This window comes from Papilio xuthus, unplaced genomic scaffold (assembly GCF_000836235.2).
Source record: "Papilio xuthus unplaced genomic scaffold, Pxut_1.1 DF827756.1, whole genome shotgun sequence".
NCBI lineage: Eukaryota > Metazoa > Arthropoda > Insecta > Lepidoptera > Papilionidae > Papilio > Papilio xuthus.
In genome coordinates this window covers 2,879,906-2,951,994 of record NW_013530893.1, presented here as the reverse complement: position 1 = coordinate 2,951,994, position 72,089 = coordinate 2,879,906, and the positions used below count along the sequence as shown (strand labels likewise).

At 32.8% G+C, this 72,089-nt stretch overlaps 1 protein-coding gene across 1 annotated transcript; it reads right to left on the bottom strand.

The window, feature by feature from the left end:
* Positions 1–23,959: 23,959 nt before the first annotated feature.
* On the bottom strand, positions 23,960–47,069 carry LOC106116166 (muscle segmentation homeobox). The gene is made up of 3 exons (XM_013309912.1): positions 46,396–47,069; positions 24,854–25,038; positions 23,960–24,540 (listed from the first exon to the last, which is right to left on the bottom strand). Exons 1-3 carry the CDS (start codon positions 46,988–46,990, stop codon positions 24,277–24,279), a joined length of 1,044 nt encoding a protein of 347 aa, XP_013165366.1. The 5' UTR covers positions 46,991–47,069; the 3' UTR covers positions 23,960–24,276.
* Positions 47,070–72,089: the final 25,020 nt, after the last annotated feature.

Genomic DNA, 72,089 nt, shown 5'->3' with positions numbered 1-72,089 from the left:
TTCAGTCGTCCTGAAGATACCTTCAAACAAACATACATCCATCTATCCAGACATTCACATTTATAATATTAGTAAGATTTAGTGAACGACAGACCCCATTACTAAGGTAATAAGTCTAATAATTTTAATGATAGGTCATGAGTGTTTTCAAGGATGTTATCAAAGATGTCTGACCCGGTGGCATAAGTCAAGATAAATTATAACAGCTTACTAGCCCCTCCATGATAATGTCAAAAAAGGTGACACAATTATTTCGTACAGAAACGTACAGTATTGAGAAAACAGTGCCTTTTTTATCGTGTCTTGTTTGACTATGCATTGAGTATATTCGTGCAAATTACTCCTATGGTCGATAGAGAGGTAATAAAGTTAATGCGTTAGTGATTTCTGACCTCGGGGAGCCAATTGAGACGCTATTCCGGCGCGACGGGGCGTCCGCGGACTAATGTACGCCCGCCATTACACCATGGTTGAGAGCGAGGAATTTGCAAGGAATATTACTATGGAAATATTAAATCTATTAGTAATAGGTTAACAATTAATTATAAAATAAAAAATTTAGTAACCGCTTACTCACTTTACTAATATTATAAAAGCGATTGTTTGGATTGATGGATGGATGGATATTTGTCTAAAGGTATCTCCAGAACAGCTGCATGGCTCTCTGTGAAATTTGTATAGATGTAGAACATAGCCTGGAAGAACACATATACTACTAAATAAGGTTTTTAATTACGCACGGTCGGGCGGAATTTGCAAATATAATGACACTTAAGGTTTTTGATATCAATCAAGCCGTTAAGGCTATGGTCAGAACAAAGTTTAGATAAGTTTTTATAGCTTTTTATTCGCTTTTGCATAAAAATTCAATCCTAATATAGAAATAAGTTAATTAAGTTATTATATATAGGGTGATGTTTAAGAAGGGTTGTCGATGTCTCTTTAGAAACCTGTATATAATCTTTGGAGTGACTTTAAATTTTTATGATCCAATGATTGTTATATTTTTAAACAATTTTGCGTAGGAGAAATATAAGAAATAGATCAATGAATCTTTATGGAACAAGATATTTGAATTTATAATAAGATCCCACGGTCTTCTATAGAATTGCCAATCTACAATTTAAAATTTAGATTAAATGATAGCTAATTAGTATGAGTCATTCCATTTTTTATTCAAACATAAATATTTATGACTATTTATAGATTAGAATACGTATATTTGGCAAGATGTACGTCGAACCGTGTGTTCAAAAACTGATACGATATATTGCTATCTCGCTCATTATCTTAAAAAATTATGAATAAAATATATTGTTGTTTCACCACATCTTATCCATTGGCTTACTAGTTTTGAAGTATCCAGTAACAGTTTTAGCCCTACTAGCGCTCTGGGCAAGGCTACGGCAATGCTCTCTTGGAAAGGGAGTCTGTTACTCCCTTTATGTGAGACTACAAATGACAGACCTATTACGCCCTTTACGAGTCCTGGACCGTCACCCTAATGGCTCTGGAGGTGAATAGATCGCGTTACTGGAAAATTCCACTGCCGAAGCGATTATGTTTAAACATAATATTGTCTGTTTTTTTTGCTTAAATAAGAAACGGACGACATCATGTTTTAGTAATATACATACAGCTATAGTTCTTTTCAAATATCATGGTGGGCCAAGGTCATCGACGCGCTGTGTTATGCCCTACTAGGTCGCCGCCAATATATCTGAAAACATTTGAAACCGACTGTTGGAATCTAGATCTAATCGTTTATTTTTATTGGTAGCTAGTAAGTAAATATAAGATCCTTGGCATATTGTTTTTTAGATTTCATGGAAAAATATATCTATTATTTTATTTATGACGTCAGAAAGTCAAAATAAATATTTGTATTATAATAATTATAAATTAAGCAATAATTTCATAATACGGGAATTACCACACTACTGAAGAGTAGGGAAGTGGATCGAACAATATTTTATTAACCTCACATCAATGGATGGATAATAACTGTTTAATGGATACCGATTTATAACTTAGATTTACAAATTTAATCCACCAAATCCATTACAAACTGCAAAACAATCTAGTCTTTATTTCCTAAACCATAAGTTATTCAATTGTTAATATTATTGGTAAAAAATAAACTTGTAAATAATATAAGAGCCATATCATCGTCGTATTTGAATCGCGTGCTATGATTCGGCATATTCTATCAAAGCATTTATGGACCACCAATGAGCCTCTTGAACTGACCGATCTAGTGATGTGCAATCTTATAGAATGTTCGACAAAAAATTAGCAATTAAAATATCTTTAACTTCAAACTTTAAAAATGCTTAATATAAGAATTAAAAAAAAAATAAAGCTCACAGATAAAATAATATCTTGTAGCAGACACTTCTCTGAGACCTTTTGTTGTCTTATCCATATCCAGACTCAATTAATGTATTACTTTATTAGATTCTAGCTGTCTTGATTGGTAACATATGTGTTCTTCCCGACTATATCCTACATCTATGGAAAATAAAGTGAGATCCATACAGTCGTTATCGAGATACCTTCAAACAAACATCCATTTATAAATCCAAACATTCGCATATTATAATATTAGTAAGATCAAATATAAGCATAGAACATACTGTATTAATTATTTTTTTTAAATGTGTCTATGGTTTTTTTATTCGAACTTTATTTTATAGAGTCATCACACCAGTTTTATCCTATAAACTTTCATTCTACCAATCTATCTCGATATTCGATATGTGATGAGTACATCACTAGCTTTTACTAAAAAGCATTCCCAAGGTGCACAATCAACACACATTGAATACTTCTTTGTTGCCTAGTGATTTATTGACCACGTCTCTGTCAACACGGCTGGCATTTTACACTAACTCTCAATACTTCATTTGATCCGGATTTTTTAATCGATAATAAAACTACTATCGTGAGTCACATCACTCCGTTAAGAGTACACAAATGACACGATCGGAATCTTTTGAAATTAGAACTATTAATTTTATCTAAAACGAACGAAAACACTAATGATATTTATGGAAAAGAAAACTATTATATTAAATATCCTAAGGGCAAATAAATTAGTTCCACATTTTACCGCAACATTAACGGTCTTTTGTATGCCCGGTGAAGCTTTATTTCCTGCATATTAACAAAAACAGCAAAGTTAAATTTTAAAAAAAATCTACTAGACTTGGAAGAGCAAAACCGCCATAGTCGTATTTCTATTATATGTTTATTTATATTTTTTTTATATTTACATAAAACGCATATGACCAGAGTTTTAGAACTGTGCTTAATTTCTATGTTTAAAAATGTTCTAAACCAGACTTAAATGATTAACCCCTGGCCTATTCTTATATCTAGATCTAGACTCTTAATTCTAATTTTATCTTTGATTTACATACATTTATTTTGAAACATTAAAACTATAGTATAAAATAGCTCTTAGATCTTATAATATGTTAATATTATGTATAAACAGTAACAATAAAAACTGTTGGAATGCGTTGAAGTGTATCAATAACATAAAGATTTATATTGCGTAAAATGATCACTAGGGTGACCATGTATAATAAGTGTGTCCTGTAATTTATTCTCTAACTAGCTGTCGCCCGCGACTTTGTCCGCGCGGAATTAAAAACTTAATTAGTAGCCTATGTGATCTTCCAGACTATGTTCTATATCATGCCAAATTTCAGCGAGATCCATACAGCCGTTCTCGAGATACCTTCAAACATACATCCATCCATCCATTCATCATACTTATTTTTTCGTCAATAGAATGCTATATTTGTGATATAAAAACATCGTAGGCGTTAAGGCCCTTCTATAATGGACACCTTTCCCTCTAAAGATGATTGTACGCAGTATTTTTCAACGATCGGAAATCTTCTTTCTGGACCTAACATGCGGAATGTCTGAATACACTCTGAGTAAAATGGTAATCGGGTGACTCCACAACAAATATCTTTAAGGAATTTTTCACTGTTTAGTATGTAATTTATTTGAATACAAAGTAAGGCAAAGAGTTTTATATGCTCAGTATGATTTCCCTGTCAGTTCAAAACGACAGAAAAAAACTATGAGCTATAAATAAAATTAATTAACCAGTGAAACCTTTTACTGTTGCTTTGACGCCGATAACGTGTGCACGGACAAACAATGTCGTTAATATTTATTGGTGCGCATTTATACTTCTTTTTAAAACCAGTTTTTTTTTGCAATATTTATTGTAGACCATACACTCGTACAGTTAAGTGTTTTTTAATTATATTTAAAAATATTTTCAAGGTATAATCTTTTTAATCATTTCTGATCGATATTTTTTGACGAACAATATTAAAGGGTTCAAGAAATAACTTTTAATTAGTTGCAGATGTCTATGGGCAGTGTTACTTCGCTATTCAATCGAAATAAGCAGGCCATTTGCTCTTTAATCACCTTATCCGAAAAAATTATACGTAAACAATGTCATCATCTCACTATACGGCACCACTAAGGGGCTCGGAGCCTACCCTAAGTTAGGGGTGATTAGACCATAGTCAACCACGTTACCCAGTGCATGGTGGTTGCTTCACGATGTTTTCCTTCACCGTAAGAACGTCGGATAAATGTACATATCTTTAGACATTATTAGTTAGAATCCTTTTGCGCGAATGGCGCACTTTTGTTACCGAGTCTAGAATCAGAATGATTAGTGAAGGGACATAAACGTTGATATTTTAATAAGGTTAGTGTTGCGCCGATACACTGGCACAGTGTCGGATTTTCTTCCTAACAATATGTAGATCGGTATCAATATAAAATTATTAATAAAAATATTTTAATACTATCGTAATTTTTTGCAAATTTAAAGTTAATCGTGAGAATCAATGACACCTGCTGGAAACATTCGTAAGGTTTAAATTGTCATTTTTAACAAATCCATCATTCTGTTAGTGAAATTTGTCTGTCCGTGAATGAATCGAAATCCGGCCATGTTTGGGTTCTTTGTATCTCCGGTAGATAATGCGAAAATGATTGACTCTTCATTGTTAACGTGCTGTGTGCATTGTACCGAGCAAAATCCAATTTTATTGGATAATTTTAATGTAAGCGTAGGCGGTCCGGGTCCGATCGCAATATGTTACAACTTAAAATTTTTGATTTATTTATGACATAATACTAATATTATAAATGCGAAAGTTTAGATAGGTGGATGGATTGATGGATGTTTGTTTGAAGGTATCTCCGGAACGACTGAACGGATATACGGAACGGTTTTTAGATATTTAGAATCAACACTCTAAAAGCTTCTGTTTAAAAATATAAAAAAAAATTATAAAACTTTGATCCAACTTAGACCTGAGTTTATAAAATCAAGAAGTTTGGAAATTAAGCCTTAACTACTTTTATTTTCAATTAATTATAATAACTTTAACTTCGTGTCAACGCTGTTAATGCTATTTCAAAATAAATATCGCATTAAAATCAAAATTTTGTACTTAGTCAGGTTTACTTAATAACATGAAAAGATGACAAAAGCATTGATGTATATTGTTTACAAGTAAAACCCATGTTTGTTTGAGTGACAACTCGCACACGGCTGGGTGGGCCACAATGTGCCAATCACAGACAATACCAGGCACATTGGCATTGGTGTATAGACAATGAAAATGTTAGCAGATATTATCTGTGAAATTAATTTTGATTAAAACTATTTTGTACTAGCTGTCACACGGTACTCCTTCCACTTGTAATTAAAAACAAACTTAATAAGTTGCCTATGTGTGCTTCCAGACTTTGATCAACTTGTACTCCAAATTTCAGCAAAATCCACGCAGTCGTTCTGGAGATACCTTTCAACAAACATCCATCCATGTAAACATTCACATTTATTTTATCTATATGTAAGGTATTACTAGCTGTCGCCCGCGACTCCGTCTTCACGGAATTTTAAAAAAGACCTAGTAAATAGCCTATGTGTTCTTTCATGCTATGATCTACATCTATGCCAAATTTCAGCAAGATCCATGCAGTCGTTCTGGAGATACCTTCAAACAAATATCCATCCATCTACCTATAAACATTCGTATTTATAATATTAGTAATATAGAAACAATTGATTTCAATTTACAATAATGCTCTTTATATAAATAATATCTATGTGTGTGTGCCATTGACTATACGTCTTACAAACGTCAAAGACATCACTCCTGCTGATTTACTATTGTTAAGTCAATTATCTTGACAAAAGCTTTAAAATTGTACTTACACTTGTTTGCGACAAGGTGTGTTAAGCCAATGAAATACTATTCAAGTATTGTTAGAAGATTATCGTTTGTACAAAGGATTGTTATGGCTTAACACTTCAAAGGATTAGTAAAAAATGTTCTATTCAATAAAAATTGTTTCCGTTGAAATGTAATTGCCATTCCCTTTGTAATTTAATGGTATAATTGTTCAGAAACTTGGTAATTTGTTTCTTTATTAACTTTCAGAATAATTCTTAAAAAGGATGTCCAAGGATTACGCGTACAAAGTTTTTATTCGACATTTCTTAATAACAATTATAGAGAGATCAATTTAATATTTAACCATTTCTTCAAGTTAAGAGGTTAAGTGATTTTTTTTGACGGCAAGGGGACATTAAGTAATCATCTGTTGTTGACTGGTATATGGTATTTAACCACGGGAAATATATCTAAACTCAATTATGTTTTCCATAAAATTTTACCATAAACAATATAGACTTAACAGTATAGTTAAATTAATTAGTAGATTAAAGTCACATCTTTAGGTGAATTTTATAAGATCTCGGGACAATTACTCCGCTGGCGCATCGACCTAAAGTGCGTCTTGGACACAAGATCGCCAAAGTCGCCTGTCTTGCGCCTTCTCCTGCCAGTCCGTCGCTTGTAGCTCCCGCAGATCCAGCTCTACGGCGACACACTTATATTTATTTGTCCCTAATTAAGGTTATTTTATTACGAAGAAAAAATAATTACTAAAAGAATCTTACTAATATTATAAAAGCGAAAGTTAGATGGATGGATGTTTGTTAGAAGGTATCTCCAGGACGGCTGCATTGATCTGGATAAAATTTTGCACAGATGTAGAACATAGTCTGGAAGAACAGATAGGCTACTTGATAAGTTTTTTTTTAATTCCGCGCCGACGCAATTTCATGTCACAGTTAGTACAAAACATATATGATTTTGAAAGTCTTTGTGGCTGTTAATTATAACACTATTAATTGTATATGAACTTCGTATAATTTACTTTTCATACCGATGTCTGGATATTAACCGTTGAAATGCCGTACATAGATATGCGTGCGGGCCTTAATAACCGTACGTAATGCACGCAATTACAAAAATGCGCATAATTGAAGGCATCATATTATTTTCTTAAGTGGCTGGCTGTGGTCACCTGTCTCATTACTGTTGAAATGTCACTTTTATACCTGATTGATGGGTTTACAATAGCCTTGTTAACGGTAATCATTATAATTATTATTGAAAACAGAGATCGGTTCGAGTAAACACGGAAATAATTCCTTAAGATAAATGCAACCTTTAGGATTACTGTACAGTTTTAATTTACGCTCCGTTTTAGAAAGCTAGATTTTGTGAAAGAGGATATAAGAAGGAAATAAAAGATTGATAGATATTTTTTTTTACAAGGTGGCAAACAAGTTAGCGGGCGAAATTCGCTGAAATGACGAAGCGACGGCTGCCTACAGACATTCGCAATTGCAGATTGCCTACATTTATATTCAAAGTAGTACGCACAAAAAGAGAGTAGTAGGTACTAATTGTTTCCTTCCGTAGAGAAAAGATTATGATGTCAAACTTGAGTTTACACTGCAGAAACACGTGTAAAAATATGGTCATTTTACTCATAATATTATTTTAATTAATTGTGTTATTACTAATCTGTTACTTGACCTAAAACAAAAGAGTTCTAGCTTATTTCTTTTGGCTGGTTATAATACGTGTCTAGACCCTAGTTTAGGATCCAAGCGAAATACAACTTTGCGATAGTCATACTTTTATTGCCTAAGTAAACGATTTTTTTATTAATCTTAAAAAACAACCAAGATAACAAGATTTTTGTATAGACGTCTGTTATACAAACTGTGGTTAACTTAGCTTAGTTTGTAATTTATCTTATAATATTATAAATGCGAATGTTTAGATGGATGGATGGATGTTTGTTTGAAGGTTTTTCCAGAATGGCTCAACGGATCAAGCTGGAATTTGGCATAAATATAGAACATAGCCTGGAAGAACACATAGGTTATTAATTATTCTTTTTTTTATACGGCGCGGAAGGAGCCGAGTGCGACGGCTAGCAACTAATAAGTTACTAGTTACTTAGCGGAACTTTAAATACTGTTACCTCAACATAGCTGATACACGGTTAACAAGATAATAAGCTATTTAATTGTTTATAATTCAATATAACCAAGTAATTACATGCGTAACTACTAATATTTTTAAATCCAACAAATGCTAATTGGTCATTACGTTGCAATAGTTCTAGTTACTTGCCAGTTAATTGTACTTATTTTACAATAAAATTACGTATTTCAAGTACAAAGTTAAGTAATTAATGAAGACTATTATGCATTTTAATTATACTAGTTTTTTTAGTTAAAATAAATTTAATTAGTAGCCTATGTGTTCTTCCAGACTGTGTAGAACTATTTTTCTACCAATTTCATGCAGCCGTTCTAGAGATACATTCAGAAAAACATCCATCTATCCATACATCCATCTAAACATCGCATCTATATATATAAAAGAAAGTCGTGTTAGTTACACTATTTATAACTCAAGAACAGCTTTACCGTTTTGGCTGAAAATTGGTGAGGAGGTAGCTTAGAGCCAGGAGACGGACATAGGATACTATTAATTCATTTTTTTCGAATTTTTGCATTGAAGAGCTGCTTTTTATTTAACTTATCTATATATTAAGCTTTTTTATATATCCACGCGGACGGAGTCGCGGGCGACAGCTAGTTTATGATATTATTAAGATACATAATTGATGATTAAAATATTGTATTACTTTTTTAATTTGATACAATTTATAATTTTTATTACGTGTAATTAAAAAAATACGTTTGACAAATTATTTATTTATTTTATAATAATAAATAATATTTAATGACAGTCGTCTTGATTACATTTAAAATGAATAAGTTATTTTAAAATAACTGTAAAACGGTGCGAGTTTTGTTTATTTGATTAAGAAAATACAAATTACATTACTCCAGCTAATTTAAGAGAAACAAATTCATTGTAATTGCTCATAATCACGCGGCAATAAATATACAAAACGAGTTTTAAAGTTTTAACATTCTTTTAACGCGACCAAAGAAATGGAAACTTAATAAATGCTTAACACAACTTAAAAATTACCATTAAATTTGAATATGTCGCAATCGGTAAAGTGATGCTTCTATACAGAAAATGCTTTATAAGTTTATGGATGAAAGTTTATGTATGGATGGATGTTTGAAAGTGTCTCCAGAACGGCTGCAAAGATCTCGAAGAAATTTTATATTTTTTATATAACCTACAATTTATGTAATAAAAATTTCAATTTTTTAAATAACTAAGAAAAATTAACTTTATTTTTGACGTAGCTGATGGCCCGCGACTCTATCCGCGTAGAACTAAATTAAACTTAATTAATACTGTGTGTTCTATCAAACTATGTTGTGGTGATATTTTCAAAAAAACATCCATCCATCCACAAACTATCACATTTATAATATTAGTAAAGTAATTATATAAAACTAGCGGACCCGACAGACGCTGTCCTGTTTACACGTCTTTAATTTGAATAAATTATAATGAAGTTAATATTTGATGAAAATTGTGAATCTAAACCATTCCCAGATCCCCTTGAACACACACAAAAAATTTCATCAAAATCGGTCCAGTCGTTTGAGAGAAGTTCAGTGACATACACACTCACAGAAGAATTATATATATATAAAGATATTCGATGCAATTTTTAACATTTAAAATTACACTGATGTTATTATAATAGTCTGATGAGAAACTTATCTATAATTACATTTTATTTATATATATTTAAAAATTATAATCAAGTTTATGATAAAACAATTGAACACAACAGAACAAAAAGAATGTCGCCACATCATTGTATAACTTAAGTATACTTCGTCACGCAATATTCTCAAGCGAGATTCTGATCTCTACTTAGTTGCCTTGCTAATTTAATCCTTATTACTAATTAACCCTATCGGGACGACGCGTCCATGCGTCGTGCCAATCGCTGTCAAACTGTCAACCAGATACTAACCCTTACACCGCCACACATGTCTAATTACGAATTACTTAAAATGAGAATAAAATTAGTATTGTGATACTATATGGATATTATCTTTATATATATAATTCTTCTGTTAGTGTGTATGTCACTGAACTTCTCTCAAACGACTGGACCGATTTTGATGAAATTTATTGTGCGTGTTCAAGGGGATCTGGGAATGGTTTAGATTCACAATTTTCATCAAATATTAACTTCATATTAATTTATTGAAATTAAAGACGTGTAGACAGGACAACGTCTGTCGGGTCCGCTAGTAGATTTATATTTGCGTGTATTGGCTTAGTGATTTTTTACAAAGATTTTATACGTTTGGGATATTCTTAATGTCGCGTTTGACTTGTGTTTGTTTCAATATATTTGGTATCAGCCCGTCTGTAACATTCATAATACCATTCTTACTAATATTATATATGCAAACTAGCTGTCGCCCGCGACTCCGTCCGCGCGGGGTTAAAAATAGATGTTGGCCGATTCTCAGACCTACTCAATATGCTCACAAAATTTCATGAGAATCGGTCAAGCCGTTTCGGAGGAGTATGGGAACGAAAATTGTGACACGAGAATTTTATATATAAGATGTTTACTTGAAGGTATCTCTAGAACGGCTCAACGGATCTGATAGATGTAGAACAGAGCCTGGAACAAACATAGGTTAGTAAGTTTTTTTTTAATTATACGCGAATGGAGTCGTCAGGCGACAATTAGTAATTTATATAATATGTTCATCGTAAATACGACTATTGACCAAGACTTTTTAAGTTCTGATGAAAGATTTTGCAAGGACATTTTTTTACTTTTTTTGTATTCGTTATTCAATCTCAGTACAAATCTTCGCAATACCAATATAATATATTGTTTACATCACTATATTAAAATGAAATTAAGTGTTGGGTACGAAATTACATGCCAAGTAATCGTTAAATATATGATTAAATTAAACAAATATACGTTATCATCAAAGGGTTAAAAGCTTTAACGACGCGTCGCTACTGTGTGTGTGCATCGTCTCGCAACAAACAAGTTTTTATTTTGATATCGTATCTTTTCTCTTTCACACGTACGAGAATATTTCGTTTATCTCGCTCGCACGTAGCAATTAACACTCCCTGTATACGGTAGCGATGGAAGAAATTAGTTAAGAGTCCACGGCCTCATTTCAGTACGTTGTGTCAACTAAGGAGGATATAGCGGCTGATACTTTTTTCGTCGTCGATTTTTTCTTTTTTTTTTTCTTTTTTTGTGACTGTCAAGTCATTAGTGGTTGCGTTAGCCAGTTACCGGTTAAGTTGCGTGTTGTGTGTTGATTTCTTTATCGGTCCTCTTTGGTTCTTGTTTGTTTTTTTACAGTTGACAATTAATTAATTCAATACCGTTACCGAGGCTGAGTTAAAATGTACCTCTGATGTGCCATTACGGACAAATTATACTTCGCTTCTTTTTAATGTTTATTAAAAAATAATCTTTGTATCATTGAAGAGTTTTACATGATGTTTAGGAGTTTTATAACTAATTTTGCTTATATTATAAATACGAAAGTTTAGATGGATTTTTTTTACTTATACCCAAAACAGCTATAGGGATCTCCTTGACATATGGCATAGATGTAGAACATACTCTGGAGGAACTCATAGTCTAGTAATTATGTATTCTTTAATCCCATGTGCACAGTCACGGGCGACAGCTAGTTATGAAATAATAGGAACAAATTGCATAAGAAATGAGCGTAAGAAATCTGATATTGACAATGTTTATGTTGATAATAAAATATGTAGACAGAAATCAGGGAATCGAATTTCAAACTCATCGATGCTATGAATGCTAATAGAAGCTATCAAAAAACACATGGCCTTAAACCGAAACGAGCTCGTATCCGTAACCAAGTTGACCCGAAGATAACTCGAATGCAATAACTTTTAATTTTAATTGCAATTACCGATCACAATTAACATTTTATGGCACAGTTCTTCGATAACGGCCGGTTTGTTTTTCTCTGGCTGTTCCCATTTTTTTTTATATTCAGTTAATTTTTAACGGTCACCGATAAATAATTAATGATATGGAGTCTTATCAGCCAGTGTTAAAGTTTATGTTTATAAAAAAATAAAAAGAATTTATTAGAAGTGATATTTTAACCGAGTTTTCGATTGCGATTAAGCAATCGAGAATTTTATTTTTAATAACGATGTATTGAAGACCACCAGCTATCACATGTACTTATCAGATTCTTTGTGTTGACGCACTAGAATTTCCCCCGTCTAATTCTGACATGGGTCATACACTTCTGAATATTGTTATCTTTAGTGAAATTCAATCATCTCTTCCTAGACCAACTCTTACTGTACCAAATTCAGTGTAAATTCTCCTTGTATTCAAACCTTCTCATACCTTCCCAAAAGGACCCTTGCTCGCATCGATTGTATACTTCCACATTGCATTGCGAAAATATTAACTAAAAATACGAGCTAAATATTATTGGAAAATAATTGCACACATATTTGTACTAATCGCACATAAAAAACTTGCCGTCAAACTAATCGTTTGATTGTTGATGTAACTGCACAGATTTACTGTACAGTTAATAAAAATGTACAGTGGTACAGCGTGTAGGCAAAACTGAGAATTGTAGAGTTTACTTGAGAAATGAAGCCCACAAAAATATGATTTAAAAGAACAGTCCGACTGTAGAGTTAAAATTGAAACGGGACAACTTGGTAGCATGCTTTATTCGTAATGTTAGGAAGAAAATCCGACACTGTGTAGGTGTACTGGCGCAACACTAGTCTTACTAAAATATCGACGTTTATGTCCCCACACTAATCATTCTGACACATGACATTCGCGCCAAAGGATTCTAACTAATAATGTCTAGAAATAGTAAGTTTAATATGAAAAATCTACACTACTGGACAGCTTGAGTATCCATCAAGCGATTTGCGGCAGTAAGTGAAACTTATTCTTTGTTTATGTATTCAATGATGTCCAAACTGAAAGTTATAGTTTAATTTATATAAACTCTATAAATAGTGTGTTATTAATGTAGTTTTTTTTAATAAAGTTCCTTAAATGTACTGTTATCGTCAAAAGCGTAATTGTAAACCATTTTAATTTATTGTTATAAAACGATGACATTTAAAACACTTTGTTATTCGCCAGTTATTTTTATCACAATCAAAAGTAGTTTTTTTTTCCAACGGTAAAATGTGTATCTTATTAGTATGTCTACGTTATTTATTTTGTTTTTAAATTGTATTCAACCTTTAAAAAAAATAAAAAATACATTACTGAATAATTGTTGTCTCTTGAATGAATTGTAATTTTTGTCGTTAGTATTTTGTTTTGGTAGTTGGTAGTTAGTTGGTGGGCATAAGTCAAACTAAACTAACAGCTCACTAGCGCCCTCTTATCATTGTATAATAACAAAAGTGATATAGAATCCTTCTCGTATTGTAAGCCTGTAACTGTTGCTATGTTGTTTTTTCTTATATTCAACTAGCTGTCGCCCGCGACTCCGTCCGCGTGGATATATAAAAAAACTTAAGTAGTGTAGCCTATGTGTTCTTTCAGGCCATGTTCTATACGTATGCCAAACTTATTCGAGATCCGTTCAGCCATTCTAGAGATATCTTCAAACACCAATCCATCCATCCACATCACATTCATCTAAACATTCGCATTTATAATATTAGTAAGTTAAATAAAAAGCAGCTCTTCAAGGCATAAATGCAAAAAAATGAACAAATAGTATCCTATATTCGTCTCCTGGCTCTAAGCTACCTCCTCACCAACTTTCAGCCATATCGGTAAAGCTGTTCTTGAGATATAAATAGTGACTAACACGACTTTCTTTTATATATATTTAGATTTTATGACTGTGTAGGTTTTACATAATTTCTGACATGACTAACCGCGACAGTAGCGCCCCTCTCACTGGAACATAGACGTAGACAATAAAATATCTAAAACATTCATCAAAAAGTTAGCAATAAATATTTTCAATAGCACACTCTTCAATAGTTACACCAAACTCGTTTATTTCTGTATTTACGTTCCTCGAGTTATCTTAGTCTAAAAAATATATATGATGTGATAGATTTACCAGACACAAAGTTATATTAGCTATAGATAACCTCTGCTCAATAGATAACGTCATCATAACAAGAAGTAATATGAATTAATTAATAAACTATGAGTTTAGATTATGATGAAACTGGCATTTTGGAGGACAACAGAAAACGTTTCTCAGTTTCGATGAAACTTTATACTTGCACTATGACCTTTGGTATTTACCGTGAATTTCTGACACCTATTTAGCAACTGTATAAAACATATCGTCGTCCCTGTCATTACCGTTGACACAGAGATGATATATTTTTTTAAATATTAGCAGATTTTTGTGTAAATATACTAATATTTTAACCATTACAAATAAGCTCTAAGCTTGTGCTAGGATATGTTTTACGACAATAGTCGAATGGCGGGATTCGAATCCCCGACCTGGTGATCGGAAATCCGTACCCTTAATATTAGGCTATTGACGCTTAAGTGAGATTTTAGAGAAATCATAGACTAACAAATTTATTTGAAACGATATGTATATAAGACACTAAATTATAGATCGACAAGAATATGGTGGGCATAAGTCAAACTAAATTTTGACTCACTAGCGCCACTCCGTCATTTCCGAAAAAGTATCAATTTTTGTTGTACTGTCGCTAAATGGTATTTTTTTTATTACTTTTACTGCCCAAATGTTTTATTTTTTTTAATCATTTTCTATGCATAGGTTTTACATATTTTGTGACAGAAGTAACATAGTAGAGCCACTTTCAACGGGATATGTTTATCGGACTATACACTTTTGACAATGCATTTCAGATTCAGTTCAGTTTTTTAAATCTTTACTTGGATTTATTGCAACTTGGAAACTGGTCTTATACAAAGGTTATTTTATTGTTTTTAACCTAAATAATGAACTGATAAAAAGCTAATATTATTGACTAGTCAATAAATAATGGTCACATTATCAACACGTGTTTTAACAAAAAATTCTATCGTTATCAGAACTTTGACATTTCATTTACACCCGTTGGTACTTTCAACGTATGCCATAAACTGCTATAAACACATTTTACCATGCAAAGATAAAAAATAATAGATAAATATTATTGCAAGAAATTTAAAAGCCTAAGAAATTGAACATTTCAATAAATTGAAATTATAAAATTACTATTCTATTGTTTCCATGTCACCGCTTAAATTATAATCTCTCTAATATTATAAATGCGAAAGTTTAGATGGATGTTTGTTACAAGATATCTCCGGAACGACTCAACCGATCTTGATGAAAAGCACAGATGTAGAACATAGTCCGGACGACCACATAGGCTACTAAAGCTTTTTTTATTCCGCAAGGACAGTCGCGGGCGACAGCTAGTACAACATATTGACATCACTATTTTGTAAAAGAAATCATTGGAAATATACAGTAAGATGAGAAATAATTTTAAAAATATAAATAACTAATTTTTAAAGGTCTCAAGTCAACCTTTGGTTATCAACCATTCTCTTTACATGTTTTCTGTTTATTTTTTAAAAAGTGGTTATTTTTCTAGATTAGTTTAATTAATCGTCCATAGAAAAAAACAAATATTCAAAGATAAGCAGCTATGGGTGCTCTTAAACATATCCACATTAAGTATTAACGTTTTCTTAGACTTCCCTTTACAAATTGCGTCCTGATCAAGTTTATAGGTCATAAAAGTAATATGAGTCGATCGTCTGAATATAATTAACATTAATGTACCAAAACTATTAGTGGCTACCGGAAAAATGTCGAATAGAGACATAAAAATAAATAAATATTCAAACTAGCCGATAGACGTTTATATGGAATAAAGTGTTAGAGGTTTTTTTGAACGGTATTCGTCTTAAGGGAGAGTTACCTTTGTCTTCCTATTCTTCCATAGAACAAAAAATATTTTTATTATATTTAATTAAATTTTTTGCTTGCAAAATCATTTTGTTTAGTACAATATTTGACAGTTAGAATTTAGTATCGTTCCTTTATTTTTAGAAATTTAAAGGTACTATAGTTTTAGTAGATATTCGTTATTTTTGTTTGAATTTTAAATGACAGGACTTACCGCGCATTTCCTCTACCAAATGGAGACGAAAAATAAGTTCTAATTTGTTTGTTTTTGTCCTTTGTGTGTCATAATATTCAGCTTCACTTCCAACACCGCGAATTGTGGCAGAATTAATATTGTACAACGGCAGATCTTTGCCTAATCCGTTTCTTTACATTCTAAGAATATAAGTAATATCGTGTTCAATAAATTATAAAATTGACGAGAATGTAAACCATAGAAAATGTACGTATACATAATTCAATACAAAAATATTATTATAACTGAAAAACTTAGGAAACCATAGAACCCAATTAGGTGAAGCTTCCTCTTAAATCTATACAAAAGATAAGAGTTTTCGGGAATATTTCTTGGTTAATTGCTTTAACGATGCGGCTCGTTTACCAAGAAATGTATATTTCTTTGGGTGGTCACAATTTAAAACGAAATAGAGTTTATGTTAGCTACCGTAGTAGTGTGGATTTGTTAGACGCGTCATGCGGTGCCTAGTATAATGCTTTTTAAATTTTTAATCTGTCTCCGAGATTAGTTTAAAAAAGTATCTATTTAATGTCAAACGAAACATTTCTATTAAACCAGTATAATGGAACTATATCTGGTTTCCATTAAGCCAGTACAGTAGAATATTAGCGCTGGCTTGACATTTACTGTTTTGACTCAATTATTATTATAAGTCTGCGCTGATTTTAACTGGCATAATGTAAACAATGCTTTGGTCTTTACGCGTTAGATGAAATTTTTCTCATTATCATTAAATAAATCTGGCCAATTTTTTTTCTGTTATTCTTTATGTACAACAGATGAGACTTATTTATTTTTCACGTCTCTTTTTGCAGTGGAAACAAATGGTAATAAATAATCTATATCACAATTTTAAGCATACCAACTACGTATAACCTAAAATCAATGTGAAATTATGTCATTATATCTAATGAGGGAGAAAGAGAATATAAGAAAGAGATAGAGAGATGAACATTATCATTTTGGAAACTGGCGACAAATAATGGCTTACGTTTAATTTAACAACACTTCGGAATTCAAAATGGCCATCAATAAATTGCTAGAAAAACAAATTAAAAGTTGTATTCGAAGTATTTATTAGTGTAATACAATTAAATGGGTCCATTCACCATGTTTAATGTAATAATTCAGACTTGTCTTTGGAGAAACGTCTTCCGAAGATCGTTAAGACTTTATAAACCAAAGTACGAACGAAAACTGGTAGGGCATATAGTTCACAGTCAAGAGTAAATCGGTGCTCGTAAAATTTTACTATCCATTTTTATGTTTGTTTGAGGTCCAATATCGGTTTACCCTCAGAGGGACTCGATTGGTGTACTAACGATTGTAGCACAGTATAAGATATAATATTATAAAGCGATAAAAAATGTACAGCAACTTAATTTATTCAAAATGAATATATTAGTAAACATTAACAGAATATAATAAAAATTAAATATAAAATAAACTATATTAAATTGTACTTAATTTTAGTTTCGTCCACCGAAACGCTTGTACAAATATTTCCCTTTTATATGTGTTTGTGATCAGATGAAAAGTCGACATACTCGGTTAGTTATTAACGTGGTTATTATGCCAACTGCAGCTGTGGACTGAGCGGATCTTTATAGACATATCACCGGTCTGTAAGCAGAGAATATCGGCATTGGAAGTTGACGATAGCGGCGGGCGACAGCTATATTATATGCGTCATTCCATTTTATAGCTGTTTGTGTAGTGTTAGCTTTAGTTCCCCGTATACCCATTCGTCCACGGGTGCACAAAGGAGCCGCTCACGTAATTATCAATACGTGTTAGGACGTGCCAAGGTTCTTAATGTGGAACGTAAAGTTTCTACCCTGTTTAATGGCTCAACGTATTAATATTGTTCGTTTTTCTTTTTTTTTTTAGCTTTAATTTCTACATTGTGTATTCTATAGCCAGTTATATTTAATTGACATATTGTTTGTTGAAGTTTATTAATGTTTTAATTTATTTATTAATATTTCGTTTGAATTTGTAAGTTTTGTTATAACCCATGTTTTAACTATTTATGTATGTTGTAAATCCAATATCAAAGTTCAAATGAAATTTGACAATTCCAAAATACAAATTCATAATTTTGGCAAATTATTAAAACGATTTTACCGCATAAATATTTTGACAAGCGTAAAATTGTAAATATAACGATAAAAAGTATAGTTGTATAAAATTTCATCGTCATCATCTGCTCACTATACGTCCCCACCGAGGGGCTCGGAGCCTACACTAAGTTAAGGGTGATTAGGCCATAGTCAACCACGCTGGCCAAGTGCGGGTTGGTTGACTTCACATGATGTTTTCCTTCACCGTATATAAAATTTACATCCAGAGAAATATCTTAATACTGTACTCTACTAAAATTATAAATGCTAAAATTTAAATGGATAGATGGATGTTTGTTGGAGGCATATCCAGAACGGCTGAACGGATCTCGATAAAAATTGTCATGGGTGTAGAACATAATCTTGTCGAACACATAGGCTACTTATTAAGGACGGAGTCGAGGGGAACAGCTAATCGTAGAATATTTACTTAAATACATTACCGTAACTAAGTAGAATCATAGATAACAGTGGCCTTTATGTAATTATAACGTTTTCTAATAATCAATAAATAACAGCTGCTGTGATAAACAAGTGCTTTCACACAAACGCATCCAACGATAAGGGACATTTGTACTAACGTCAAGAGAAGGATCGTTCATTAAGATCCATTCATGCGTTCATTCATTGCCGACTGAAAATAGCGCGTTTATCTGTCCGTCTGTACGGGGAGGAAGTCATAAACCAATCACCACTATCACTCGTCTTGGTTTTACTTTTCTATATTGAAGTCATTCATTCTAACGTTTCAATTAGATTGTTGCCTTTGTAACGAATTGTTGTCTCTTTCTTTCTCTTTTATAAAGTAAAGATGGCAATACGTTTCATTCTATGCCCCAATTTGTAGAACTCATAGCCAAGATTTTTTTAATTCCGAGCAGACGAAATCGCAGGCCACAGCTAGTTCTATATAATTTTATATTAACAGATGTGGAGCTCTATGTTAGTGAAGCGAACTCTGAAAGTACACAGAGTTTTCTAGAAATGTTATCTTTACCGTTAACGATAAACTAAATTTTCCAACGTATCGAAAAGAATTTCGAATTATTACGAACCATCAAACTAAAGAATCTATCTAGGCCATATTTTGCAACACGAGAAATACAATCATCCCCGAATAACAATGGTGGATAATAACGCAAGGAATCTTGGCTAAAACATCAGGGTGTTGACCAACATTGGCATCGTCGAATTTGTTTACCTTGGCTCAAGATAATGATTCTAATGGTCAACTACCAATAGTTGAGAGGCTGTAGATGACACCGAAGTACAGTCAACATAATAAACCTTACAATATTTAAATACACAAAAATATCAATTAAAATCTTACGTATTTATAAATCTTTGTATTAACTTGTGTGTTGCAGTGTACATGTTTAATATAAATGCTATCTTAATGTCTCCTTTACGGAACAATAATGGTTACATTATAATTATTATGGCCGGACCAATAAATTATTATGTCGATCATTAATTATATGTTATTGAGAAATGTCTGCTGATAAAGGTGCGCATTCGTCACCGAGTTGTAGCGTTTCAAGATTAAAAAGTTAATTTAGAGAATAATAATTACTAACAACATTTAAATTACATTTATATATCTATCATTGCTCAATGACTATGTCTCAGATTTAAACGTGTTTGATTTTACTTTGAGTAATAAACTAGCTGTCTCCTGCGACTACGTCCTATTAAAAAGGCCTTAATTAGCAGCCTTTATGCTACACTCGACTATGCTCTACATCTGTGCTAAAATCTGTTTAACCGATATGAAGATAACTTCTAACTAACTTACGTCCTTACATTCAAACATTCGCATTTTAATAAAAGTGAGATAAGTTGCATGTAAAGTTATAGAACACTAGCTATTGCTCGGGACTTCGTCCGCGTGGAATTATAAGATTAAGAAGTAAGATGACGTAGAACATTTATTAAATTGTACAAAAATAACACGACGTCGATTTAACAACATATAAACAATTACCACAGATTAAAATAACAGTAATAAATAGATCAGCACACATGTGGATAATCTGTTCTGCCTATTTGAATTTGGAACGCTGAATAAGCTGGCAAGATGACAGATCGCGTTCCCGCCAACCTATCTCCCTCTGCCTCGCTCGAGATCCTCCTAATGAGCGTGCCTTGGATCTAGAACTAAGGCACAGTGTACGCATACAGTAGAACAATTTGTAGTATCATTTACAGCCGAAAAACTTTTACAAAATCATATTTTTAGCAATTAAAACAAAAATTTATTAAAAAAAAAGAAAGAATCACAATTAGGTTTACTATCTTTTTACAAAATAAAGTTTCAGCAATTTTACTAAATTACGAACAAACAATCAACCGTTAATTTACACAATTATTCGACACTACCCACGTTTACACTACGCACTTTGACACGACCTAACGCCTTCAAAGGCAACGAGCAAATGCCCCCTCTGTGAGGTTGGCTGCCTTTAAATAGGGTGTCAAGGCACCTCCATATTTTGTTATTTTATTTTTTTGTCTTAATTTATTTTATCCTTATAATATTATCAACCCTCTGAAAGCATTGATATGTTTTGTTCGTAGCAGTGAAAAATGACTGAAATCTGGATTTATCATGGAAATAATTATTTCACTTTTAAATGTCTTGAGAAATTATTTATTCATATATATAAATAATTTTCTCGCTATTGTTCTCTAGAAGCCATTATTTATCTTGACCTAATTTACGTATTTAACTTGTAATAAGTTCGTACTTTAGTAGCTTTATTAAATCAAATTAGAACAGTAATTTTACAGTCAAATATTATTATAATATTTATAAAAATTATGCTATAAAGTAACCTCTGTATTTTCTATACTGTAACATCCTCGCAACGAGCGATTTTAAGCACAAAGCTGGTGCCTGTGCCCTGAAAATTAACAGCCACGCAACATTAAAGTGATTAATTTGGACAATTAAGACCAAGAGAGCTCTCAGTACGAAAATTAATAAGTTATTTTTAATTAGGAGTTAATTGTGCGCAAGAAGTTTCAATTAGCTTGAAACGATCGAGCGCGTTCGTGGAATGTATCGCTTTGGTTGTAAATGAGACATAGCCGACTGTCCGACTTAAGACTGGCAGCAAATGACAATGATAAACTTATTCTTTAGTATATAAAAAGAAATAAAAGCAGTGACTCATAATGAAACAAAATTCTCTATCGAAATTTAAAATTACGAAGTTTCGGTTTTCATAAGGTTTAACTGTTCACTTTTTGACATAAAGTCAAATTATCATTACAATGTCAAAGTCATCTGAGAAACTATAGTAAAAAGATCGCAACCTATTTTTTAATTAGAATAGATGGCCATGGACAACCGCAACACCAGAGGAACAGATGCTGGCCTTTGAAGAAGTGGTATGCTTGATTCTTGAAGGATCATAAGTGGTAGCGGTTTGGACATACCGATATATAATGTTGGACAAATCCATTATTCTTTTTTGTACCTAAATGTACCTGTACTACTAATATTTACTTGTGTGTACCTATTACATGAGTATAAAATTATTATTAAAAGTAATAACTTCGATGTAGGTAACTGATAAGTCGCAAATTACGATAAAAATTTGTTTACGTATATTCGTACACAAAAAAATAATTGTCATGATTACAGACTTCTTGAAATTATGACGTCAGAAAAAGTTCGTTCTTATCTTCTAATGCCTCTCCATTGCTGGAGGTTGGCTGTCAGCTCACCGAATCCATCCCTGTCCCGTGCCAAGCGTAAAAGTTGTTCAACTCTGGCAATAGTGGGCCATTCCCGTATGTTTTTTAACCACGAATTTCTTTTCCTTCCAACCCGGCTTCGTCCAACGACTTTGCCTATTATTATCGTCTTTTGTCTCTTATTAAATATTAATTAGTAGTATTTGTGTTTTTTCAAACTATGGTCTACATCTATGTCATATTTCAGCGAGATCTATGCAGCCTTTCTAAAGATATCTTCAAACAAACATCCAAACATTCGCATATATAATATTAGTAAGATAGTCCGTATCTCGCGACCCGACATTGCACTTTATCGCACAATTAACTTTAATGGATATATTTAAATTAGTTCTCGACACAGCACGCATATTGTTATTAATATTAAAATCGTCATTATGTTATCTGTGATTGTTTTAAATAAGTGCCAATAGGCCGGCCTGATAGCTGGCAACACTGATAAACGTATCTTAAGTAGGTTCCGAAGATGCTGTTTTTCAAAACAATATTTTATATGTGTGATGTTTTTAAGTCAACCAACCCGCCATAGTCAACCACGCTGGCCACTATGGCCTAATCACCCTTAACTTAGGGTATGCTCCGAGCCTCTCGGTGGGGACGTATAGTGAGCTGATGATGATGATGATGATGTTTTTAAGTAAATAATCTTTTGCAATAGGCTTTAATAACCAAGGGCGCTTTTTTAACGGTGTTGCATTTTAAGCACGGCTTTTCGGAATATAGTGATTTAAAGTATTCAGAGCTTGCGAACCGCCAACGTCTTTTTACCGCGCGATAAAAAGTCGCCCGTACCAATGAGCGCTAGTTCTACACATTTTTTTGTGAATCTTTTATAAAATACCATCGAATCAGATGTTTCTTGCAATCCGAGGTCCAAATAACATACTAATAAACCAGCCCTACTTCGCAGGTATATCAGAGACCAAAACCCCGTTTCAAAATATTTTTGTTATTATGTTTGAAGATGAAAGACAAGGATGATTATACCTATTATAAATTACTATACTATACCGATTTTAATCCCTTTTTCATTTCATCCTTTAAATGGATTTTGGGAGATTTGGATAATTAAATATTATAATTTTATGGATTGTGTTAGATGTTGGTAGTTGCAAAACAATGCATTAGACTTGTTCTAATTACTTAACTATAACTGCTCTACGAAAATCAATCTTAGTATGAGAAAATTTATCTAGTCCCTGTCTAACCCCTTCTCTGACTTAAGCCAGGAAGACAACGCATCTATAACTAAAGATAGTAGTCGCTTAATATCACGGTCACTTAATTTTTTTAACTTTTTTTGATTAAAACAACGTGTTTCGTTTGCGAAATTAATATATTTCAACTACATAAGTACAAATAATATGCTATGGTCATTTATATTTACATAAAATGCTTTTAAGTCATATTACACATCGCATAAGTTTTTGTACTGGGAAAATTAAAAACATAATATAGGAATTAATTTGGTTGTATGACTTCTAACAATATTATACAATAATTAACTTAATAGAAACGTTTTCGGTAATATTAATTTCTTATAATTATTCTAATATTTACATAATAATTTACAATATCTAAAATTCACAATATTATTTCTATCAAATACAATCCATTCGAAAATGACGCAGACTTCACAATACAATTTTGACAAATTATTTGGCAATTATTTTAATACGGCATTCTTATAATTTTAAACGTTATTTTAAAATAAAATTAATAATTCGATAAGTTACTGGCCATCAAGAAATTACATATGACAAAAAATAAAAGAAACAATTGTATTCGAAATTTAAAATTAAAATACCGTATACAAGTTCACAACAAGAGATTCGATCCATAGACAATTAAAAAGTTCACTGTTGTCCGCTAGTTTGAGTGCTCGGCGAGGAGGTGCCCGATACGGCGGATTGGACCATAGACAGGTGAGGCGGTAAGCCCATGTGCGGCATAGGGCGGCCACCCCCCATCAAGGGGTGAGGGTGGAAATACTGTTGAAGTGCGGGATGCGGATACAAATGGTGGGGATGGCGGGAAAACTGCGCCATCTTGAGTTTTTCGATCTCCGCCTCTTGAACTCGTTTCGCTTTCGCGCGTCGGTTTTGAAACCATATTTTGACCTGTTGAAGATGAAAAATTTACATTAAAGAGTATTTGACACTGATCTTATTATGAACTAGTACAAATACGTTGGGATTACCAAACAATCGCATTCCTCTTAACATCAATGTTCAATTCTGATCGTTTGCTATATTAATAACATTCATAAAAAAAAACACAAAGACCGATTTTGAAGTGTGTTGTCATACAGTCCGTCAAACTTAATTTTTTATGTATAGTTGTATTTCGAACCAGTAAAAGACTAATAAGGAAAGCAGACTATATCGTCATAGTACGAGATACAAGCTAAGTAGACTTTGTATTTTGTATTACCTGAGTCTCAGAGAGTCCTAGTGATGATGAGAACTCAGCACGCTCGGCAATGCTTAGGTACTGTTTGTCGACGAACTTGCTCTCGAGCGCCCTCAATTGTTGAGCGGTGAAGGGCGTACGCGGCTTGCGGTTGGGCTTGTGCTTCCTCAAGTTGCATTTCAACTTAGGCGGCTCACCATTTGCATCTGTTAAACAAAATTAAACCTTATTAGGATACTATTAAATTGTATTTTACTGTATATCGTTGCGGTATAATGGTATATTGTTGCATTTGGGGTCGAATGTCGAATTTGATTTTAAGAATAATTGACTCTAATACAATCGAGGAAGGTACAAGTTTAATTGTGTCGAAATTATGATTAACGTATGCAGAAAACGGATGTTGAATTATATTTTTAATTAACAAGCTGTATCAAATAACTGGCTGATAACAATGTTGTTATTCATATGTTTCCGAGAGTAAAATAAAAAGACAAAAAATAGACGAATTTTTAATTGCCCTTTCATATACGTTAAGAAACAATGGGTTAATATTACAATCTCCAATATAACAGTACAAGCTGTCGCCCGTGACTACGTGTGTCCGGAATTAAAATGAATTAAAAACTTAATTAGTAACCTATGTGTTTTTACGGACATATATACCAAATTTCAGCAAGATCCATGCTGTCGTTCTGGAGATACCATGTAACACACATGCAAACATTCGCATTTCTAATATTAGAAATAAGTAATAACGACAAATATTCGAAACAAAATGGCAAAGAATAAATCTTTTAAAAAACACATTAAAATAAAGTACAAAAGGTACCGAACGAACATTGGTATGTCTTTGTTCGATAAATCGCATTAAAAAAAACAGAAGGATAAAACGCGCGGTCCAATACTGATATCATCTATATGATTGTTATTTTTAAATTATTTAGCAATGAAAGGAATTAGTAAGCAAATTGCTCGGTTAATCGTTGAGAGCCGATAATTTATTGTGGTAAAAATGTCTTGATAAAGTCATTTCTATAAGTGACGATTGCTTAACATCTTCCCTACGTTATCTTACTAATATTATTAATAATAATAATAAATGCAAATATTTAGATGGATGGATGTTTGCTAGAAGGTACATATCTCAAGAATGGCTGCATGAATCTCACTGATATTTTGCATAGATGAAGAATATAGCTTGGAAGAACACGTAGGCTACTAATAAAGTCGCCGGCGACAGCTTGTTTAAGAGTAATTATACAATTTTTTTATGAAGGTTTGATTCAATTTATTTGATTTTCTGCTAAAACATTTTATAACACATTAAGAATTGTTTTTATTTCAGACTTTTTATTAACGTGTTCTGGAACACTTTGTCTTTTAATTTTATTAATGCTATTATATACCAAAAACTATTTAGATCGTTTTGTAATTTTTTATAATCATTTTAATATTAACCTAACCACACTGATAATAAGGTTGAAATTAGCTAGTGTTAGACAAATTGTGAATTCATTTTTGCGGTTTAGCATATTAGCATTATTTGTTATAGAAATATTGGTCTTGTCACGGCGCTAACAAAAGTAACATATTAATTCACGTGTCAAACGAATGAGCTTCGCTTAATAGTTAATGGGCCACAGAAAAAAAAACTTTAGTAACAAAAAAAAGTAAATTATGTGACAGGGAAGAAAAAGTCATAGTATATTAATGTCGTGTTTAGACGTCAAAGCGAGCGCCGACGACAAGGGAGACTAAAATAATGTAAGGGCGGATACACACGAGAAAAAAGACAAAGGCAGCAAAGATATTCAGCCAATAATACTTTTGATTAATTACGTAAAACTGAACGGATTATAAAAAACACCAAAAAGTACCAAGAATTTGCGGTTAATACGCCTTTAAAGTAATATGTCATATTAAGACAGTTTTGACATGAAATTGAAATAAGCTCGAGTTCTTCGAATTCTGGTCGTCTTTTTAAAATATCCAATTGTCGTTTAATTTATTTAAATGAAGAAATATGACAACAATAATTTATATTATTTGTCTCAGGAACTTTAAAAATATTAGATCCGAATTTCACTAGATTGCTAATTGACTTTTTCATGGCATTTTTATTCATAAGAATTTTAAATCGTTTATCATAGAAAAATAAAAAAACATACATCTAATATTAGTGACATTGGTATCTTACAAAAAAAATCCGCTCTTTTTTAAAGTCGACAGTGTGTACTGGCCGATTTTATCCCCACTTCTAAATTACACACATTAAAAATACATGAACTCGCGTCTTCCTTCGTTTTCTTGTTAATTGTTTAAGAGATATCGGCTGCAGATGTTTAAACTTCTGAATTACACGCGTGTTGTGACTTTGGACGCGTCGAAAGAAATATGAGACGTTTCCAACACTCTTAAGTACATTAACCATTGTTCGTGTGTTTAAAAAACGTATCAAACGAGGGAATGAATTACGGCAGACTTTCGTCTTGATACTTTTTAACCTTTACTAGAATGATCCTGTGGATACGTTTGCATTTATTACTTAACTAGCTGTCGCCCTCGACTCCGTCTGCGAGAATTAAAAACAAACTTAATAACTAGTTTATGTTTTCTTCCAGACTATTCTCTACATCTATGCCAAATTTCAGCGAGATCCATTCTGCGGTTTCGGAGATATCTTCAAACAAACATCCATCCATCTAAACATTCGCATTTATAATAGTAGTAAGATAGAGACCCGAATTCACACATTTTTAAATATTATCAATAATCTAATGAAAAAAACTTTTTAAAATCGGTCAGAAGTTCTGATTTAATCCTTACATATACTCAAAGTGGCTAAATAACTTCTAAGGCAGTCTTTTAGTATAAGTTAATTAATAGATATTACTAAATGAATTAATCAATGATCTCTGAGTGCAGTATTAAATTATTACAATTAAATAAAAGGTCTACAGTTCAGTCGCAAAAGAAGTTCAATTAAAGATATTTAAACTTATCAAGTATCAAGATTAACTGCACACGGTACATCCCTTGATTGTTCAGACGGTATTTACGCGACTAAAAGGACACTTGATATATTAATGAGTGTGTTTGCTTTTTGTACGCGTATCACCATTAATCGTGCGAGGCGTGGTATGTCATTCATTCCAATATTTTAAACGTTCAGATCATTCGTCTGACGTTTTTGTTGTCTGTACAAGATTCTTTGATAGTTGTGATTTAGCATTTGTATCATGTCCAAGTGTTTATATTTTATAAAATATCATACACTATCTGTCGCCCGCGACTCCGTACGCGTGTAACTAAAAAAACATAATTAGTAGCCTATGTGTTCTATCAGACTATGTTCTATATGTATGTCAAATTTTAACGACATCCATACAGCCGCTTTCGAGATAAGATCCATCCATCTAAACATTCATTTATAATATTAGTAAGATTATTTATATATATATTTACAAGTGAAATACTAAACATAAATAAAATTGCAATTATTATATCATTTAAATTTGTACCACTCTCTATCTTGTTTCCTTTTAGAAATATTAACAGTGGGTTTTTGAAGCCAGAATAGCCGTTCAAAAATATTACTATCTCTCTTTTTTCAAACATATTGACAGGGATGACGATATGTTTATTTACATTATGGTCTTAGAAACCCACAGTAAAACATTAGCTAGATGATTTCGTTTATACAAAATTTATTGCAACAAAATATAAATGAAACATCGATAAATCAGTAACATCCTCAACGATATTTGAACAAATAATTAACTGTACGGCTCTTGAATATTTTACGTCGCATCTAAACGTTGTCCGTGAATAACTGCCTAACTCTTACAAGGAGACTATTAAGAGACGTTCTCAAATACCTTTCGACTACACCCACAATATTTATAAGACGATCAAACGAACTCTTCTCACTTCGACCATTCATCACCGAACTCAATCGTTTCCTAAATGTAAGCCACAAAGAAAGCGGATAACTACTGCTTTGTTGAGTTGCTTAAAATTTTAATTTATTTGTCGTATTTAAAACTGTAGATCGCGACTCCGTCTGCGCGGAATTAAAAGTTAGTAGCCTATGTGTTCTTCCAGACTATGTTTTATATTAATGCAAAATTTTAGCGATACCCATCCAGATGTTCTTAATACCTTAAAACAAACATCCATCCATCTGAACATTCGCATGTATAATGTTAGTAAGATTTATTGAACTAAGCAGAACTCGAGAAGTTCTGAACCAGTTAATAAAAGAGAGGTTTTTAGTCTTCCTGATCCATTAAAATATCGAGTTTCCTGTAGATTATCGAAAAAAAAAATTACTGTTATACTTCAAACATAACTAATATTAAATTTTAAATCATACAAAATATAGCATAGTTTAATGTGATTAAATATTTCAATATCGTAACTAATTCAAACGTCTTACACAATTTAATATATTACAATATTATATTTGTCGCTACGTTTTAATATTCACTAACCGTGTCGAGTATTTGCTATATTTTAATATTATTTTTGCATGCTGTATATTGTTAAATCGATAAAAATTTGTTACAGTATCGAGTAAAACAAACAGATTTATAAGCCGTGTCATATATTTCTTTAATATTAAATATTGAATGATTTTTTTACGTAACGCGACTTTTAATTTAATAAATTAAATTTTAAACCACATGTTTTTATACGGTGTCATTTGTTTTGTTTGATTTGCTCCAATATATAGACCTTAGACCTACTTCCTATTAATATATATCTGAAATTTGGTACATAATTTTATTTACAAGTAAACCCGGTGTTTAACGCATGAACTAGTAGAACTATCCGACATTTACCACTGCCAAACACATGTACAAAACTCCCTTTTATTAACTTTGAAAAGACCATTAAAGATTTGTTCTCATTTTGATTGGGAAATTACTTGGTCATTTACCCTAATACTTTTTATACGTATGAAATCAGCTTGTTCTATGGCCTAATAATTGTATTAGGTCAATTATTGTTTCATTTACCATAATACTTTTCATTTTTATAAAATCGCTAGTTCTATGGCCCAATAATTAACGAGCGATGGCGTGTGTCTATACGTGTGTACAGTATTCCGTCTCGCTCGGGCCACTTTACAAATAGCACTATTCAATGGGACATTAGTATTTTGGCTTCAAGCCAGCGAGAGCGTTTGACAGCGACTCACTTGTTCTGTACCCTTGTTATAGTCTGACAAACATATCTGGCTAGCTGGCTCGATAGCGGTTAGAATATGACATGTGATAGAATTGGCGCGGGAGGGACTCATAGGTAGGGAAATATCCTATTTCTGTGTTGCACCTACTCTGTTGGACAAAGGTTGCCAACGCATCTGCAAATGTGGATGTCTACGGGCAACGAAAACTTAGCTATTTTGAAAAATTCCGCTGGCCATTTTATCACTTTATACTATAGACAATATATAAAAGAAAAAATATGACAATGTAGCTACAATATGAAAAAGATCTTATGTCTTTTTTTTTGTTACTGATACGAAAAATTGGGCATTGTAATTACGTGTTATTGCCCACCGGGTCAAATAAGTTTGTCGGTCTATACATACGTATAATTACGATCGTTGCTAAACAATTTAACAGATTGCTTGCCAATTTTCATTTCGTAAATATCATTGTTAATAGATTTATTATGGTAACTGTTTGATATCTTCTGTGTTATTTGTTTCTGTCAGAATCGGAGACCTATAACTGTTACACCATCCCTTATCTACAGGATGATAAATCTTCTAATCAATAAGTTAAATAATCTCAAAAATAGTTCTAACTAGAAATACTATAATGAACATGTGTTTTTTGCTTTCATTTAAAATATTTTATTAAAAATATTTATTGCTCTTAAAATCACGAAAATGTACTTCTAAAATAGAATTAAACACCTAAAATAGAACTGAATGATTGATAAATTTACTTTTTTTACCATTTTTATGTTAATTATTTAATTTCTGAGACCAACATTTATGTTTAAAACTTATTGTTATCACTGTTTTATCAAAAACACAGAGATGACGAGATGTTTAATACAAACATTTTAGTCTCAGAAACTCGGGGTAAAAGATTAATGTAACAAACGCGAGTCAATCCGACCCTGTACAGTCAAACGAAGTCACATCATTCTTATTGCACGCTCGGTAATTGATTGGGAATCCTTCTATAATTAGTTGCACAACTTTTGTTGCTCTTTGTACGCATACATTAGGTGCAATTATTGAGCCTTAACTATGCTTTGAATTCTACTTCACAGCTAAGTGAGTTATTTGAATTGACTCTAAACGTTTCTTGGATGTCTAGTTTATCTTGAGGGCTTATCTATGCGTGATAATTAAATCGTAACGTCTATGTTAGCAGTCTATTGGAATAACTTTCGTTTAATTTAAATAGTATTTTTAATTATTTCCGTATTTGAACATAAGCAGTGTCACGTTACATTTCGTTCGTTTTATAATATCAGTTTATTTAGATGAAAATTATCGCCAAATTACGAAAGAAAAATGAACTAGCGTAATATCTGCCATGTATGTCAGGAATTCGATTGTTTGGAATCAATGGAAGTTCCATTGACTACATAATTTGCCTTTGATTTCTGAAGCTTAAATCTCTGTAAAACATATCGTCATCTTTATCACTATCTTTGACAAAACAGAGATAGCCATATGTTTTAAACGAAGATTTTTGTCTCGGAAACGGTCAATAGAATTGAATCTTTGATATTATAAAGACAGTAGCTCCAATTTAAAATATATTAAAGCAATAAAATATTTACTAGATCAATATTATCGTGCGTGTTACACATCTTGTGGTCAAGTTATAGTACGGTATAGACTACCCACGTTATAATGTTGTTTGTACCTCACTTAAGTCTAACCACGTTCGCAGCAGGACGTCTCAGACTGACTTTATAAAATGTAGACAAGACTACCGTGCATAATTCGTGTAAATTAATATAATATATTAAGTATTTTTTAACCTAGAATTATCAATATTTTTGTAGTGAAAATATGAGACAATTTTGTGAAACGGAAAAATGTGTTAGAAAACTTTTTAAAAGACAATTTGACTGTGAAAGTGTTCTAACACTTTTATTATATTGTTGTCTTTGTTTTTTTCTAAGAGAACGAAAGGGATAGCAATAGTTTTTCACATAAGTTCTACTATAATGATTACTAGAAAACTCATAATAAATACCCCACAAGCCTTGGTTTTCAAAGACCAAATTCCTGAAATTTTAAAATGTATTGTCATCTCTGTTTTATCAAAGACAATGACATGGATGACGATATAATTTGTGCAGAGATTTTGATCACACAAAATATGTATGTACCAAAAATCTCTGTTAAATTACCGTTAAAATCATACACAATTTTTAAATTCCAACTTATTTTTATGTGTTCATTTCGATATCACTATGATATAATAAAAATTAATAATATGTATAATTTAATAGATATTAAAATGACATTATAGATTGTAATAATCTTAATAAATATTAATATGTGTCGAGTTATTTCATTGCTATTGCTTTATTAATATATGAACATCTTAATGCGCGTGCGCCGATCGCGACGGGGCGCTCTACGGACTCCCACGCCGCGGCCTACCTCTCTCTTACAAATACATACAAATAAATACAACACATATATTCTGACTTTATTCCAATTATTGGTTATTTTTATAACGTTTTTAGGCTAAAGAAAATCATCGTGAATGCAACTTGCACATATTTGCACATTTGAAAATGTGTGAAGTCAACCAGCGAGCACAGGGCCAGCGTGGTTGACTATGGCCTAATCACCCTTATGCCCTGACATTTGAACACTTTTATTATCATCTTACTAATATTATAAATGGGAAAGTTTAGATGGATGACTGGATATTTGTTACTATGTATCTCTAGAACGCCTCAATTATATCGTGATGAAATTTGAAATTGATCTAGAACGTTTGGAAGAACACATTGGCTATTAATGGCTTTATTTTATAATATCCAGTTCGAAGACAGTCGCGGGCGACAGTTAGTTACTCATAAAAATAACAATTTATTTTATTATTATTTACATAAATAGAATAATTATGTCATAGAATTTTTATATCTATAGATAAATATGACCAGACCTATTATAGAATAATATAAAATTGTCTTTATCTAAAACCAGTAAAAGTCACGTCTCAATAAATTTGTGTAGTTTAATGGTCGACTAATGATTACGTCAAATTAAAATTTTTATTCAATCGACAAATAACATATTTAAAATTAAAACATGTGTTGAATTAATTTAATGCAAAAATGTTGTTTATAGTTTCATCAAAATAGTTTCACTTATTTTATAATAGATGGCGCTACGTCCAATCTCCAAAGAGCTTAATTGCCTAACTTAAAAGTAATTAAGTGGTTACATTAACAGTCGCTAAGTGTAGAATTTAGAAAATTTTTTTTAGGAAAATACATCTGCTCTAAAGCTATACTAATCCATAAGAAGATTTGGACTACTTTAGTTACTTATTACTGAACTAAGTTACTATTTTTATATTAACTTTTAAATATGAGAAAAAAACATTTGATTTAAGTAACTACTTAAGGTAAAATTATAGAACTCTGAGTGCAGTTTATGTATTTACAAAAATCGTAAATTATAACTTAAACTTAATTATAATTAAGCGTTGCGAATTGAATCATTTGTCATCGAGCGAGCCAGCGCCGCACGATTCCGTTCAACAAACATAAATTATGACCCGATGGACCTTTCGTGGAACTTTATACATTAAAATATTCCCATTTAGAGAACGGCCTTCTGATTTTAATGCTTGTTTCACACAAATACTTAGCAGAGAGACAGAGCAGTTGACAATACGGTATTCCTATTGATTGAACAGTAAGTGTACTGCAAAACATTTCTGTTGATACTCGATTAGTGATATCGCTACTGAAATTGTCTGAATGTGTAAAAAATATATCACGTGACATGCATGTGATGTCAATAGTTATTGTTAGTTCCACACATGTTTTATCTTTCAATTAGGTAACTACTCATAGGAGGCTGTACTATGTGTTCAAACCATAGCAGTACCTACCTATAATTAAACTCAATGAAAGTCAGAAATGTTTACAAATTAAAATAACAAATTTCCTGAGTAAATCTATGATTTTTTTAAATTATTTCATTTATAACAACTGCATAACATCCTTATATTTACGTAATAATATTATAGAACGTATTCGTGATTAAAGTATTAGCAGATTTTTTTTTTTTGTAATTTACTAATATTTCTTTTACCATTCCAACCAAGCTCTAGGCTTGTGCTAGGATATGGTTTACGACTATAGTCGAATGGCGGGATTCGAACCCCCGACCTCGTGGTCGGAAATCCGTACCCTTAACCATTAGGCTATTGACGCTTATTTATTATTAATTGATGATAAAAATTATTTTTAATAAGTCTTAGGACAGCCTTATAAAGTTATAATTATTTGAATAAATATAATTTATCTTGAATAAGATTATATGTACTCCACTGCTCTACTGTACTGATGCGCTCTTCTCCCGTTGTGTGAAACCAGCATAAAATTTAGTTGATATTTCTTAATAATTGCCGCGCTAATTTTGATTCTATTTTCAAATTGTTCGTTCTTTTTTGTCAAAAAATTAAATCTGTCAAAACCAGTTTAACCACTTTAATAATTTATACAAACAACCAATATTTTAATATTGATCATTTAAATATTATAATATTAGTTTCTGTTCTTTAAACATTAAAGTTTGGTGTTTTATTGAATCAGACCAAAATATTACCTTTTAGAATATACCAGTGTTGTTTTAGTAGTGTGTCTTTTTCATGTTTTATTTAATTACGAGAACTATGCAACCGTTATGAAGATATCTCCGAAAAAATCCATCCATCCTTCTATATATCTGAACATTCGTATTTATAATATAACTAGCTGTCGCCCGCGACTCCGTCTGCGCGAAATTAATAAAAAAATAGATAGTATGCTATATCTTCTTTCAGGCTATGTTCTACATGTATGCCAAATTTCAGTGATATCCATGCAACCGTTCTGGATATACCTTCTAACATCCATCCGTACATCCAGACATTTGCATTAATAATAATAGTAAGATTTTTTAAATGGATATAATTAACTTTTTATTACTTTTTGTTCAATATCATATTAAGAAGTTATTTATTGCCATCCCGCTCATGTTCTTAGTAAGAAACAGAAACAACAATATTTCTAATCGATGCTGGAATTGCTAGATCAGTAAATTATCAGTATTTTTTTTAACATATACAGTAGCGAGGTTTCAAATTTATGATAATAAAGAAATTAACATATATTAGTCCGTTGATGTTATTTAAATATAAAATATTTAACACTTTAAATAAATTGATAAAATAGAATATTGATTATTGATTTAATACTTTTATTTCAACTAGCTTATTCCCGTGGATGCGATTGCATTTTGAGTCGGCAAGTTTTTTTAAGATTTTATTTATTGGAGTACAAAAAGTAGAGTAGTAGAGTAGTGTGTCTGGATCTTAAATCGGATACCAAAACTTAAGGAAAGGATATTAAAAAAAATGGCTAAACAATATACGTGAGTCTTTAGCCGTTTTTTTAATATCAGTTTAGTATAAAGTCTCACGAAAGTTTGAATAATTTAAGGGAAGGAATTTAAGTTTTAAAATTTAACTAATGAAATAACTATTAATTTAAGTCTTAGATTTGAATTAAAATTATATCCATTTTTATTTGTCGAAATAAAAATAACACTTTATTATCTTGGTCCATATGCAAAACACTCACGAAAAAGTTTTTAAGTAAAAAATATATACGAATGTAACAAAACGATAAATAAATGATTCGAAATTAATAAACAAAATTTCCACTCAATATGTCTCTTGTTCGAGATATTTGAACAAAATTAAGTTGTAACAATTTTAGTTAAATTAATTTGAAAAAAAAAATTACATTTCCTTGTTCATATTCTTCTAATAAACAACAATTAATGTGCAAATTTACAGATACTAATTTATTTTCATTTATTTAAAAAATAAATTTATAATTAATATTAGCATATATTTAAATGAACACATTTAAAACATTTGCGTTTCGATAATTATAAAATATTTTAAATTTTTCGTTTTAATAATAATTAATTCAAACATTTTATTAAAATTAGAATTAATTAATTTTATTGTCATTTATTAAATGAATGTTTATTATTTAATAAATATCATCACAACCAACAAACTGCGGTCACATATAAAGTTATTTTTATTATTAATGAATCATTTTTTATTAATTTAAATAAATAATTGCTATTGTTTTTATGTCCGGACAAAAATGTTACATTTTATAGTTAAACTAGCTGTAGACCGCGACTCTGTCGGCGCGGGGTAAAAAAACTAATTATTAGGCTATGTGTTCTTCCAGACTATGTTCTACATCTATGCTAAATTTCAGCTTTTAAGCAGATCAATGCAGTTGTTCTGGTAATACGTTCTAACATATCCATCCATCTTAACATTCGCATTTACCAGAATTGTAAGATTTTATTTTTTTGTAAGTTAATACAAATAAACTATCTGTTAATTGTAGTCAAAGTATAAATACGAATTCGTCAAAAGTCATTCGTGTGCGGGTTCTATGCCTCATTTGTTAAATAGTCAAGACCGTTTAAGTTCGCGTTCTAACCATAAAGACACACCTAACTAGGGTACTAAAACACTACAGCTGTACAATTCTGTTCATTGTGTTCCATCGTTAGAAGTCGACGTTTTCTGCGAACTACTAAAAATATACATCGAGTGTTGCACCACCTTTATTTACTGCCCACTATCATATGTTTGTTCGATTTTCAATCTTATTTCTATTGAAATAAAGTGCATGCACTTTAAAGTAATTAGCGAATACATTCTGCAAGAGCCTTACTAATTTGCTTGTGCAGGAAGCACGGATGGCGTGATGGGGATCCCAGCACCGTATAATCTTCACCTCTGATGTTATCCTAAGATTTATTATTTGCTGTCAACGGCCAAGAGATGGCAGCACGCGTCACTGAAGACGCTACTGGAATTATCTACACGAACTTATCACATTTTAAACCTTATTTCATAGCTTTTAAAGTACATTTTATAAAAAATGAACCTTCTTCAATCTTAAAAGACCTCCCATAATGCAATAGTGAGGTTAATAGAGAATTTTCATCGTATTTTAGAGTCTTATTGCGTTAATTGACTTTGTTATAAGTCAAACTTTACGAAAATATAAAAGAAAACTTAGTAGCACTAATTTTATTATTTCGATTAAACGAAATGGCGTACGAAAATGCATCCGATTCGAATAATCGAACAATTAAATCGGATTCCGGGCGACCAATCGAGCGACTCGCAAGCAAACGAATCGATTAATCGATGTTACGCCATCCAGCGGCCAGAGGGAGCCACGCGTCAATAAAATACTTGTAAAACTATCGCAGAAATGAATTAAAACAGATGGAGAACCAATTAGGAGAGGCAATCGTGCGAGTATCGGTTCAAAAAAAGACCTCAAACTGAGCTTAAAGCATTTTCACACTTACAGCGCGTTGATAAAGTTCAATTTTGATTATTATAATGTTTAGTAATAGGGTTTCAGGTTACATGGCCTAACGAGACCGCATTGGCGCGATAAGCTTTTACAGTTATTCTGATAGACAAATATGGACGTATTTATCTTTTAGTTTGCACTTAAGGTACATTTTAGAGCCGCGTTATGTCATTACTGGCCACTAATTAGTTTAAATAAAATACGTATAGTAATATGAGACAAATTTGCAACGACTTCGGCCTAATTGTTCAAAAGATTTACACTTAAGGTATACAACATACTGTGACTATGCGTGTGGTATTTTAATAATTTAATTTATTTATAAAACAGGGAGCATATATGAACGTTACAATGCTGGTTTCTGAACAAGTCAAGCAAAACGAAAATACTCACCATGTCAACGCGATCCCGCTGAACGAATCGAACCGTCAAACCTTTCGAATCGAGTCGGAATCGATTCGCGCTACATTGACTTTATTTACAAGTCTCCACAGAAACGGAAAATCGATTTTAGTTGATTTTAATAAAATTAGTACTTCTTATGTTAAGTAATAAAATAAAAATAATATTTTTCTAAACCATATTTATAACAGAAAACACAAATAGTAAAGGAATTATTTAATTCTTCTTAGAGTCTTAATAAGTTAAGAGTATAGTCAGTCAAGTTTATCGATTTTTTTAAAAAAACACTTACATTCTCGACTTAACTAATACCTATTTTATCATGGTTGAGTGGTTTCTGATTATAATACTTCTACGATACAATGCGTAGTTCTTGAAAACAAATTTGCAAACGCAATCAAGCAACAGAATATCAAAGGAACGTTTTCCCCCAATTAAATAAAGCGATAAGCATCGACCATTAGAAACTGCGTGTCGGCAAAAATAATTATTTGTTAATCAATACCTGGTCATACCGTAACGTTCATTCGTTCAGTAATTTAACATTCGTAATAGACCATTATGCTGGATCATAAACAAATAGGAAAATACTGGTAATCGTGGTATTAACGCGTATTATGCTGAGTTTCAGAATGTCGCTATTGTTGCGACAGGGCTGTCAACAGCTCGGTTATTTTTATGTCAAGTTTATCTTGTAATGACAAGTATGACATATTTGAACTTAAATTACATAAACATTTATCTTTAACTAGTTGTCGCCCGCGTCTATCCGTCCGGAATTAAAAATAGGAGCCTGTGTATTCTTACAGGGTATGTTCTACCTTAATGTCAAATTTCAACGAGATCCATACAGACGCCCTGCCACATTCATACATATATACATGCAAACATTTGCTTTTATAATATTAGTAAGATTTGGTTATATTATTGATGGTGGCCAATTGTGTCATCGGCCGAAGATCTACGCTAGATTAAATATGGGGGGGGGGGGGCTAGTAGAGTCCTTTTTTATTCTATTCTAGAAAATGCTTATCAACATGTCATTATTAATGAAAAATGTAGTTTTTCAGTTATTTGGATCTAAGGGACTTTTTCGGGCATCCTCCCCTCCCCCTTTTCTTTTCAGAGGGGAATGCTTTATGCATACTCCGCGCCCCGGGGGGAACGCGGTAGTTATGTGGGATTCTCCTCCATAGCGGAAGCGTACCCACTAAACCCCTCTGTTCCTCCAACGCATCGGGACGGGTTCACGGGCACGCTTTCACTCTCGTCCGCGGCCCCGTCTGCTCCCCCCCACCCCCTAGCCTTTTTTGTCAACGCCCTTGTATTCCAAGATACATGTAAGAAATCTATGGTTTTCTTAGTCTATATAGTATGGTATTCACTTTTAACGTACTAAATATGTAGGTCAATGACTGACGTTTTAAACTCTATAGTTTTATATTTAACAATTTTATTTATTTACACCCCTATGAGCTCTAAATACATGAGATATTTATGATATCGTCTAATTGCTGTCGTATATTTAACACGGTTTTTTGCATAGTTGTTATGTGTTGGAGGAGCTATTAATATTAAAATAACTACACAAATATTATGGTATGGTATTTTTATATTAAATAGTATAAAACTATTATAATTGTTAGATTATTGAAGAAGTTAAATAGTGTGCTTCTTTCACTTCATTCTCACTAACCGTGACCTTGGGTTTCTGAGACCATAATCTCGGTATGAAACATATCGTCATCCCTGACATTATTTTTGTAAAAACAGAGATAACTATACGTTTTATAGGATTGTAGTCTTAAAAACCCACGGTAAATGTTTAATAATAATTCCTATTTCTCTGAGTTTGATAGAGTAAAGTTGTAATTTTCAACAAAACCTAATCTAACTTAACTATAAAAATCTAAGACTGTGTTTTAATTACATTTAAGCTTAAACATATGACAACTCTGTTATCGCACACTGATATAAGACCTTTTAGAAATCATGAGTATTGAATCGGCAGTCAAAATGTTAAAAAATATGTTTAAAACAGTGTCTCTTTCTTTGAAGTAATACAGTTTCTGTACAAAACCGCAAATAATGACATAAGAAGTACCAAACGATTAAAAAAGACATCATTTTAATTATTATAAAAAGTCTTGATAAAAGAATTAAACGCGAAAATTCTTGTCTCCGTTATAATTAAGGGCTGCAGGGGCAGCCCTACACAAAGCGCTATTGTGCGTCCCGATAAGAGAACTGGTTATTTTACGTTTTATTTTTCAGTGGTTAGGGCACACCTTTTGTCCGCGGAGGCTGATTTCTACAGAGATATAGGGCAAAGGACCTTGTGTTACTCTGTGTTTTTTGTATAATCATGTACGGCTTGTCTCCTTGTAGGTTTGGAGTGTTTTGACATTTTTTTATTGCGGTACTAGATGGCGCCCGCGTCTTCGTCTACACTAAATTGAACAAAATTATAAGTAGGCTATGTGTTCTTCCTGACTAAGTTTAACATCTGTGCAAAATTTTGGAGATCTGTTAAGCTGTTCTGAAGTTACCTTCTAACAAACATCCATACATCCATCTAAACTTTAGCATTTATATTATGAGTAAGATAAAAGAGCTAGCAAGCTTTAGAAGCTCACTAAGAATGATTTCATGTTTAGTATAAACTTACTTTCTGTATTAACAGTTAACGTTATTAAACGTTGACGAAGTCGCAGGCGATCGCTAGTCTATGTATAAATTTATAGATTTTATAAAACAAAAGGGCATTGTATAATGAATTGCTTTATAAAAACTATTTAATCTGTTGAAAAGTTAAATTAATTAATGTGAGTCGGTTCGTGCGAGTCGGCCATTACCGCGGCCGAGCGCATGGCGCGACGCTTTTTATACATCGCAAATTTTGCAATCGCAATGGCCGGCCAGTTAAAGTGCTCAATTAATGATTAACATTATTCTGTATTTGTATTTGTTGTTATTCGAATCTAGAAAACAACTTACAATGAAGAGAAAAACTCAATGAAAGAATCGGGACCAGTAGCAAGAGTCCTTTTATGGACCAATCATTATGAGCTCACTATACGTCCCCACTGAGAGGCACCTAGCCCTAAGTTAGGGGTGATTAGGTCATAGTCAACTGAAGCCTAATGCGGGTTGACTGGTTGGTTGGTGGTTAGGTGTGAACCTATCTTTGCATTTCTTCGCAGATATGTTCAGGTTGGATCGCGATGTTTTCCTTCGCCGTAAGAACGTCGGATAAATGTGCGTTATGAACCCTGTTAGCCTATGTGATCATTCAGACTATGTTCTACATCCAAACCAAATTTCATAGAGTTCCGTTGAGCCGTTCTCGAGATACCTTCTAACAAAGATCCATCCATCTAAACTTTCGCATTTATAATATGACTATAGTATAAGATGTACTTGTAGAAATACGCTGATCATAAGAGTCCCGCCATGTAATAATGTGTTTTTCGATTTGCGATTTACATATGTACATATATCCGACATTCTTACGGTGAAGGAAAACATCGTGATGCAACCTGCACATATCTGTGAAGAAATTCAAAGATATGTGCGAAGTCAACCAACACGTACTTGGCCAGCGTGGTTGGCTATGGCCTGATCCCCCTTAACTTAGTGTAGGCTTCGAGCCCCTCGGTGTGGACGTATGATGAAGATGATGATTATTTATTAAATAATAATAGATATTACTTGTTGTAAAACTACATGTAGTTAATTCTTAGCAATCGTTGAAGCATTGTAGCAATTAGTTTCCTCGCAACTGAATTTATGAATAATTTGACTAGTGAAACAATTGAATAGCGGCAATTACATATTCAAATTATTGTAATTAAACTTCAATAGATTTATAAAGGTAAAACAAGGTTATATTTAACTTAAGTATTAACTTACGATAACATATGTTTTTATAAGTTAAAACAATACGACCACGACGATAAGAAGATAAACGATAAGAATTGGTTTTACAAACTCTTTTGCCCGCGATATTTCCACTTGAATTTTTAAAATATCTAGTATTTATTATAGCTTATGTTACTCAGTGATAAAAAGGCTTTCTATTAAAAAAAAGAATTGTTGTAAACGGTCTAGTAGTTTTTAATTTCGTTTGTTACAAACCAAAATACATTTTTTTCCTATTTATGTTATTACTACGTAAGTATTAGTTTGATGTTTAGTTATTTTTTGAAATTGAAAAGACTTGATTTGTTTTTTAAATCTGGCATAAAAATAGGCTCGTTTTCTTTTACGAAAAACATAAAAGTTAATATTAAAAGTTAGCGTGTCATTTAACAGGCTACTAACAACCGTGTTGGTCGCCATTTGCGGGGCATATCGCGCCGACGTAGAACATTGCGCGATCACGCGACTCCAAACCATTACCAAAGGAAATTTGTTTTTTAATATGTTTTTAGCAATAACAACTTCGCATTGGAAACTAGAACTAGTACTGAGTACAAACTATACGTACTAAATTATTTATTTTAGAGCAAAAATTATGTAATTTTTTAAAATATTTTAAGCGAATGCGGAGGGAAAATAATAATTTTTCGTAAAAGTTGATCGAAAATAAAAATAAAATCTAATACGTATTTAGAAATATAACCTAAATTAGGTATTAATTAAAAGGTATTTAAAACATAAGCTTTCTTTAATCCTCTTTTACGAAACGCCCATGCTTAAAATTTTCACAAAAATTAACTGAAAGTTTTCGCTTTTTAAAGTCGACTTATCTTACTAATATTATAAATGCGAATGTTTAGGTGGATGTATGTTTGTAAAAAATTATCTTTAGGCTCAACGGATCTCGATTAAATTTGGCATAGATGTAGAGCATAGTCTGGAAGAACACATAGGGTACTAATTAAGTTTTCTAATTCCGGGCAGACGGAGTCGCGGGCGACACCTAATGCAAAATAAATAAATAATGAAATTACTTCTAATAGAAACTCACACTTATAAATTAAAAACATTATATTAACTAATGTAGACAAGAAAAAGAGAATAAAAAAAATACGTTTCCAGTAAAATTAACGCTTGGTGAAAATTCTATGTCGTGCCGTAGCGTGAGTTGGGGGTATGAAAGCCAACCCCGTTTAGATTAACCCTCCAAATTACAAGTTTATTCAATTACTGGTCAGTAATCGGCCATTATTTGCACTTGTGGGGCTTTTCAAGCCATTAGGGTTTTAAAGTCACCTTTCATTCGAATTTGTATAGTTAAATATTTTTTTTTGTTTCATTTTTAATTGTCAGTCTGTATTTTATATGTGTTTTAAGGAATATCATTTATCGTATTATAATTTTAATATTGACGTAATAAGTACATTAGAAGCAATAGTTTCTGAGACCATCTTTAACAGTGGTAGAGCCCGCTTTAACATCTTCGCACGAATTGGCTCGCCTCGCCCGGTGAAATACCACGACCATACAGAAGACAGGCGTGAAGTGGAAGCAATTCCGCGTTTCGTCTGATGAGTGTGCATCCCGGAGGCCTAATTTAGTCCACTTTCCCTTCCCACCCCTTTCCTCATAAGGAAAGGATGGGAAGTGGAAGTGGACTTTCCGGATGAAAAGATGCATATAAGGCAAAAATGTTTTCATTCTGAGCATCCTCTCCTCCGTCGATTGAAAGTAGGCAACGCATATGCAATTGCGTATGTCTAAGGGCAACGGTCACTTCGCTATTTCAGCGATTTCAGGTGGCCGCTAGCTTGTTTGCCACCTTATGATATAAAAAGACCAATATTCTCTATAAAAACATATCTGTCATTATCTTTAAAAAAACATGGATATATTTTAAACGAGGAATTTGATCTCAGAAACTCACGATTAGATTAGCAGTATTGCAAATGCTTATCCGACAAAGGTTGAATAAAGAAAATTGAATCGTAAACAAAGGTTATCGAACGCGTTCACATTTCAAACCGTCAGGTATATTTATGCAAAGCGGCGGCCATGTTTTCAATCCGAGATCCCGCCATCTTATAGGGCAGGGTGGATATTGTTTTCTCGATTCGACAGATCCGTTATTTATGTCTGGCTTATTGTTCATACTGTTGTTTGTTTGTACACCGTAACCGGCTGTCAAAGGGTTAAGATGGATTTCGTCGGTTGTTCCCTATTGTGTTTAACTCATTTGAATATTTTGTTACTTTAATTCTATGTTCTAATTGGATGTCTTATTAGATTATATTAGATGAGATTTTGCAGATTGTAGTTCTTAATTATTATACGAATTAATAACTTATTTATTAATTTTTATTTCTTGATTAAAAACCAATAGAGATGTACAATCCGTTCATAAACTCAGTCAATCTATTCTCTCGTAATTTGTTGCAAATCTACTTTAATAAGTAGCAAGGTTTACTACATAAATGATGTATTAATGAATAGCTGCCTCCCGCGAATCTATTCGTGCGGGATTGAAAAAAAAACTTAATTAGTAGCCTGTGTTCTTCCTGACTAATTTCTTTCCATTCCGCTGTTCTGAAGATACCTTCTAACATCCATCCATCCATCTAAACATATATACGAGTACAATGCAAAAAGTAAATATAAATTTATATTTAATAGTTCTTAATATTACTAACAAATGTGTACATGGATGGATATTAGAAAGTATCTCCAGAACGGCTGCATGGATCTCGCTGTAATTTGGCGTAGACGTAGAGCATAGCCTGGATAAACATATAGGCTTATTCATTAATTTTAACGCGCGCGGACGGAGTCACAGGCGACGGTTAGTAGTAATATAAAATTTATGAGTTAAATTAGAGCATATCACGGTGCGCATTATTACATACCATTGTTATATTGATATGGTCTAAGACGTAAATATTTATACAATGAGTATTTTATTAAACAATAGGATGTGGTCAATGATTTTATAAGACGGTTTTGATTTAATAATAGTTATAAAGTACGATGCAAATAAACTTAATGGAATTTTATATTGCCCATTTTAAATTACAATTTTATTGAGTCTAGGATATAAGTTTATCTTTTATATAAAATTCACGCGTCACAATGTTCGTTATCGTACTCCTTCGAAACGGCTTGACCGATTCTCATGAAATTTTGTGAGCATATCGAGTAGGTCTGAGAATCGGCCGACATCTATTTTTAATCCCGCGCGGACGGACTCGCGGGCAACAGCTAGTCTTGTATATAAAATTCTCGTGTCACAATGTTCGTTATCATACTCCTCCGAAACGGCTTGACCGATTCTCATGAAATTTTGCGAGTATAGGTCTGAGAATCGGCCAACATCTATTTTTAATCCCGCGCGGGCGGAATCGCGGGCGACAGTTAGTTTATAAATATATTCTGCAAACTTTAACGCCATTTCTGTAGTATCCGAAAATTGACCTTAGTGTAAAGAATCAAGTCGGTCTATAACCGGCCACATTTTATAAAAATGGTTTACAATAATCGATATTTATAGACGAGTTATTAGTTATTATATTCGATTTTGTTTTGAAGAATTTAGTAGAAGAAAACCAAACTTCACTTGTATATAAACTTTAGAATAATCAGTTGGTCAAATAAGCGGAGTTATAATAAACGGATTCTGAACGGTCTGTTTGCAAATAACATCGACAAAGTCAAGAGACTTTTTATTTGATAACATAAATATCCAAATAGTTCTTATATCAGTATTTTTTTTAATAAATTCTTAATTTTTTATGTAATGTTCTCTTTTAATTAGTATGCCGATCGTTTAATTTTCAAATATTTGATACATTTTAATGATAATGAATGTGAGAAGATTTTACCTTTTAATCAATATATAACATATAAATTTTGTATATGTTAATTATTAAACGGCATTGATAATTTTAATAGATCCAGTTTGTAAAAAATCAAAATATCGTAAATTGTATCATCGGATCGCTAAATTATATGACCGCGTATAAAAAAAATCATTTTCTCTATACAACTAAATACTCTGGGTTCTATTATTTATGTATTAAAAGAAAAAAAAATCTAAAAGAACTTACTCAAACCGGTTGCTAATTTTCAAGGAACGGAAAAGATACTTTTTTAATTTTTTGTATAGGAACTTTCACAACATCCATATTAATTATCAAATAATATTTGCAATAGGATTACAATACTATAACCAAATTCCTTCTTTTGTACTTCCATGATGCAAAGCCTGAATCAAAGGTAGGTAAGTTACTTCACGAAGGGCATAAATAAATGCAAAAGTTGACTAAATATCAGTCAGTTTAATAGTAAAATAACGATATAAAAGGGAACAAATACGAAACAGCGAAACAAAAGAAAGTTGCTCAATACGGCAAAAAATTGATAAATGGTCAGTCGGCAACATAAAATGACGATAAATCAGCATTAACTTACTCTAACAAAAACTACACGTTACATTTGTAAACGATAATTAAAAAGCGAACAACATTGTTGTAATTTGTAATAAAAAATTAAAGTGTTGAAAACATTGTTTCTAATGAAGTATAAAAAACTTATAAAACACTAACCTGTTATATGTCCAACAGAGAAATGCGATTGGAATAGAGGTCCGAATGTCGGCACCACTGACGGAGGTCCCGGCCAACTCAGACCGTGGTACGCCGCCGCGGCCGCCGCTAGCGCGCTGAAAGGTGTAGGTCTAATGGGACCCAGTCTCTCTTTATCTGTCCCCATCGACGATCTCTCTTCATCATCACTCGGCAAGCCATTCTGCAGGTCTTCAACGTCCACTATCGAATCCTCTTGATTAACAGAATCTTCATACTCGTCGTCCGACGACGTTGCAGGTGCTGTCGAGATCAGGTTCAAAGGAGATGTATGGGATGAAGGCCTAGGTGAGAGGGACTTCGATCCAGGTAGCTCGGGCTGCGCCGCGGGAGACTGTCTTAAAGGTGACTCCGGTATCGTTCTATGGTGCCGGATGATCTCGGCGGTCTCATCTGCCTGGTTACTCTTAGTGTCCGCCAGTATCGAGGCGACGCTGAAGCTTATCCTTGATGCCTTTGGAGGCTCCGTAGCCTCCGCGGGGCTGCTGGGGTATCTAGAAACGCTCTGTATCGCCATATTCACGTCTTTATCTTCGTAACTTTGTTTCTTTAACATTGAACGCCGTTAAGTTCCATTTAGCACTACCGTTTCACACTGTGCGATCGCGGTCGATCGTGTACGCATGCGGACGCGGTTGGAGGTCGACTGGCCACTAGCGGTAAGTTGGTCCCTCGCGCCGGATGGCGGGGCGTGTCCCCGAGAAGCTCCGCCTCTGAAATAAAGCCGTCCCGCTCCGCCAATCGACCGTTTGTTTCCGAATTGATCCGCGAGGGGTCCGAGGGGGGGAGCGATTTAGCACACTCTTATCTCGTTAGTCTCCTTTGTGATACTCGATTTTTTTTCTCTCTCGTAGGAATCAAAACATAATTACCTTTTGTAGGGGTTCGCGCGTTTTGATAGCGCACTTTACGTCCGCCACCAAAGGTATAAAGTATAAAAATATAATGAGCAGTTGTGAATGCCGCTTGTTAAATCCTTTTGAGAGACACGCAGGCTTCCCTTTATGAGATTAGTGCTTGTGAGGGGCGAGGGGAGGTCGGCGTTGTGCTCGTCCGTTGTTTACGGATCCGTTTCAAATTAGTGTCCGTGATTTACTACGACAACAATTATTGTTGTATTTTTTTTAAATTAGATTTATGAAGTTATTTTTTTTAAAACAACAACCTGTTTAGACAAAGATAACTCGACAATTCAATAAACGTACTAAATATAAATAATGCAAAAATTCTGTGTTACGATATCTTCTAACCAAATCTAGATGATTGTTTTAAGTATAACGGTTAGCGTAGCGGCGTAGCTTTTTTAGTATAACGGTTGATATTTGAAGAACATATCAAAAAGACTAAAATAGTACGCATATATTGAAGATAATTTGATTAGTATAATACATATGGAAAGTAGCAAGTAACGGAAACTTTTAAATATGAATACAAGGTGTACTATCGGTCGTTCGCCACTTCGTCAACGCAAACAATAAAAATAGCCTATAATATGCCTTCATCAACTATCTTCACGTCAAAGTAAAGTCAACATTTATATAGGTGTTCAGAGATTACTCAGAACATGCAGACAGACAAGCACAGACAAAAAAATATAGTTTTTCGATATAAATAAAGCAAATACGTCATGTTAGCAAAATATTTTGTTATTCAAACTTTCGTGAGACATTTAATATAAAAACGGCTAAACACTCACGTATATTCGTCCGCCACCGGCAACGGACGTGTTAGTTTAGTTTACGGGTAGTTTTTTTTTTAATAAAACCAAATAATTTCAGTTTAGCATTTCATTAACAGTTGGTTTCTGTGACCAAAATCCCTATATAAAACACATCTTCATCCCTGTCATCTTTGGCAAAATAGTGAAAACAATATGTTTAAAATGGGGGATTTCGATTTCAGAAATCCACGGTTATTGATGTGTTACTAATAGTAAGTTAACATAAAACAATAATGTAACTGCGTTTATAAATAACCAGTTTCCTATCATTCACACTCGGTTAGACATCTAAAAATAGGGACAATCTTCGATGTTTAACCTCCCGGTATCAACGCGTGAAGTGAACACCATAGGGTTCCCATCCCTATTTCACTGTCTCTTTCACACACGATAGATAAAACATATCTATCCTTTTCTAATAGACAGTCACTACTAAATAGGTGTTTAGTATTCGGAAGGGAACACAGTTAATTGTGTGGGGAGCGAAGAAAAATAATATAAAAGGGCAGTTATTTTAACAGTTCTTAAGACATTATTGTGTATACAATAAGGTTTAAAATGGCGTAATTATAATGTAAATGTTGTTTATTGGCTCCTATTAAAGATCAGTTTTTCGTATGAGGAAGGAAGATAATATTAAATCATTTTGTCCATAACATTTCTTAATAGATATACGATACTTTATTATTTACTAGCTGTCGCCTGTAACTCCGTCTGCGCGGTATAAAAAAAATAGTAGCCTATGTTCTGCCAGACTGCGTCAGTCAAGTGCTTGAACCCTGAGCCACCGACGCATGTTTGGATATACCTTCAAACAAACATCCATCCATCTAAACATTCACATTTATATTAGTAAGATATAAGTAAGAAGGAAGATTATAATACAATTGACTATTAGAGACTAGCATCTAAACATTTCTTTGTTCTCAGTTACAAAGAAGAACCTGTTGTTCTTGCTTTAATTTAAATAAATAAAACCTATAAAATTTAAAAGGAATAGAACTTTCATTGTATTTCACCAAAAACCATAGACACTGTTAAGTTAAACTCATGTTTTAACCCTTTAAACGCCGGTAAAGGATATTATGGACGTCAATTTGGTTACATGTTTCACCATAAATATGTACCACGACACTACTCTCGGTATGAGTAATCATTCTTTATTTGTCAAGAACTGATTTCGCAATCCTACGTATAATAATGTTTTCAATAGCCATGATTTTTCAAAAATCCGCGTTGCGCGTTATAGTCATGGTAAAGTCACTAAAACGGTTGACGTATACTTAAGCTAATATGTATTAGAAATATTATCTAAGTTATTTTGGTTAAGTTCAATATGTTTACGATACTTTAGACATCTAGTCAAAATGTGCGCTAAATCTAGAAATAGAAAACAATGGGAGATCCATTAAAATGAAGCAAATGTGGTTTATTGGTTACATAAAATTAATTTATATATTTAACATGAGAAGTCTTAAATCTATGATATTAAATAAAATATTAAAAACGAATAATTAACTAAAATGTATTTTAAATGGAGTCCCTTTAGGCAAGGTCCCAAAGATGCTGGCAGCGTTCCCCTTTTAATAGCTAAACTAATTCTTTGTCCGAGGTAGCTGCCAGCTCTTCGGTCCTCTGTGATGACGATTAACTTTTTTATACTTCATTAAAGCCTTAAAAGCCTTAAAGCGCTATAACCCCACGGACCAAGGGTCTAGACACCGAGGGCCGCGGAGGAGAGCGAAAGCGTGCCCGTGGTACCGTCCCGATGCGTTGGAGGAACAGAGGGGTTTAGTGGGTATGCCTCCGCTATGGTGGAGAATCCCACATAACTACCGCGTCCCCCCCGGGGCGCGGAGTATGCATAAAGCATTCCCCTATGAAAAAAAGGGTCTAGACACCGAATGGGACAAAATCATTTTATCTTATTAAAAAACATTAAAGCCTATTATTAGTACCGTAAAAATAATTCATTTGCTTTAAATACGTACCAATATAATTATTCCTATGCTATTTATAATTAAATTATTCCCCATTTAATTCCTTTTCCATTTTACAATGACACATGACATTGTTCTACTAAATATAAATCATGTAAAGCGCATATTTAAATATAATTAAGCGGACGACTGTTAGAAATACGTCAATTAGCAGACATTTTGCCGCGCATTTTTTGTTGCCAGTTTAAAAAAAATATGATTTATTACCACAAGCATGTAACGTGAGACTCGTTAGATGTTACAAATTGTCTATGCCCCGGTTTAGATGATATTTAGATTATTACAGACTAATGATTGACTGACTATGTGCACAGACTTTCTAACGGTAGAAAGATCTATGTCTTATTTGAAGTGAATACCAATGTGTTTTGTCTGATAGGTAACCTATACATTGTCTATTAACTATTGTTTATTGTAGATATTGAGATGGACATGTTCAAAAATGTAATGATAGAGGCTTATGATGTTGGAATATTTTTATTATCTACTAACTGTCGCCCGCGACTCCATCCGCACGGAATAAAAAAAAAATAATTAGTAGCCTATGTGTTCTTCTAAGCTCCTATATGTATGCCAAATTTCATCGAGATGCGTTCAGCCGTTTTAGAGATACCTTCAAATAAACATCCATCCATCCATTTAAACATTCACATTTATAATATTAGTAAGATTTTTCCATAGTTGTAGGTGTTGTTCCGATTTATAAAACAACTAACAGTTGTCCGTGACTTCGATCATGCGCAATTTAAGGAATAAATGTAGCCATATTACCGGGGAAAATGTAGCTTCCAAACAGTGAAAGAGTTTTTAAATCGGTTCAATCTATTCAGAGCCTATTCAATGCATACAAACAAACAAATTTATCTTCTTTATAATATTAGTATAGATAAATAAAAAACAAAGTTAGTGCTGTTTAAAATAATATTTTTATTATTTTACTTAAGTGTCAATTCCGTTGGTACACAAATCTCAATATAAATAATTTAAATAGAAGCCTGTCTATTACTTTCGTAAGCTTACAACTAAATCTTCAGTAACATATGTGTATCGTTGCATTGCTGTAAATTAAACTACACTCTAAACAAATATACATCTACTATTTTATTATTAGAAAGCGTACAAATATGATTCTTAACACTCACGTAATAAGGATACGACACTTTTTCGGTAGAAATTTGTAAAATAAAATTCCGTCGTCTGGTTAATTTGGCCTGAAAGGAAATATTTTCGTTGAGGGTTTTGTATTTTGACATCAGTGTTAATAGATGGCAGGTGTGAGCTGCTATCTGTGGTATGCGATACCAACGCTTTTGACATTTCGGGTATCAATCATTCATAGCAATAGAAATATTTTTGGTATACATACGTAATTGATTCATTAGTGATGGGAACACGTGTCCGGAATTGACATGATGTGGTATAGAATAATTTAATGGTTTGATAATCTGTATAACTGGATAAAATCTGGATACTTTAATGCGTGTTGAAGCGCGAGAAACTTTCCTCAACGCTATTGCATTTCCTAGTCCCTTCGTATTATGAAAAACGCTGGCTTTTATATTACACGTCCCGGTTGTTTAATATTCGGTGCAAAAATTATAAAAGATCACTCAAAGATTGCTTGAAGACGCAGTTTGATTCGTTTACTTCTAAGACTCTTACTTTTACTAGCCTAAAAAGTAGTCTCAACACGTTTATACTCTTTTCAAGACGACAATTGGATGTGTGGAAAAAATCCTTCAAAATTTCTAAATAGACTAATGAATATTTAGTTCAATTACTTATCGTTTTAACATTGTAGATTTTTTTAATTTACATTCTTTTTTGTTTTCTAAATCGTGTAAAATGTGACGCAGCCAACGGCTCTGGCCTACACGCAAGGAGTGAAAGACGTAATTTCGCCCATAAAAAAACTTTTTATTTCAATGCTAAGAAAAATACGTCACTTTCATTAATCCCAATTAACATTAATGAAAAATTAAACTGTTTTTTTTTTCGGGCCACGAAAACAATAAAATTACTGTGTTGAATTTCCGCCGAGAACTGTCAGCGTTGCAAAGGTGTTCGCGTCACCAGCGCAAGCGTATCCCGACAAAAAGTGCCTATTTGTTGTAGCTCAATGCGGTATTTTAATCGTTGAAAGATAAAAGTTTTTACTCTACAAACTCGAACGAACGCAGACAACTTAAAAAATTCCGCGAAAAAGGGGACCCTTTATCGTACCAATTAAAATTTCCAACGCAAAATGGCTTCCCCGATCCGCCATTTTGATGTCGTGTAAAAAGCGCGCGGATTTCGATATTTATGTCATCCGTTTTGATGGGGACTGTTAATGAAATTTATTGGGTGCGTTCTTTTCAAAACAATGTCTGTTGTATCTTGGGACCATTCTAATTTTTATTACTTATAATTAAACTTATTATTTTACAACTAATTGACAAACACAAAGATGGCTATTGTGAGCACATCTTCTATATACTCGTATATAAAAGAAAGTTGTGTTAGTTACACTATTTATAACTCAAGAACGGCTTTACCGATATGCCTGAAAATTGGTGAGGAGGTAGCTTAGAGCCAGGAGACGGACATAGGATTTTTTTTTTCGAATTTATGCCTTGAAGAGCTGCTTTTTATTTAACTTACTAATATTATAAATGCGAATGTTTAGATGGATGTGATGTGGATGGATGGATGGGTGTTTGAAGATATCTCTAGAACGGCTGAACGACTCGATTAAATTACGGAACACATAGGCTACACTAATTAAGTTTTTTTCGTATATCCACGCAGACGGAGTCGCGGGGGATAGCTAGTTTAAAATAAAATAAATAAAGCGAGGTACATTTCTCATGCAAATTTAAAACTAAGAGGCGACCTTAGTGAGCTTTTAGCTCTAAGTGGCCACAGTTTTAAGTCTGGGCTATTAAAACGTAGGATCATTGACAATAAATGAAAGTTTAAGCGGGAATTTTAATCATTGTCTATGCTTTAAAAAAACATGCCGCCACAGAGTCTACTAAGAGCATCACAGAAGGCCTTTTCGGGAACAAACAATAAAACTCAAGAGGTATTATATTGCTTGGAATAAAAAAAAAAGAAATGGAGGCGTGCCTGAGTATTCATTAGAAACAAATTCGTTTTGTGCTTTGGTTGCTTCGGCCGCACACCAGATAGCCTTACGGCATTGTTACAGTGTATGCAAGAATTTGAGATGCTACATTTTGTTTAAACGGTATTTACAGCCTAGTGACTTGTGCCTTGCTAAGTAGATTTCTGATAAAAAGGTAGCAATCTCTAAGTTCGTTTAATAAACTTAAAGCTATAAATGACACAGACAGACACACTTTATTCCTGTTTTCAATCATGATTTTATAAGAATAATATGTTAGTAATATGTATCTCCTAAGCAAAGTGTACGTACTGAAAATTTAATAATATTTTTATGATATTTATTCTCATTATTTTAGATATACTATAATTCTCTATTGGTCAAGCCTAAAAGCGTGACATAGCTAAGTTTAACGACCGCCAGATGGCGCCTCTTTCGGTCCAGAGAATAATACGTCAGAAAATTGACGTATTTCACGCCCTCTACTGTCCTTTTTCTCTTATTTCTATTGAAACTATCGAAAGTGTAAAATCTACCCACGATTTGATACGGAACGTTTTTCGAATTCAGTCGCTTTTAATTTTTTTTTGTTTGAAATTAATTATTATATTGTCATGCCAAATGGTATTAAAAATCTATAATGTTTGACTGGAATTGTGTCAGAAGACGAAACAGAAGATATTTTTGATAAAATTATAGGAATAAATAATACAAAAAAAGTTTTTTAGACTTCATAACTCTGACATAATAAAACTATATATAAGAGATTAAAATAAAGTTCATTAAAAAATAATTTTCAGACCTTACAAAGCGACATAAAATCGTTTAACTTCCAATGCAATTGACAATAGTACATTCACTGACATAAATTTTACATGTCAAAATTACGCATTACAAGAAACACTTAAAGATCTATTCTTCGACAACGATATTTTGGTGAATGTTTCAAGGTGGTCTTATTGAACGATTGTTAAGAACACCGCGGGATCCGTATAGTAATATAAGTTAAATTAGCATCTTTTGTACGCGACTGTCTTTTGTATTGCACAAGGTGTGCCTTTGCTGTGACATATTTGATTTATTTTAAGTCATTGGTTTGTGGCACGTGGTTAAGAGAAACTAAGCTAAGAGAACTTTTCTTTCTGTGCATCCTCTCCGTCTTCGATCAAAGGTAGGCGACGCTTAGCAATTGCGTATGTCTATAGGCAACGGTCACTTCGCTATTTCAGCGATTTCAGGTGGCCGCTCGCTCGTTTGCCACCTTATGATATAAAAAAAATAACTATCTCATAAACCACAGTAAGACTTTTAAAGAAAAGAATATTTCTCATACTAAATCTTTACTAAGAGACTCTTTTAGTAACCATTACGTATAGTGTTTTTGAGTTGACATTTACACATAGAGTGCGCAGGCGCCGGTAAGTAAACGAACATTAAAAGAGCCGCCGCTTCTGGAATTACTAAAGTCTATATTTATCTAATAAACTTCTAGTCAAGATAAATGCACTAACTATTAGTAGAGATGAGAAAAATGATTTAAATTTTTAGACAAGAGTCTTATTACTTATTATATTATAAATTATAATTAATATTAAAAATGCTAATGTTTAGATGGATGGATAGTTTGAAGGTATGACGGCTTGAAATTTGGCATTGATAGAACATAGCCTGTAAGAACACATAGGCTACTTATTTTCTCAATTCCGTGCGGACGGACTCGCGGGCGACAGCTAGTATTACATTTAAACTCATAAAATTTCTACTTTTTATAAACATAAATTAAGTTTCACTTAGCAGACATAGTTAAATAAGGTATTCACAACCTAAAGATTGTCTTAGTACAGCTTCAAGTAGGCAGCATGTTGACAGTTTTTTGTTTTTCATAAATAAAATTAATTCTCTCGAATACATTGACCCTTCAACTATAAAGGTTTCAAAGACCGGCGCCTCACATTCCGACATAATAATAATTAAGGAATCGTGTGTATGTATGTTTAATCAACTTCAAATATTGACCCGGTCACGGCAATTAGTTGGGAGGAGACACCGTGACCCGGCGACGAACGGCCACGAGCAATGGGTCACCACGAAAACTATCGTCTTGAGACTTTCATAAAAAAGCGTATTATAAAATCAATGTTCATATTATGCTAAACGTCCACGTAGACTTCAAAATTATTTTTTAGAATTCCTAAGGTTATTTTTTGCTTATACATGCAATCTCAAGTGAATCACGAAATACTGACTACACGAAACTTAACTTTCATTTAAAAAGGATAAAAAAATGGTTCCTGAGCAATTCTTTTTCATGCTAAATCAAGGTGACTAACAAGGTGATAACTTAACATCTCTAAGTTCAGCAATAAAACAAAAAAAAAGATAAAAAATTACTTTTTATAAAACTAATAGAATAAACCACCAAGTTCACACTTACTGTGGTGGTAGTATAGAGTATTTTTCTTAATGACCGAACTCTTTGCAATCTATTAAGCAATTACTCGTAGATGGTTTCGTCGGCGATGCTATTAATAAAACAAACCAAATTAACATACAGGATATAATAAATAAGAAAAGAAATGAACTCTCAGAGTTTAAACACAAAAACCATATTACTCATTATTTTGTTTATAAAGAAATTCGTGTAAAACATGAAGAAATAGCTCCTAAAATTTAATATATCTTTATATAATAACAAAATTGGAGTGTCTGTATGTAATATCGAAAAATAACCATACTTCTAAGATGACGTCATTGCGTTACTTGTAACAAAGTATCAATTTTTCATTAATTTTTTTAAATGTTTGCCTGTCTTTTCCAAATAATCTCCGAAACGGTTGGACAGATTTCGATGTCACTCATATCTGATGTACGAGATAGTATCTTTAGCGTTTTTTTTAATTCCGCGCCATCGTAGTCGCGGGCGACTGCTAGTTTCAAATTAAATTTGTAAAACAAATAAGCCAACACATTTTTGCATTCTGTCTGCATGAACAATCCTTTAAATAATCTTTTCTAGAAACAACAAATTTTTGTTTTAAATTATATCTGTTGTGGATATCAATTCAAATTTTACATCTCCTAACAACAACATAAAACAATATAAGGAGTTCATTAGTGCGTATATAAATAAAGATCAATAATTACTTAGTGTGACTATGCTATGGACGGAAGCGGAAGCGATAGCGGATACGTTTTATTACTAGGTATAATTTTTTTTCAATAATGTTTATTATTAATATTTAGGTTATATATACTAGCTGTTGACCAAGGCTCCGTCCGCGCGGAATTAAAAAAAGACTTAATTAGTATGTGTTTTCCAGACTATGTACATCCGATCCGTTGAACCGTTTTGGAGATACCTTTTATAAAATATCCATTCATCCGTACATTCGCATTTATAATATTAGTAAGATTGCAAATATTTATAATTGTTTAAAAAAATAGACAATCTATCAACTTAAAGAATAGTAGATTAAAAGTGAAAAATACAAGAACTTAAGTTACGAGTAATAGAACCCTTCTTCTAATAGTTTTTAAAAAATAAATCTTTATTACGCTTTCCTATGATTACTACAGTATTAATACTATACCTAGATGTAATCTTTTTATGTTTTATCCGCTCTCTTATGTACTAAGTTCTTACTATTATACTTCGTGAAGTTTCAATGACATATAGTTAGCAGGGAAATAATAGACATTGCAATTATTTGTAATTATCATTCTCAGGCATCTATTAAGGGCACGGTTTATTACAAATTATTGTAGGAGGTTAAGTGTGAGTTGATTAAATGAACTATAAAACAAATATTTTATAGCTAAATTAAATGAACTTAAAATAACTAAATGAACTATTAATGTAAGCTTTCTTTAGGAAGATATTAATTAACACAAAATTAACAATACATAATCAGTAGTCATGCTTATACAGCGTGTCCTAAAATTCAACGATAAGCCGGTACTGGTGTACAGCCAGGTCGATAACTACATGGGGAAAAATACTAAAAAAAATCTGTGTCCGGCTTTTTAATTCCAGCGACTCTGACGGCATGGAAATAAAAAAACTTTATTAGTAGCCTTCTATCATTCTATGTTCTTCCAGACTATCTTCTATATCCATGCCAAATTTTATCGAAATCCGTAGAGCCGTTCTCGAGATACATTCTAAAAACATCCATCCGTCTAAACTTTCGCATTTATAACGTAAATTCTATCCTTCGATATTGGAATGAGGTGAGATTGGAAACTTGTGGTTAGACCCTGGGTATCCTTACCTAATGGATAGTCGTAACCATGACGGATTGTAACAAATAATTCCTTCTATATATTTTGGTTTGGATCTACTCATACGCTGTATTATCTTCTACGCAGTCTTTAATATAGCTACCATTGATTGTAAAATTTTCTCGAATATTCTTCGCTTAATTTAGTTAATTAATGAAATCAGTAATTAATTAGTGTACACCGTGTCTGTGGTTTGCAGAATTACCTCGTAAATAGCGTCGCCGAAGGGGTAGTTGTCAAATATCGATAAGGCAGTGTCGCCGTACTTGCCTCGGACCATTACAGGTTCTTTGCCTTTAGAACACTACAGGGCTATTCTGCAATGAAATATGTTTTATTCACATTTATATTAAAATTACACACGCATTTTTTTGATAATATAGAGCTGTTAGCATTTAAGTTTGGTAGTCTTTTATTTTATACGTCTTCTGTTTGCATAGAACTAAAACTGTCTTTACTTATAGGCCAATTTTAAGGTTATATCTTGTACTACAATATTGATAAAATAACATTTAATAACAACGGTAATCAATCTTTCAATTCTCTATTCAAGTTCATGTTTAACCGTCAATTAAATTCATCAATATTACCAACATTATAAATTCGAATGTTTGGATAGATGGATAGATGGATATCGGAACGGATATAGCTGGAATTTTCCATATTTGTCGAACATAGTCTGCAAGAACACATACATAGGTTACTCCGTAAGTTATTTTAATAGCGCACGGACGGAGGCGCGGGCGACAGCTCGTCAAATATAAGTAAACGATCACTATTGCTATCTCAATTTTGTCAAATAGAACAACAAGGATGGCAATACCTGTCAATAATAACTGCAAAAAACATTGTTAATTTTAAAAATATTGCAGAATATAGCCCAGCTATCAGTGCAGCCCAGCTATCAGGAGTGCACGGCGCGAGCATTCTCTAATTTGTAATTACGTGGAGCTCCGCTAGATGGAGCTTATTAAGTTATTATCCATCCACAATGCACGAGCTAACATCGCCGCATCGCTGGGAGACATCGCCGTACTAAAATGTCGCTAATTATCACTTAGTAAGACGATACAGTACAACTTATTTAAAGAATTTATTTATCTTTACAATCGAGAGTCTGTAGATTAAAACTTAAGTAAAGTTCAGATTATATTTTAGAGCAGATCTTAAGAATATTATGTTTAATTCTTTATGTATAAAAAAGAAGAAAATAGTCATAACATAATTCTGTTTCAGTTTTTCAATCATGACCCTCTATACATAAATCCTTTATCTTTTTCGTCTCTTATGTAAAGGTTAATAAGGCATCATACTTTCTATTAAAGAGTAGCAGTTGGCCGCGAAGTGCGCGCTGTATTCAAAAGAATCTCGTAATAGATACACCCGAAATCACACGGGAATAGTTTAGCTTCCCAACAGTGTAAGAATTTTTCAAATCGGTTTAATAGTTTAGGAGCCTATGCAATCTAAACAAACAAACAAATTTTCCTCTTTATATTAATATAGAAGTATAGTAATATGGTTGCGTTACTTAAGACCAAGTGATCTGCGTCCTCGATATTTAGTTATGACACATTAATGCCAACATTTGAGAACTCAAAACTCTGTTAAAGCGTCTTACTAAAAAAAGAAATGAAAAAGGACGGGGTCCTATTAAAGTATTTCCGATAGTGACTTATCGCTGTGTCCAAGGCGAGCCATTAGCGAAACGTGGGCCATGTTAAATAGACCCCCTCTCCCCGCTGTCCGCGACCGTCGCCTTACCAGCAATGCTCAGTATTGCTTTACCACCAGTAGTGTTCATGCTGTCTTTACATTACTAATCTACTATAAGCAATTCTATATCTGACTAAACAGGCAAGTCCAGTACTTCAATTAATCTGCCCTGCTCTTGTCAAATGAAGTTGAATTAAATCAAATTATGTTTGATTATATACGTTTTTTTTTCCTTATTTCATTTGAATTTTTTTTACTCTACATTGTTTTAAAATATAAAATTATCTTTCTTTATTTCTAGACAATACTAAATTTTAATTACTAAAACTGTAACTTAATTGGCGTGTTCTAAAAGTTTGAAATTATACCTGATACTTATAAAATAACATTACAATGTAACTTGATCAAGTTACTAGCACTACTAAAGACAGCACAAAGGGCAGAGCGCTGGGGCAAGTCGTGACTCGGCGCTTGACGCAGCCTAATGAAGTCGTAAGGTGCTCGCCCGGCGACCGGACTGTAATGTGGATAGTCAACTGCACAACACAACAACAAATACAACAAGCACAAGGACGATCATAGGATAATAACAAGTTAAACAATACCAAAGATAGAACAGCCATAAGACGTCGCGAATAAAAAATTTAGACTCACGTTCACAAAAAAAAATCAAAGAGAACATGGATCTGTTATAATATTGTTATGATGTAACGATTAAAACAATCAATCGAGCAAAATACACAAACAATGTAATACACTCAAAAAAAATTTAACTAAGAAATTGTTAAATAGTAAACTGATTTAAAAGTCATGTCCATATTACTTCAACTAGTTCGCCGTCGCTATCTCTTTGGGTGGTTCGTATTATAACTCATTAGAGCGCTGGGACACTCGACCAACCTCACAATTATCCTGTTCGAGTCAGGTCGCACTCGCCTGTGTGGAATACAAGCATTAAACCATTAATTCTATACATTGTATTGACATTCTTTCGTACATTATGTGTTCATTCAAGTATTTCGATTTGTCATAAGCTGCGAGAGATTAACAAAGACATATAAAAGATTTAGGTCCTTGAAATCTAAGAAAGATGAAGAAAGTGATTGGTGCAAAAGAGAATATTCATAAGAGGGGAGTGAATTCAGATAACAGACCTGATAAAGATGCATAGAAGAGTACCTAGTCCTAATCTGTTATAAAGACTGAGAGATAAATTCCTTAAAACCTAATCGCAACTCCATCTGTTAGTTCCAGTGATGGACTTAAACCAACATTAAGAAGAATTGCTCAACACCTAAAGTCTAGGTACAAAGAGCTAGAAATGTTTACTAGAAAGCCCAATGCCTCACAGCAATCATAGTTTCCCATATGTTTCCCATACGTAATATTCTCACAGCATTTGGCGTGGGTACACACAATTTGCTAATGTGATTTGCCCGATGTTTGCCCGCGCTGTACCCACGGCACTTTATTTGTTCACTTACCATCCAATAGGAAGCACCTCTACATAGGATGTTTGTTTATAAGAACAGTTAGGATTTCCTTTTAGTTTCTTGAACACCATGTGAACGTGTTTGCAAAGATTATGCGTCATATTACTTTGTATACCGAAAATTGTGCCTAAATGTGCAACATTTTAGACATTGCAAAAAAGTTTTGCTAAGAAAAATTCTTTGTTTTGGTATGTTTTCCCTTTAACTTATATCCTTAGTCACTTAATTATTTCTAATTTTTTTTTATAAATTTGGTTATGTATCGTTTATAGATATCGATCAATCCGAAGTGTACTTATGAAACAAATTTTTATACAGACTGATTGACATAATTTTTGGTGTAACCTTAAGAATTGAAGATTCAACTGTTTGTGTCCAGGGCTTTATACAATTTTGAAGGTAATAAAAACAAAACTCGGAGGATCCTGTATACATTAATGTAGAGACAATATTCTCACCATGGGCTGCTAACAAATGATAAGTGAGTTTATTCGTCGCCAGTTCCATACCCATTCTTATGGTTTCTGTTAACATCACTTAGTTGAATTAGAGCAGATGTCTTTCCCCATTAATGGAAGAGTAGAGAACAGAATTATGATTATTTACAAAGTCGACAGGTGCGTTAATTTGTTCTGAAGCGTCTAATGTATCTTTAATTACATTTGCTTCACTTACCATCTTCAGATATTCTCACACGCTTTAGTAGTTTTGTTCAAGTTAATATTGTTATTGAGTATTGTAATGTCTCTGTAAACCATCTTTCATGAAGCTGATGGATATAGAATTTTAGGCAAATTATAATTAATTTTAAACTAGCAAATTGTCAAGCAAAATGTTGGGTGTAGGCATATTTGTCAGAGAAATGATCACATAAATAAGAAAGAAATGAGATTGAATGTATGGCTACAAAGAAGACCAGAGAAAATAAAGTTGAATTGTGTGAAAGAGGATATGCATAAGAAGGCAGTGAATATATATAATGAACTGCTGATAAAAAAGTATGGAAGGTAAAATAGATACATACCGTGTCGACCCTCCGTATGGAAAAGACCAGAAAGTTAAAGAGTAGATTTTTATTTTTAAAGCACAATCCTTCTCTCGCATCAACGACACTAGCGTCAACGCATCTGCGGTTCTTCTGGTATTGCTGATGTCCATGGGCGTCGTTGAACACCGCGGTGTTCCCGCTGCTCGTTTGCCCCCTTCTGTTATAAAAAAAATATAAGTAAGTAAAAGTAACGTATTAATTACCTACCACAAGTACCGACTATTACAAAAAAAATCGAATTAAAATCTCTTTTGTCATCAACTTATATCGACTCGTTCCCGGATTTAATAGTTCGAGTACACGTATAAGCATTGTAATCAAACACTTCAATTCTATAGAACTGGCACATCAGAATGTGGCAATAAAAATAAATATTTGATTATGAACAGTCAGTGATGATCACATCGCAACGTGGGAGTGACTTGTTTAGCAATATTAGCTATGACGTACACGCGAAAATAACTAAAGGTTTAGTTATTTACTGACTAGCTTCACACAACTTTGACAACCTTCATGAGTACTGCGAATAGGTGCGGATGGAATGATGTTTGTTTGAAGGTATCTCCGGAACTCACTGGATCTTTATGAAATTTGGCACTTATGTAGAACACTCTGGAAAAACACATAGGCCACTAATAAAGTTTTTTTTTAATCCTGCGTGGATGGAAGACGAGGACGGAGTTGTGACAGTTAGTATGCTTATATTTCTTAACCAAATAACGGGATTCGAACCAACGATCTATTGATAGTCCGTGCACTTAACCATTAGGCTATTGGGGCTTCATAATGCTGTATGTATTTTGTAAAGTTCCATTGTCTTTTAAAATAATGTCATTGAAATACAAAGACGTAGCTCGGAGGAAATTAGCATCGCGTTAGCGGTAATTAATGTAAACTGATAAAAGCCTTTGTCTCAAAGCTTCTGTCTACAATATAAGACTGTCAGCTAATTATCTTGTAACGACTTCTGTGGTGTTATTCATTTATTTATTTAAATATGGAAAATTCACAAATGATTTGTGCAATTATATAATTTTTCATCAACCTGCCTTTATCCTTATGGAGGATTAGTACAGTATGTCCTCCTCCATACATCTCTATCAGCTGCCATATCTGAATTCACCCCCTTTTGACTCATATCCTCTTTCACCCAATCCATACTTTCCTTGGTCTTCCTCTTCCTTTGTAATCATACATATAATTGTACAATTTTAATTTTACAAAATAATGTCAAAGGTAAGGTCTAATGTTAAGGGGATCAATTATCGTAGCTTATACAGAGAATTTTATATTAAGTGACATCTGTGTGTAGCACTTAATGTTGGTTTTCCCAGATACTGTTTACAACGACGTGGTGGTTCGTGTAATAAAAAAAATCAATGCAAGCTTCATTAATATGCCTCCGACAAAAGCCACTAATGCGCGGCACACGTCCCGACGGCAGATTAAAAAAGAAATTATTCTTAATTCAAAAATTCAAAATAAATATTCTCGATCGTTCGTTTTCTTAAAAGGGTACCACCAGCGTCAGTCTCAGTCACAATAGGAACGGTTGCCCGAGCGGCCGCCTCGAAGTCATTTAAAATATATTGAACCCAACGACAAAGGTCCGATTGTCCAGATGGTTATAAGTCGACGTTTTTCTACGGTGAATTAGTGAAGATTATACGAATAGGGACTAATAAATCTCCGCCATAGACACGACTTGAGTGTCCATTGATTCCTTGAGTAGGCGTGATTGTCAATGGTAATCTTCATAAATTTTATGAGCAAAATCGATAGCATAAAGAACCTTTGAAATGGCGCATAAATGAGCACTCATTTTGCTTGGTTCTTATATTGATGCATATATGATAATTGTTTCGACAGAAAATTGTATGGATATGACTTCTTTTTTACTAATATAATAAAAAATGTATGGATCAACAGATCTCATTGAAATTTGGCGTGGACGAAGAACATAATTTGGAAGAACACATAGGGTACTTATTGATTTTTTTAATACCACGCAGACGGAGTCACAGACGTCAGCGAGTGTATTATAAATGCGATTGTTTGGATGGATCTATGGATGTCTGTTAGAAGGTATCTCCATTACGGCAACATGGTTCTCGCTGAAATTTGGCATACATGGAGGGCATAGGCTGGAACATGCAGGCTATTAAGTAAGATTTTTTTCTTCCTAGCAGACGAAGTCGGGGGAGTAAGTGACTAATATTAAATCGCAGGGATTTATTCGTTATTTTAGTCATCACCACAAAATTATTTATTTAATTTTATTCCTTTTAATTTTAATTAGGATTTTGTACACTTATGCGGTCAAGTTTTGACAACGAAAGTACACAAATATTTTGTCATGCATACTTTAAAATGTGACCTATTACCATAACAGCATAATAAGTTACATGTGTCATTTATATCAAACTTTGGTTAAAGTAAAATTGCACTTTCACTTATGATATCATTCATAACACATTTACCACAGAAATTCATACTTCGTAGAATTTACATACATCCTGAGCATGACTCATCATTCAGTTTATTTGTGGTATCTATTTTTCCCAAAGAGATTGTAAGGATAACACTGTGTCCGTGCAAATGAATCTGCAGTAAGCAGAAAAGAAAAGTATCTCGCAATTTGGAGCAAATTATAATACACATGCTTACAAAATTTGATAAGAATTGGTACAGTAGTTTCGGAGTTTATTGCGAACATACAACGTGATACGAAATTTTTATATGTATAACGAAGTTTACGCATAATCTTAATCTTACTAATATTATAAATGCGAATGTTTAGATAATAGGATGTTTGTTTGAAGGTATCTCCAGAACGGCCCTAGAGATCTTGGTGAAATATTGCACAGATGTAGCATATAGTACGGAAAAATACAAAGGCATATTAAGTATTTTTTTTAATCCGCGCGAACGGAGTCGCCGACGATAGTTAGTATTTCAATAAATATGATTTAATATCAGCGTGCGTGGTTGACATTTGTTTAAGGTCCAAGGTAATTAAATAATGTTCTATGGGACAAGTCAATCACTAATGTGGTTAATACAGGTAAAAGTAATACGTGTTGCCAATGTGACGTCACAATACGAAAACAGGAAAAATATGCATTGAGTATGTCACTGACCTTGGATTTTTGACATCAAAATCTCTTTATAGACATACATATCGTCAACCTTGTCAAACAGATATAACAATATGATTTACCCGAAAATTTTACGATTTATTTTATACCGAGGCTTTGGTCTCAGAAATCCACGGTTACAGATATTTTGCATTAAATCTCTACACTAAGCATCTGTCTTCGTAACCTAAAACGTCTCTGAGTATAGCAGTTAATTTTTATAGTTACTCTGTGATAGTAGATTGTAGAATTATATCTATAGATATTGTTTTATAGAATAGCAATTCTTTTTTTTACCAAGAAGCTTTGAATTATTGTTGAATGCGGGGAATTAGCATAAAGTTTTCTCAGACGCGATGGCGGACACCAACAAATGCCTTATCTGGTGTCTGCGAGATTGCGCCGAACACTCGCCTTAATTGCTCATCAATATACGACCTAATAATCCCTTTGAGCACACCGAAAGTACCGGACCGTTTAATTGGTTGAATGAACATTAAGAACTCGCGCAAATTTATGTTAACAATTATTATAATTATGTCGTCATTAACTAATTCGGCTGTCTCGCTTATTTACTTAAGATAGATAGAGATAGAAGGAAGAAGATTATTGGTTTTGAGAGTATGCTATTAATTATGTTAACTAACATTAGCGAGGTGGGTGAGCTCATCATTAAAATGAAATTTCAATATGGGTTATGAAATCCCTATAAAGTCTGAATGTCACAGTACATCCAACAATTAAATAAAAAAAATCATTCTTATTTTATGATTCGAAAACATTTTTTTTTCAATTCCTAAATACTTCAATAATTTCTATAGTTCATAGTAAATATAAAAAAAAAACAAAGAAAAATTTCTTCCAAAAAGTCGACGTAAAAAATCAATTAAACAACTATACTCATTACGCAGTTAGTTGACAGGAAACGGTATTCATTACGGGACTCATTATTGACTCTTGCAATTAACGTGTGGGCCGGGACTTTCTCCGGGCTGTGCCCAGCGCGGGGTTAATTAAGATGTAGGCAGAACGGCGCATGTTCACTAACGAGAGGTAACACATCTGCCAACCACTGAGAACTTACTTTACAACAATTAATATACATTTATACCAACAGCATTATGGTCTTGGACTATTCCACGTCCTTTCAAGTAACTCTTTTGATGCGATACTGTGATTTTTTAACACTCGAAACACTTATAACTTTGGAGAAATATAGACAAATATTTATACGTATAGATGTTAGCAGTGGAAACTTTGGCTAGAGATCATCATCATCATCATCAGCTCATTACACGTCCCCACCGAGGGGCTTCCCTACCTAGCCTACCATAAGTTAACGATGATTAGGCCATAGCCAACCACGAGATAGAGATAGATATCTCTTTGGCTAGAGATACCTCTTTTAATTTATGCACCATTCCTAATAATTTTATATTATATAAAATACTAGCGGACCCGACAGACGTTGTCTGACAATTTGACACTGCGATGGTAGCGCCGTCGGTCGGATCCAATGTAAAACATTACAAAATCAACAACTACTAATAAATTGAAAATTAATTAAAAAAACATTGTCCAGCGGACAAAATTGTGAATCTTAACCATTCCCAGATCCCCTTGAACACACACAAAAAATTTCATCAAAATAGGTCCAGTCGTTTGAGAGAAGTTCAGTGACATACACACTCACAGAAGAATTATATATATAAATATAGTCGAGGACCTTAATTTTGTTGAAATAACAATTGAAGTTCAGAATACCATTAAGACGAAAACTTGTAATTATACAATCTAAATACGTGATATTTGCCTCTACCTGAGAAGTTTAATTCCTTAACTTTACATAGTGAAAATTACTATCAACTAGCACAATTTATAATTAGACTAGCTGTCGCACGCGACTCCGTCCGCGCGGAATTAGAAAAAAAACTTTATAAGTAGCTTATGTTCTTGCAGTCTATATCTGGGTCAAATTTCATTACGATCCGTTCAGCAGTTCCGGAGATATCTTCAAACAAATAAACAAACATCCATCCATCGATCTGAACATTCGCATATTATTAAGATTGCGCGTTGCTTCTAATTTGAGTAAAATCTGACCTTTAACTTTTACTCTTATCTATATCCATTTCGTTAATATAACAAATATTGTAGTACTATATCGTGTATATTTTTCAAATTGATTAAAACGTATGCAAGTAATTTACATACAGACGCATATATTCAAGTTGATTAAGCTGTAGTTTTAAAGCAATTACGCAAAGTACTAAGTTGATATGTTAATAAGAGATCTTCGAGATAATTTAATTAAAGTCAACATTTAAATTATTGAACGGTAGCCGGTTACATTTTTATTTTTAATTAGTCAACGTTCACGAACAAAGCAACAGGATGTTTCAATACTATGAAACTAATGAATTTTTTGAGAAAATATTCTCCAGTTATATAATTGTAATTTTAACTTATTAATATTATAAATGCGAATGTTGAGGAGCTTCGGTGGCTCAGTGGTCAAGCACTTGACTTGCAATCTGCAGGTCCTGGGTGCGAATCCCGCCATGTACTAATGTGTTTTTCGATTTCCGATCTATACAAAATTTTCACTTTCACGTGGAATAAATGCTCTTAAATAATCAAAATACTTGTAACATATTTGTGGACATCATTAAGCCACTATTAATCTTACAAAATCACTTAACAACTTCAAGAGATTAGCTAAAAGGGAGGAAAAAAATTGCCGATCGTTAGCAAGGCGGTAACCCTTTTGAAAGTGAATAATTAAAAATGGAATGTCATAAATATTGCTGAACGCGTGAAATATTGGAGCAATATTTGGCGGGCGCGGAGTTATATCCCTTTGTGGACTTGAATGAATGAACTTAATCTTTTTAACTTTAATAACAAGTAAAACATTTTGAACTTTATCTTATAGGTCATTCGATTCAAATAACAATAGCTATAAAGTTACTTGGGTTTCGTTAAATTATGTATGGCTCGTGCGAGGTACGAATTAAGGATTCCTTTATACTTAAATTGTAATGAAATTTAACATTTTAGCTTTTTACAATATCCGTGTATCAAAACAATTCTCAAAACATAAAATATACTACAATTTAGCTTTAAAGTACATCTTGTTCGGTTTTCTAAGATTTATATATAAATGGTACTTCAAGGTCTTTCGTCCAAACTTTCGTCTTTCGTCTAGATGATTTCTTTCCATGTTTCGTTTTATAACCATGATAGTTTGTGTCATTAAAGTTATTATATATTTCCAAAAATGGTTGTATTTATGTCATGAATGCCACCCACTTGATTTCCTTTCAATGGTTTGTTCACAACTGACACATGAGTAGGCTTTATTTCCATACTGCAATCAGATTAAAATCGTAAATAAATAGCGTCGTGTCGGCTTAAGCTTTTCACTTTCATCTTGTTTATTGCGTGTGCTTTTTTAATTTTAAGCTCGGCCCGTTTGCCACCCGAGAGCTTTTGCCCGCTACCTGTGCGTTCACGCTTCGTTACTCAATTTGCGGAATGGCTTCCAAATTTGAATTATTGCGCATGCGCTTTTAGAAGACCGAAGGTTTTTCTTTTTTATAAATAAACGGCTTTTAAAGTTAAGGTTTAATATATAGATTTTTCATTGTTGATAATTGATTAATGATTCTAAAGTGACGCCAAAATTAGCGATGTAGAATTGAGGTCGGGTTTTAAGCTTTAATCTGGATATAAATTATTTAAATTATAGAAAAAAAAACAAAATTTATATCGGTGTGATGAAAAATTTGGAACCATAAAGTCGTGTATCTTTAATATTATTCTTCGATCCCCCTTAATAGAATACTAAGGGCTAATTAACTATAAACTTAAAATTACTAACTTGCAGTAAATAACTTGCATTTATTTCGCTTGGCACTAGACCGCCTTAGTTCACTTAGCTGACGGCCAACCTCCATTAAGTGGAGAAGCACCTTGAGAGAAAGAGAGAGAGAGAGAGTAAATGAGTCATTTTTTAGAATTTTTAATAAAATTGTCGTTAATCAGAACATATTCTACTAATAATAAACCCAAATATACGTCGACACGGTTAAAATAATGTTACTAATAAACACAACTAACGCAAAACATTAAAATACTGCACGAGGTAACATTTAAGACCCAAAAACCGCAAAATCTCCGCCCATTGAAAAAAGTAGGATTAAGCAGGATTTCCTCTGAACGTTATCGCATGGTTCATTTGAAATGGGAGCTATTGAGTTACCTCGGAAGCCCAGACATATTGGAGCACGGGCGATGCATCTCAACTGACCTATGACACTTGGCGCCATGTTTTTTCATCGTCTGCAGTCGGCAGTTTTTGTTTCATCTCTGCTAATACGTTAAAGATGTGTCAAAAATGTTTCAAAGTATTTTAATTTAGTGTAACACTGTATTCGTATGGCTTTTGCAAAGATAAATGTTATCAGATTGTTTTTATAATTTACTGATACAAACCTTATCGGTTATAACGACATTGAACGGTCCGGCAATGTGCTATGTAAACGATAGTCTTTTTGACAGATATGGTGTTGTTTTATAAGAAAATTGTATAACGGTTTAAAGTTGAAATCAATCAGAAACTATAACTTTGAACTATTGTTTTAGACGCGATCGTGTTACGAGCGTGTTCTGTGGTGTTACTGTTTTAGCATGTCTAGTTTATTGTTATTTTACATTGACACTAGCGAAGAATAAAAAAAGATAACCTAAAATACTTCTGAACGGATAAGTTACCATCCAGTAAAAGTCAAAAGCGGTCCAGCTGTTACAGACATACATACATACTGAAATTAAAAAAATACAGACACTCCAGTTATATTTGCATATATTGTAGTCGAAGTTAATCTTGTCAAAGAAAATATCTGACAATATAACCGAAAATGGACCTTATGGTTTCGCTTTTTACGTACTTACTTTTTTCTGCTTTTCAAAATTTCTTTTAGTTATAACCCTATTTGAACAAGGAAATCTATTTAAAGTTAAATCCAGATCGGTAGTCCGCATTCTTCAAAGTTAAAAGGGCCGTTTGTCGTAATCCGAACCGTATAACTCCAGCCGCAATAAACTATGAAATATGACAGAATCACAAAAACTAACATAAGTATTATTACTCAAATGGTGTCCGCTAATTATGATCCTTTGTATCTTGACACTTGCCACAAAATTAACATATGACGAACAAAAAGTGGTCCATGGAATAAAAAATAATACTATGCACTCTGTGCCGACTTACCGAAAATAATTTAAAGTAACGGCCCGAGCCGAGGATCCTGAGGGAGCCCTCGAGCTTAGTTACTCTTAAACGAGGTTTAGGCTAAGTGCCATCTGCGCTCGGCCACCTCAAGCCCGGTGAAGCTGTAAATGCCTCCTCAAGGCAAACAGTGGCAATCAGTCACAAAAAAAATACCGAAAATAATTCATTTCCTGTATAGTCCAGCCATGTAGAATGTAGGAAAAATTAGTTAATATTGTAAAAACCGTTTAATACGATTACTGTTAAGTTTTTTTTTTTTTTAAATTAAATATTATATTATTAGATTTTAGTTAATTTACTAATATTTATTGTATCATTCAAACTAAGCTGTAGGCGTGTGCTAAGATATGGTGGACAATAGTCGAATTGCGGGATTCGATCTCTCGACCACGTGTTTGGAAATTTGTACCCTTAACCATTAGGCTATTGGCGCTTCAATTACAGTAGAATCAGTAGAATTCATCGATAGCCTCAATGAGGGAGAAACTCTAGTAACAAAGAGAAATATCGCGGTCTCTTGGACTCTCGCTTAACCAGTTTCGACTGTTAAGAGATTAAAAAAATTGTCAGAAGTTTTCTTAAAAAAGATCTACAACTAACCACTAATATATTATTAATAGTGATAAAATTATATTGAAAAAAAGTTACTAATAACATAAATCCTAATAAGATAACCGTGTAACATTTCTGGCTGTCAAAAAATAAATTCCCGCCAAAAGCCATTAAAAAGCTTTATAAATAAATAGATAGTATCGCGGTAATACGAACGCAATCCGGCCGCTATTAAAATCAAATGCAAGTCGCGCTATAAAAAAAATTTACAGCGTTTAGTGTTCGGGAGTTATTTGTAATAAATTATAGAATAATTCGAGTGCACCAACAAATAAATCCTTAATAAGGTGTCGTTAAACTTTATTATTTAGTAACTGACTCCACTTAGTTCCATTGTTGTCGTTTTTTTTTTCATCTCTAAGAACATCTGTTGGGGTTGCAGTATAAGCAAAATCAACAGATGCAACAATAATTTATTCGGATTTGATAAAAAAAAAATAACACAATACATATTTGTTTACTAATTTTTCACTATTCATTTTTGTAGAGTTTAAGAATAGATAGGCAGAGCTGCTGACTGAATTTATATAATATAAGACTATTTATTGAAAAAAAAGTGAGCTAACTTACAATTTTTCAATGTAAAAATATTGAATTATTTAAATAATTGAGTTGAACAAAATATCACATTATTAAAAAACCAATATCTTAGTATTTGTTTCATATAAAGGGAACTTTCTAGATCTATAAATAACCATCAATTTGTAAATATCATATTATAAAATTTACTCTACCAATATTTAAAGCAAATCGAACAAACATCACAGATTTAATTTCATTTATTGTAGCTTCTGATTTCTATGTATATACTGTGGGCCGTGACAATATTTATGGTTTATAGAGCGTCCATTATGCTACCGTACACCCGAATAGTTATTATTTAATAGCCGCTTCATACGTTTTAATGTAGTTTTCTAACACGAGCGATTGTGTGCTTGATATAATGCTGATATAACTCGTATTTAGTGGACTTTGATTTTTTTTTACGAAGCATTACTGTCTCGTACTTTTTACTCAGTGATATTAACTTTACTTCCCATTCCTATCCTTTTCTTATAAAAGAAGGAGATTTTGTCTCAACTGTGGACGTATAGGAGGAGGAAATATTGTATATTAGCTGTCGCCCGAGACTCCGTCCGCGCATATTTTGAAAAAAAATAATAAGTAGTCTATGTGTTCTTCTAGACTATGTTCTACATCTTTTCCAAATTTCATTGAGATCTCTTCAGCCATTCTGGATATA

Bases quoted from the DNA above. Each gene is read 5' to 3' on its own strand.
- LOC106116166 (XM_013309912.1), bottom strand. From the start codon at position 46,990: ATGTTAAAGAAACAAAGTTACGAAGATAAAGACGTGAATATGGCGATA. The intron at 25,039-46,395 runs GTTAGTGTTTTA...TTTGTTTAACAG, and splicing joins CTCTGTTGGACATATAACAG to ATGCAAATGGTGAGCCGCCT. The intron at 24,541-24,853 runs GTAATACAAAAT...CATCTTCAACAG, and splicing joins TAGGACTCTCTGAGACTCAG to GTCAAAATATGGTTTCAAAA.